This window comes from Raphanus sativus, chromosome 4, assembly GCF_000801105.2.
Source record: "Raphanus sativus cultivar WK10039 chromosome 4, ASM80110v3, whole genome shotgun sequence".
NCBI lineage: Eukaryota > Viridiplantae > Streptophyta > Magnoliopsida > Brassicales > Brassicaceae > Raphanus > Raphanus sativus.
The window spans coordinates 7,336,991-7,402,971 of NC_079514.1; the positions used below are offsets into that span (position 1 = coordinate 7,336,991).

At 36.6% G+C, this 65,981-nt stretch overlaps 13 protein-coding genes across 25 annotated transcripts; 7 read left to right on the forward strand and 6 right to left on the reverse strand.

The window, feature by feature from the left end:
• Nucleotides 1-5,030: 5,030 nt before the first annotated feature.
• Nucleotides 5,031-6,199, forward strand: LOC108853774 (FCS-Like Zinc finger 2). Its single transcript, XM_018627215.2, has 2 exons — nt 5,031-5,506; nt 5,655-6,199. The coding sequence occupies exons 1-2, from the start codon at nt 5,181-5,183 to the stop codon at nt 5,842-5,844; spliced, it is 516 nt and encodes a 171-aa protein (XP_018482717.1). The 5' UTR covers nt 5,031-5,180; the 3' UTR covers nt 5,845-6,199.
• Nucleotides 6,200-14,559: 8,360 nt separating this feature from the next.
• Nucleotides 14,560-16,237, reverse strand: LOC108853996 (casein kinase II subunit beta-2). Its single transcript, XM_018627479.2, has 5 exons — nt 15,883-16,237; nt 15,518-15,745; nt 15,318-15,427; nt 15,055-15,220; nt 14,560-14,870 (listed from the first exon to the last, which is right to left on the reverse strand). The coding sequence occupies exons 1-5, from the start codon at nt 16,100-16,102 to the stop codon at nt 14,740-14,742; spliced, it is 855 nt and encodes a 284-aa protein (XP_018482981.1). The 5' UTR covers nt 16,103-16,237; the 3' UTR covers nt 14,560-14,739.
• A 213-nt stretch (nt 16,238-16,450) lies between these two features.
• Nucleotides 16,451-19,577, reverse strand: LOC108853995 (NAD-capped RNA hydrolase DXO1). The gene is made up of 13 exons (XM_018627477.2): nt 19,031-19,577; nt 18,708-18,949; nt 18,558-18,623; nt 18,350-18,428; nt 18,161-18,240; nt 18,030-18,053; nt 17,779-17,903; nt 17,436-17,652; nt 17,295-17,348; nt 17,153-17,199; nt 16,962-17,046; nt 16,816-16,879; nt 16,451-16,731 (listed from the first exon to the last, which is right to left on the reverse strand). The coding sequence occupies exons 1-13, from the start codon at nt 19,437-19,439 to the stop codon at nt 16,598-16,600; spliced, it is 1,626 nt and encodes a 541-aa protein (XP_018482979.2). The 5' UTR covers nt 19,440-19,577; the 3' UTR covers nt 16,451-16,597.
• A 268-nt stretch (nt 19,578-19,845) lies between these two features.
• On the reverse strand, nt 19,846-21,977 carry LOC108853994 (pentatricopeptide repeat-containing protein At4g17616). Its single transcript, XM_018627476.2, has one exon. It carries the CDS (start codon nt 21,836-21,838, stop codon nt 19,868-19,870), a length of 1,971 nt encoding a protein of 656 aa, XP_018482978.1. The 5' UTR covers nt 21,839-21,977; the 3' UTR covers nt 19,846-19,867.
• A 417-nt stretch (nt 21,978-22,394) lies between these two features.
• Nucleotides 22,395-27,867, reverse strand: LOC108853998 (calcineurin B-like protein 1). Of its 3 annotated transcripts, XM_018627481.2 has the most exons (13): nt 27,628-27,867; nt 27,071-27,301; nt 26,914-26,974; nt 26,759-26,834; nt 26,573-26,666; nt 24,373-24,513; nt 23,909-24,018; nt 23,501-23,560; nt 23,289-23,397; nt 23,151-23,203; nt 22,809-22,889; nt 22,590-22,702; nt 22,395-22,475 (listed from the first exon to the last, which is right to left on the reverse strand). In XM_018627481.2, exons 6-13 carry the CDS (start codon nt 24,449-24,451, stop codon nt 22,412-22,414), a joined length of 669 nt encoding a protein of 222 aa, XP_018482983.1. In that variant the 5' UTR covers nt 24,452-24,513; nt 26,573-26,666; nt 26,759-26,834; nt 26,914-26,974; nt 27,071-27,301; nt 27,628-27,867; the 3' UTR covers nt 22,395-22,411. The 3 variants fall into 3 exon arrangements, with proteins under 3 accessions (XP_018482983.1, XP_018482985.1, XP_018482986.1); XM_018627483.2 differs by lacking the exons at nt 26,573-26,666; nt 26,759-26,834; nt 26,914-26,974; nt 27,071-27,301; nt 27,628-27,867 and adding an exon at nt 24,877-25,199; XM_018627484.2 differs by lacking the exons at nt 26,573-26,666; nt 26,759-26,834; nt 26,914-26,974; nt 27,071-27,301; nt 27,628-27,867 and adding an exon at nt 24,877-25,190 and having other exon boundaries at nt 23,909-23,991.
• A 1,769-nt stretch (nt 27,868-29,636) lies between these two features.
• Nucleotides 29,637-30,664, reverse strand: LOC108853997 (light-harvesting complex-like protein 3 isotype 1, chloroplastic). Its single transcript, XM_018627480.2, has 3 exons — nt 30,309-30,664; nt 30,073-30,210; nt 29,637-29,990 (listed from the first exon to the last, which is right to left on the reverse strand). The coding sequence occupies exons 1-3, from the start codon at nt 30,646-30,648 to the stop codon at nt 29,743-29,745; spliced, it is 726 nt and encodes a 241-aa protein (XP_018482982.1). The 5' UTR covers nt 30,649-30,664; the 3' UTR covers nt 29,637-29,742.
• A 1,212-nt stretch (nt 30,665-31,876) lies between these two features.
• LOC108850142 (bax inhibitor 1-like) lies at nt 31,877-33,230 on the forward strand. The gene is made up of 5 exons (XM_018623720.1): nt 31,877-31,948; nt 32,256-32,403; nt 32,488-32,578; nt 32,669-32,861; nt 32,962-33,230. The coding sequence occupies exons 1-5, from the start codon at nt 31,877-31,879 to the stop codon at nt 33,154-33,156; spliced, it is 699 nt and encodes a 232-aa protein (XP_018479222.1). The 3' UTR covers nt 33,157-33,230.
• Nucleotides 33,231-39,866: 6,636 nt separating this feature from the next.
• LOC108850143 (putative glycerol-3-phosphate transporter 4) lies at nt 39,867-41,988 on the forward strand. Its single transcript, XM_018623721.2, has 3 exons — nt 39,867-40,914; nt 41,114-41,632; nt 41,724-41,988. Exons 1-3 carry the CDS (start codon nt 39,867-39,869, stop codon nt 41,759-41,761), a joined length of 1,605 nt encoding a protein of 534 aa, XP_018479223.1. The 3' UTR covers nt 41,762-41,988.
• Nucleotides 41,989-43,588: 1,600 nt separating this feature from the next.
• LOC108834819 (ras-related protein RABD2b) lies at nt 43,589-45,274 on the forward strand. Its single transcript, XM_018608143.2, has 8 exons — nt 43,589-43,745; nt 43,974-44,046; nt 44,126-44,173; nt 44,249-44,296; nt 44,386-44,457; nt 44,536-44,691; nt 44,796-44,899; nt 44,982-45,274. The coding sequence occupies exons 1-8, from the start codon at nt 43,732-43,734 to the stop codon at nt 45,073-45,075; spliced, it is 609 nt and encodes a 202-aa protein (XP_018463645.1). The 5' UTR covers nt 43,589-43,731; the 3' UTR covers nt 45,076-45,274.
• A 1,450-nt stretch (nt 45,275-46,724) lies between these two features.
• LOC108834817 (RGG repeats nuclear RNA binding protein B) lies at nt 46,725-48,835 on the reverse strand. The gene is made up of 7 exons (XM_018608141.2): nt 48,438-48,835; nt 47,905-48,190; nt 47,747-47,812; nt 47,557-47,668; nt 47,314-47,472; nt 47,180-47,230; nt 46,725-47,100 (listed from the first exon to the last, which is right to left on the reverse strand). Exons 1-7 carry the CDS (start codon nt 48,583-48,585, stop codon nt 46,852-46,854), a joined length of 1,071 nt encoding a protein of 356 aa, XP_018463643.1. The 5' UTR covers nt 48,586-48,835; the 3' UTR covers nt 46,725-46,851.
• A 307-nt stretch (nt 48,836-49,142) lies between these two features.
• On the forward strand, nt 49,143-54,097 carry LOC108834818 (ubiquitin carboxyl-terminal hydrolase 3-like). Of its 8 annotated transcripts, none has more exons than XR_008945514.1 (13): nt 49,143-49,301; nt 49,422-49,553; nt 49,642-49,686; nt 49,792-49,897; nt 49,979-50,037; nt 50,122-50,196; nt 50,316-50,364; nt 50,453-50,529; nt 50,686-51,234; nt 51,531-51,604; nt 51,695-51,828; nt 52,127-52,180; nt 52,280-52,360. XR_008945514.1 is itself a non-coding variant. In XM_057010012.1 (9 exons), exons 1-9 carry the CDS (start codon nt 49,227-49,229, stop codon nt 53,933-53,935), a joined length of 705 nt encoding a protein of 234 aa, XP_056865992.1. In that variant the 5' UTR covers nt 49,143-49,226; the 3' UTR covers nt 53,936-54,097. The 8 variants fall into 8 exon arrangements, 1 of the variants encoding a protein (XP_056865992.1); XR_008945516.1 differs by lacking the exon at nt 51,531-51,604 and adding an exon at nt 51,928-52,015; XR_008945515.1 differs by lacking the exon at nt 51,531-51,604 and having other exon boundaries at nt 50,686-50,816; nt 50,913-51,234.
• Nucleotides 54,098-55,212: 1,115 nt separating this feature from the next.
• Nucleotides 55,213-56,997, forward strand: LOC108834931 (deSI-like protein At4g17486). 3 transcript variants are annotated; one of them, XM_057009016.1, is made up of 5 exons: nt 55,213-55,371; nt 55,662-55,857; nt 55,937-56,224; nt 56,323-56,403; nt 56,515-56,997. In XM_057009016.1, the coding sequence occupies exons 2-5, from the start codon at nt 55,731-55,733 to the stop codon at nt 56,697-56,699; spliced, it is 681 nt and encodes a 226-aa protein (XP_056864996.1). In that variant the 5' UTR covers nt 55,213-55,371; nt 55,662-55,730; the 3' UTR covers nt 56,700-56,997. The 3 variants fall into 3 exon arrangements, with proteins under 3 accessions (XP_056864996.1, XP_056864998.1, XP_056864997.1); XM_057009018.1 differs by having other exon boundaries at nt 56,542-56,997; XM_057009017.1 differs by lacking the exon at nt 55,213-55,371 and adding an exon at nt 55,403-55,518.
• Nucleotides 56,998-57,100: 103 nt separating this feature from the next.
• Nucleotides 57,101-58,995, forward strand: LOC130511666 (uncharacterized). 2 transcript variants are annotated; one of them, XM_057009014.1, is made up of 8 exons: nt 57,101-57,436; nt 57,554-57,635; nt 57,712-57,952; nt 58,045-58,110; nt 58,200-58,238; nt 58,318-58,440; nt 58,526-58,618; nt 58,699-58,995. In XM_057009014.1, exons 1-8 carry the CDS (start codon nt 57,334-57,336, stop codon nt 58,849-58,851), a joined length of 900 nt encoding a protein of 299 aa, XP_056864994.1. In that variant the 5' UTR covers nt 57,101-57,333; the 3' UTR covers nt 58,852-58,995. The 2 variants fall into 2 exon arrangements, with proteins under 2 accessions (XP_056864994.1, XP_056864995.1); XM_057009015.1 differs by having other exon boundaries at nt 58,584-58,618.
• The last annotated feature ends 6,986 nt before the right edge of the window (nt 58,996-65,981 follow it).

Sequence of the window (65,981 nt, forward strand, 5' to 3'; positions counted from 1 at the left end):
TAAAAAAGAGTGGACTATTTAAAATGGGTTTCATATTTTTTTCTGTATATTTACAAATAACTGAGTAATATATATTGGTAATGTTTATAATCAAAGTTTAAAAATAGCATTAAAATGTGTATAAACAGTCAAATTTTATACATAAATATGTATGGAAACACTAATAACCACAATGAACTAGTGAGTTGAATATATAAAAAGGGGCCTATATTTTGATTTAAAAGTAGGGGGCCTGAGACTGTTGCCTTTTTTATACCAAGGTAAGCACGGCTCTGTTTCTATTCTAAAATATAGTAGCATTAGAACAAATTTCATCTCTATTATAGAATCATTCTATTTTAAAATAAAAAATAGAGTGAACTCTTGGAGATACTCTAAAGACATGTAGGGTAAAACTTTGCAAAGTTCCGAGCCTTGCGCAAGTGTACGACGTTAACATGTTTGAACAATTGCTTACACTCTTCCTTTGGCGCGTGTTTCATACTTCAAGAAGGATCCTTTATTAGTTATAGTTTCCAAGGAAGTTCAACAATATTTTTTTTTTCCGTCTAAAGTATTTTATAAAAGGTCAAGGCCCACTAAAGAGTCCAGTCCAACCGAAACAACAGGCCATTCCGGTCCGATTACAACCAAATCCAAGCCCGACATGAAGGGCAATCCAAAACGGGCCTAACGCCCAAGCATTTTAACCACGCGTCGCCTCACTGCCACGCGTCTTGGTTTCTTCTCCTGACCGTCCACGCGCCAAACCCACTGTTCACACGAGCCACGCGTCAGCCATTTACCACATCGTCATCCTGAGTCGAGATTTTCACCGGAGAAAAACGAAACGACTGATGTTTCGCCGGAGCACGCCGTCGACAAATCACCGCACCCACCTTATCACCGAAACCTTCACCGGAGAGCTTCAATCGTCGAACGAGATCTCATCCGGGAATCACCACATCACAAACCACTCTTCTGCTAAAACAATCTCCACTCGCCGATCATTGAATCGACGACTTCGATAACTGTTCCAAACCGTCGAAGATTTAACAGCCATAGGTCCCGTGATTACTACCTTGGGAGAAACAAAACCGCCGGAGACGCGAAGCTTGGGAAGCCTTCACTCCCGGAAACAAAGCCGGCGACCACCGCCAACGGAGACGGCACGGTCCCAGAATTAAAACCGGTCATCCACCAAACTATGATGCGATACCGGAAAAAGGAAGAGAAGAAGAAAAGAGAGGACCACCGCGAATCTCAATTTCTCTCTCATCTTTTAGAGAGAAGCCAGAGATTCTACCATCCTCCTTCTCTTTTAGCAGGAAGTACAACAATATAGTTAATGTATTTAATTTTCGTATTGTTTGATCAAATCATTCAAACCAAACAAATAGTGACTTCACATAAATCACATATAATCGTTGAGTGCGGTGCGGTATCGTGACAAAGCTTTCTCCAAAGTCTTCTCAATACGTCACTCATCACGGGAACAAAAGAACTATTAAAAGAGAGAAAACGACATGGTATTAATTCTACTAATAATTAATGTGTCGTTGCAATAAAGAGAATACACAAGTGGTGAGGTTTTATATACTTAACGCACAAGACCACGCGCGTCTGCTTCCACGATCCAATGACTTTCGTAACGTTTAAATGCGGGAGGGACCCATGTTTCATGGAACCGTTTCAAGGTTTTTCTCAGGTTTTTTAACTACATCATCGTCCTTCACATTTAGCTTTAATAACGATGTTGCCACCAAAGTTCCATGAAATCCAACTGCGTTTTCATAATAGCATATAGTTTAGTGATGATCTTAATAAGTTATTAACACTATGATTAGTGACACAGACAACAGATACCAGTATTTTACTTTACTTTCCTTATTAAGCTTCTCAGTGCCGTGCGAAGATTTAAGGGGGTCTAAGGCAAATTTTTTCAAATATTTTTTTTTGTTAAAAAAGAGTGGACTATTTAAAATGGGTTTCATATTTTTTTCTGTATGTTTACAAATAACTGAGTAATATATATTGGTAATGTTTATAATCAAAGTTTAAAAATAGCATTAAAATATATATAAACAGTCAAATTTTATACATAAATATGTATGGAAACACTAAGGCCAAGTCCAACCAGACGCTATAACGTTAAAATAGTGTAGGATTTGACGTTTTCTTTCTCCAACGGCACGGTAAAACAAACGGCAAAATAGTGGGATTCTTTTATTTGCTACAGTGTCACACCATATTTGGTGCTGTACTGTAGCGACGGTAAATCTTTTTTATTATTATTTTTTTTCAAAACTGCTTCCTTTATGTCAAATCAAAGCTGTTTATTTACATATTGTCTATCTAACTGATTAAATTTGATTTAGATTACTATTTTATAAATAGATCAGATAAGAAAAATAAAAATATATAACAAAGTTTGATTTACACATTGAAAATTAACTTACAAAATAAACTAATATTTTAATATAACTGTTATATAATATATTTATATTGACACAGAAATATTATTTTTATTATAGTTTTATATTAGTTAATAGCTTTTATTCATAAAATATTAGCATTTATCAAAACAAAACAAAGACAAAAAGAATCTTAGTTAATAATATAATAATAAAAAGTATTTATTTTAGTGTAATATTTGGTGTTGTGGTTGGAGAGTCAAAAAAATTTAGTGCTAAAATTACACTAAAATGGTGTTGTTTTGACACTAAAATAGTGTTATGGGTTGGAGATGTCCTAATAACCACAATGAACTAGTGAGTTGAATATATAAAAGGGGGCCTATATTTTGATTTAAAAGTAGGGGGCCTGAGACTGTTGCATTTTTTAGAGCATCTCCAACAAGCCCCTTCATTTTTTGTAGGGTCCACCTTCAAAATAAAGGGTTGAAGGGGTGATTCTCCAATGGTGACCTTCAATTTTTTTTTTAAAAGCTTATATTTTACACTTTAGTCCTCAATTTCAGTAATAGTTCATTATAGTCATTAAAATTTTAAAAATTAACAGTAAACACATATTATTATTTATTATTGACATAATTAGTAAAAATATTTAATTATAACATCAAATTACTTATAATAAAAGATAAAAAACATAAAAACATAAAATTACATATAATAATAAACATAAACAATTCAAATTACAATATATATATATATATATATATATATATATATATTTAAAATACAAAACTAATCAATACGATTATTTCCGTAATGCTCCCAAATATGCTCAATCAAAGCATTTTTAAGTGCTAAATGAGCATCCTTATTTTTTATTCGAAGATTACGTGCTAAAAATTGTTGAAAACGCATATCTTCGTTTATGGCCATCTCAACATTTATTGGCGGAGCCGGTCTTGCATCTCGAATCGGTGCATTGATATCTCGTTCATCTTCAATTATCATGTTATGCTGAAAATAAAATCCTATTGAAAAATCTAAACTCCATTGATGATATTAACACTCGCGAGTTTATCCGAACTGAACAAGCAAGAATCATACAAAAAAGAACTCAGCAACAACAAACCGAAGAGAATGCTCAAAATTCATATCGAGAATACTTTGGTGATTTTGGAGGTTCAAGACCAAATTTACCTTAATATTAGTAATATATATTCAATGTGTAATTTTTCAGCTTATGGATTTATCTGAATATTAGTATTGTAAGATATATTTTAATGTGTAATATTTCAGTTTATGTAACTTTTATTTGATGTAAAATATTATGATTGAAATATAATTTTGTATTTGTGTAAAATTTCCCAAAATATAATGTGTGAAATAATATGTTTATATTTTGTTTTTATTGAATATTAGTATATATTGGTATATAATATTTATTAATATATTATTATTATTTAAAAATAATTTTATAAGACCAAAATCATAATATTTAAGTGTCAGTATAATTATAATAGTAGAATGTCAAATAACAAAACAATAAGTACACAATCATTAAATATATATAAATAGAAGGACTAAAGTGAAAAGTAAACAGTGTTTTAAAGGTCTGTACAATGCCCCTTCATATTTGGAGGTGTACTGTTCACCCCTTTAAAAAATGAAGGAATAAAGGGCTGTTGGAGTGCAAAAGCCTTTAAAAAATGAAGGGATGAAGAGCTGTTGGAGATGCTCTTATACCAAGGTAAGCACGGCTCTGAAGCTTCTGTTTAAGATCCTAGGTAATTGTTGCGTATAGTCTGGAGTAAAACGTGACTGATATGGTGAATGTTCAATGATGAAGTAATTGTGATTTTAACCATTTAAAAACATTGATGACTTTGTGCTTAAAAGTGTGAAAACAAAAGTCTCGATAGTTTCCTGACATAGTTTTGCAAAAAAAAGTTATGAATTAAAAGTGAATGCTTTACAAAAAAAAATGCTTAAAATGTTGAATATATTAGTATGCGTAGTAACGTATATATTTTAGTTTGTACTATTATATATTCAGTAGTTTCATAAACTTATTTTTTCTGTCAAATTTCATAAACTTATTCAATCACGCAAATAAACTTATCCTACACACTTTCATATCTTTTATACATTGAATTTATATTTTGCCATTATATTCCATTTAAATTTGATTATTAAAAAAAACATATATAGTCGAAAAACATATATATTTATCGTTATTAGAATTTGATTTGAAGTTAAAAAATCTTGGTAAATCAATTCATTTTATGTAGTTTTAAAATATTGTAGCTTAGTAAGTGTGAAACCGTGTTTCTAAAAAAGAGCCTTTCATGAGACTCCACAGTATTACCTCTATTTTGCTCACGATTCATAAGAAAAAAAGTCTCTAAACTGAGGAAACAATAGTTACGTGAGTGCCTCAATTATTCCTCATAATGGTTAGGTAGTTCGAATTATTAAGAAACTCAATAAAGTAAATAAAGAAGGAAAGAGAAAAATGAAAGCGGTATTGCAAAAACAAATAATAAGAAAAGAAGCCAATAGATTCTCTCTCTCTCTCTCTCTTCTTTTCACTTTTATTTCCTCAAAGCTTTGCTGCTTTTCCTAACCTTTTCTCTCTCTAAACCAGAAATAAACCTGCCCTTCTATTCCTATAAAAGTTAACTCCATTTTCCTCTCAAATCTCCTCCACACCAAACCTCTCCTCTCTCTCCCTCTCTTCGCATCTCAAAGAACAAACAACAGAAAGAAAAACAAAAGAATAACAAGAAAATGGAGGACTCGACTAGAAAGCCTTATTTCATAGAAGAAGAAGACGATGGATTGGTTTCTCTAGCAGAGATGGAAGCTGGAGTTTCTTCTCCTTCTTCTTGTTACAAAAACATGAACCAGTACCATCTTCAGAGTTATTATTATAATTATAATTACCATCAGTACTCTGTTTCATCACCCAGATCTGTTGTTGTCTCTGGAAAATTCCATGATTTTAGATTCGACAATAGCTGTTTCGGACAACAATCATCAGTTCCTCATTTCTTGGACTCCTGTTTCCTCTGTAAGAAGCGTCTTGGTCATAACAAAGACATCTTCATGTACAGGTACACATCTTTTCTTTCTTTTTGATCTTTTATTTTAATTTCTATAGCAGATATATTAGCTTAGGTTTTTAAATATTTTAGTCAGCAATAGAAGAAAGAAACCCTAATTCTGTTATTTGATGTTTATTTTTTTGTATGGGAATAACAGAGGAGACACACCGTTCTGTAGCGAGGTGTGTAGAGAAGAACAGATAAAGAGAGACGAGTCGAAAGAGAAGAAAAAGAATCTGTCTTCATCTGTGAAAGCTATGAGAAGAAATGAAAAGAGAAGCTCTTCTTCTTCTCCAACTAGATCTCGTGACTATGCTTTCCATTCTGGAACTGTTGCTGCTGCTTAGTTTCCAATATCTCTTTTAGTTAAATATTCCATGGCAACAAAACCAAGAGAATCCATTCAAGCCAATTGCTGTAAAAGTTGGTTAATGGTTTGAATTTTAAAACTCCTTTTCAAGGGTTTGTCCTTTTTCGTTTTTATTAGATAAAGAAAAAAAAAATCATGCAATTTTGGGAGTCCAAGAAAACTGTGGCCAGACGTCTTGCCTATGTGAATTTGGTACATCTTTTTTTTTGTTAATATGTGAAGAAAACAAAAAAATATGTAATGTGAACATCATCATCAGCTTGGCTGTTTGTTTATTTTTAAATGATGGAATTGTAATGAAATAGTACAAGATATAGATATATATATACATATATGTGTGTGTGTGTGATAATAACTAATATATTTTTTAATTTTCGTTATTAAAATGACATGTGGCACAGTTATGAATCGAAATAAAATTTGATGCAATGGAATCAACTCTGGTTTGGAGTAGGTTTGACGTCAATGACTTCAAAGAATAATACAATGATGTATTATTAGACAGGTTGTTTCTGCCCATGTAATGAAATCATTTGTGCAGTACAGTTTTATTGAAACTGAAGTACAATTAATTATAAGAAGCAGCAGTACAATTTCTTTTTCAGAAAGAAAGATTTAAGGTTAATAAACTTTTCATCTCCTACCTTACCCAGTCACAAACGTAGGTTTTCTGTTAACCACAAGTTCTTTTTCACAATCATCTGTAGTTTTCTCTTCTTGCAATCTTAAAATGTATTATGTCATCTCACATCAGATCACAATCACATTCACATGATGTTGGTTATTCCGATGTGAAGGGTTGTGTTGTAATCACGGGTCAAGTTACTCTGCACACATCACATTCTTATCAGATGTGAAGGAAAACAGCTGTTGATTTGGGTTAATGGGCTTATAACTTTACAACTTGGGGCTTTTCTGAGACTTGATATCAATGCACTTTACAAATATCATCTTGTTTAAAAAAATTAAGGCAGAGAAAACCATAATTATTCTCTACTAGGCTCTCTCATAAGTTCATAACCCCTTTTGTCAATTCTCCAACAGAATTTGATTCCTCGATAGTTTTTGTAAGACTTTCAACCAAAAAGGTCATGTTGGGTCTCTCCTTATCGGTTTTCTTCAGACAATAATCAGCAGTTTAGCCACTCTCTTAACCATAGCAACTGAAATATGTTCTTCGTAGCTTCGTGTCAACGATCATTCTAAAGCTTTTGCTATTAACAGGGTATAGTTTGACCCATTCTACAAGAGTCTTCAGCCAAAGGTTTCATTCGCCCTATTGTGCGAAAACCAGATGATGATCTCATACAGAACAACACCAAAGCTAGAGACATCGCTATGTGTCCTCAGATGGCCGGTTTCTTCGTACTCTGGAGCTGCATAGCCCTTTGTTCCGACTCTCTTTTTGGAGATACCATGAAAAAATATATAAAAGGAAGTTGTTACTTGTGGAAGAAGCAATTAATAGTATATCAAGTTTGTAAACGAGATATGAGAAATGTTACTGCAGTTGTAACGTGAGTTTGTTCTTCTCCTTCATCAGCACCCTCTCAAGAGAGACCAAAAGTCCGATAATTTCTATCAGCCGGTTTAGATTGGTTCAATTGTATATATATTTAGGTGGTTTAATCCGGTTTAGCTTATCTATATATACATGTAAACAATACTTTGTACAGTGACGAGTTTGTGAATAACAACCACATTATTTTCATTTCTCTCGAGAACTCGTCACTCTCATATGGTATCAGAGCAATTTTCTGCTCGATTATCTCTGATTCTCTTCTCAGATCTTTGTTTTCACTACGGAATCGTGAAGATCTAGCTACATATGAGCTTCGATTGAAGTTTCGAATCCAGATTCATCGCTATCGGTGATCTCTCTCTTCGATTCGAGCTTCTTCTCGCGTTCAGATTCGATTTTCACCATGGTGAAACAAGGAAGGAAGATGAGGACACGAAACACGGTATCAGACTCGGAGACACCAGCATTGAGGAATCGATCGCGCAACTCCGTCAACGGCGACGACGATCTTGATGTTGATGTTGATCCGCCTCCGACTCTACCGATTCATCGCGCTACGCAAGGATTAACTCACTCTGGTATCACATCGATAGACTCTCACAGTCCTTACTTCTTGCATTCTGCAGATCATCCAGGACTAGTTATTGCGAATCAGAATCTTGATGGAACGAATTACAATAACTGGTATATTGCGATGAAGATGAGTTTAGATGCTAAGAACAAGATAGGATTTGTGGATGGATCGTTGGTTAGACCAGATGTGAATGATCCTTTGTTCAAGATTTGGAGTCGATGCAACAGCATGGTCAAATCTTGGTTACTCAACACTGTGAATAAGGAGATTTACGATAGTATTTTATACTATGAGGACGCTGTAGAGATGTGGAATGACTTGCATTCGAGGTTCAGAGTGAGTAATCTTCCTCGAAAGTATCAGCTGGAGCAGTCTATAGCAACACTTAAGCAAGGCAATATGGATCTTTCTGCGTATTACACGAAGAAGAAGACTCTTTGGGAGCAGCTTTCCAACACAAGAATCACCACTGCTCGTAGGTGCACTTGTGATCATGTTAAAGAACTCCTTGAAGAAGCTGAGACCAGCAGAATCATTCAGTTTCTCATGGGATTAAATGAGAATTTTGCTAATATCCGTGGGCATATTCTGAACTTGAAACCTCGTCCAAGCTTACCTGAGATATACAACATGCTGGATCAAGATGAAAGTCAAAGGATTGTTGGTTCTAACCAACGCTTGAATACTCCTCCAGCAGCTTTTCAGGTGCAAGACTCGACGGTTTCTGATCCAAATCAAATATTGCTAGCTCAAGGAGGTTATCATAAGGTCAAGTGTTCCTACTGCTCGCGTCTGGGTCATACTGTTGACAAATGTTACAAGAAGCACGGCTACCCACCTGGTTTCAGAGGACGAAAACCACCTGCAGTTGCTTCTGCTAACATGACTATGTCACAGTCATCAATGACCACTGAAGAAGTCTCGGGAGATCAGATGTCAAAGGATCAGATTCAGTCAATGATATCTTACTTGAGTTCCCAACTTCAATCGCAGAGTGTCTCTTCCACAACTGAAACAGCAAACGCCTCTACATCAACCAGTGCTCCTGTGATTTCACAGATTACAGGCAGCCTTTCCGGTAACTTCATTTCTCTATACAATCATTCTTATCATGACATGCTTATCTCTTCTACTACTAAAGAAACAGATGTGTCTCTTAGAGCTTGGATAATAGACTCAGGAGCCACACATCACGTTAGTCATGATAGGAACCTGTTCACAGATTATAAACCCTTAGATCATACCTATGTGACCCTTCCCAATGGTTATACAGTTACTATAAAGGGGGTAGGATGCATTCGTTTAACGGATTCTATAATTCTGTTTGATGTTCTTTACATTCCGGATTTCAAATTTAATCTCCTGAGTGTGAGTGTTTTAACGAAATCTTTGAATACTGAAGTTTCTTTCACTGCTACTGCTTGTTTCATTCAGGAACTTACTCAGGAATTGATGATTGGTCACGGTAGTCAAATCGGGAATTTATATCTGTTGGATGTTCATAATAATACGCATAAGTCTTTGTCTTTCAAAGGTATGTCGTCTGTTTCCATGGTTGTAGATTCGATTACTTGGCATAAACGTTTAGGTCATCCTGCTCAGTATAAAGTTGATATGTTATCTGATGTATTGGCCATTTCAAAAGCAAATAAAAATCATTCTGATCATTGTCATGTTTGTCATTTAGCTAAACAGAAACATAAACCTTTTCCGATTAGACAGAACATGTGCAAGTCTGCTTTTGAATTGCTTCACATTGATACATGGGGTCCTTTTGCTGAACCGACTGTAGATGATTCTAAGTACTTCTTAACCATTGTGGATGATTTCAGTCGAGCAACTTGGGTTTTCTTAATGCGTGCTAAATCTGATGTCATTAATATCTTTCCTGATTTTGTTAAAATGGTTGAGAACCAATATAACACAAAGGTTAAAGCTGTTAGATCAGATAATGCAAATGAACTCAATTTCACTGAATTTTATGCTGCTCGTGGTATTGTCTCATATCATTCTTGCCCTGAAACTCCTGAACAAAATTCTGTAGTTGAAAGAAAGCATCAACATATTTTAAATGTTGCTCGTGCATTGCTTTTTCAGTCGCATGTTCCTTTGAAATTTTGGGGTGATTGTGTTTTGACAGCAGTTTTCTTGATAAATAGATTACCTTCCCCTGTCATAGGTAACATCTCTCCTTTTGAGCGATTAACCCATAAGAAACCTGAGTATGAAGCCTTGAAAACCTTTGGATGTTTATGTTATGCAAGTACCTCTCCCAAACATAGGAATAAATTTGATCCTAGAGCTAGGGCTTGTGTCTTCCTAGGTTATCCTTCAGGTTATAAAGGTTACAAGCTATTAGATGTAGAGACACATTCTGTTTCTATTTCAAGGCATGTCATGTTTCATGAGGATATTTTCCCATTTGCTTCATCAACCCTTCGTGATGAAGTCAAAACTTTCTTTCCTCATTTTCATTCTCCTGCTCAACCTGATGATTTGTTCTCTAAACAATCATCTTCTGATACACATCATCAATCTGATGTGGCATCTTCTTCGGGTTCCATCCCTTCTGGAACTCGACCTGTTCGAACCAAGAAACAACCAGCCAACTTGCAGGATTTTCATTGTTACAATCTCTCACCCGATCAATCCACACCTTACCCTATAGCCAATTTTCTTTCTTATTCATCTTTATCTCCTCCCTTTCAAGCTTTTATCAATTCTATTACTAAGATCAAAGAACCTCAGAAATACAAAGAGGCCTTGCTTGATGAGTTGTGGTGTGATGCTATGCGAGAGGAGATAGGATCGCAAGAGAGAACAAAGACTTGGAGTATCTGTACTTTACCTCCTGGTAAGACAGCCATTGGTTGCAAATGGATAAACAAGGTGAAATACAATCCTGATGGTACTGTAGAGAGATATAAAAGTCGATGTGTTGGACAGGGTTATACACAAGAAGAAGGTGTAGATTACCAAGAAACTTTCTCTCCAGTTGCGAAGTTATCCACTGTTCGATTGATTCTTGATATTGCAGCTAAGATGAAGTGGTCTCTTACACAATTGGATATATCAAATGCTTTCTTGAATGGTGATCTTGAAGAGGAGATTTATATGAAGCTTCCCCCTGGTTATGAAGAACTAACAGGTGTATCTTGTCCGCCAAACTCAGTCTGTCGTCTTCACAAGTCACTATATGGACTCAAACAGGCGTCGCGACAATGGTACTTGAAGCTATCTCAAACTTTGATGAACATGGGTTACAAGAAATCGCATCATGACCACACACTGTTTGTTAAGTACATTGATGGGAAGTACGTTGCAGTATTAGTATATGTAGATGATATACTAGTGGCGAGCAACAACACTGATGCTGTGAAGATGTTTGTTGCCGAACTAGAATCTCATTTTAAGCTGCGAAATCTGGGTGATGCTAAGTATTTTCTTGGGTTGGAGATAGCACGTTCATCGAAAGGCATCTCAGTATGTCAGAGGAAATATACCCTTGAGTTATTGGATGATGCAGGTTTCCTTGGTTGCAAGCCATCTACTATACCGTTGGATCCAACTGTGAAGCTCTCCAAGGAAACAATCATACCAAAGGATGGGTCTAAAGTGCTTCATGAAATGGGAGCGTTGATACCAGAACCGAAGGTCTATCGAAAACTTATGGGAAGGCTCATGTATTTGGCTATCACGCGACCAGACATCACTTACACATTGACAAAGCTGTGTCAATACTCTTCGGCTCCACGAGAAGCTCATTTGCAGGCAGTTCATAAACTCTTGAGGTATCTTAAAGGTACGATTGGGCAAGGGATCTTTTATGATGCTGCGGGTACTTTTGCTCTTCGAGGGTTCGCTGATGCAGATTGGGGAGCGTGTCTTGACTCTCGGAAGTCTATCACAGGATACATGATGTTTTTGGGAGACTCGCTAGTCTCTTGGCGATCGAAGAAACAGAGAACTGTGTCGAGAAGCACAGCTGAAGCAGAGTTTCGAGCCTTAGCCGATGCGTCTTGTGAGATTGAATGGGTCATACGAATCATGGCTGATCTCTTATTACCTATAACACTCCCTGCGCATCTATATGGTGACAACACAGCTTCTCTTTACATTGCGAATAACTCAGTATATCATGAGCGCACCAAGCACGTGGAACTTGATTGCTACACGATCAGGGAACGCATTGATGCAGGAATGATCAAGACGATGCATGTCAGAACACATAATCAACTAGCTGATGTGTTGACAAAGGCATTATATCCAGCGCCTTTCAGAGATCTCATTTCCAAGATGGGAGTTCTGGACTTGTACACACCTCCATCTTGAGGGGGGGTATCAGCCGGTTTAGATTGGTTCAATTGTATATATATTTAGGTGGTTTAATCCGGTTTAGCTTATCTATATATACATGTAAACAATACTTTGTACAGTGACGAGTTTGTGAATAACAACCACATTATTTTCATTTCTCTCGAGAACTCGTCACTCTCATAATTTCCGATTAAAATCATATGTCCAAAAGCATGGTTGATGATTTGAAGTCTCTGTATATTACGTGCCCCCAGAAAATAATAAGATTTTATTTAATCACTATTGGACCTCTACTAGCCATTAGCTTGTGACCCTTTCATTACAAACAAAATGATAAATAATATTCGAATATCAACCCATTTTCTTGGACAAAGCTCGATTTCTTTTTTTTTTTTCAAAAATTTGATCGCAAAAGCCATAGCTGAAGCTATACATACTTGTTGACTTTGTTGATTGAGTTTCTTGACGGCTACGGTAAGTGGAGAATGAGGATCTCTTCTGGTGGAAGTGTTAATAGTGGGCAAAATGATTATTGACCAATAATGCTTATGCCCTTTTGACTGAAGATTAACCGGACTTCAATCTTCAAACCTCTAAACCTTTTCCATCTAATTGAATTCCTCTCTTCTCCTTTTCTAGCTTTTGAAAGCTTGATTGATGTATTTGATCTTCTTATGCAAATGCATTCATATATGAATTTTTAAAAAATGCGAAACAAGCTATTGCGTAATCGCTCTCTAGCAAACAACATGAAAACTCTCTGCAACTTCCTTTAAGAATATCGACGCCACCTTCAATGAACAAAACAAAAAGCATACTTTCAAACTACTTTCGAGATTATCATCATTTCTTTTCTTGTAAACATCTTTGATTCTTTTCTTACCAACTAATATCAAATCTCAATCTCCAGAGGACGAATTTTTTTTCTTCTAAAAAGAGATTTCTTCAATTGTTAACAGAATTATATTTGTCGATTTCTTATTATAAGTAACATTTTTACACCTACCAGAAGTAGTGCTTTTACCTAGCGATAGAGAAGGAGAGTTGTATTTGAAATCGACAAGAATAAAAAGGTCGCAAGTTCCTGGAATGTGTCCTGGCTTAAACTGCCATAGGTATGGATAAACAGGCCAGTGTCCCTCGCCGTTGTCTGAAAGGGAGTGTACTCAAATCATGCTGTAGGATTCATCACTCAAAATCATTGGTTATTACAACAAAGCTCTCTCTTCCATCCAGATATAAGTGGTTGCATTATATAACAACAAAGCCCAAGAGATCCAAAACAAATTGTGTCGGATATTTTTAAGCAACCAAAAGGGGTTGACGAAAGAAAGCTTTCTTGGTCCACTGGTCTGAGAAAGCAACAGCTCCATCAAAAAGGTGGGCCGTGGATTATTTTGGCCCAATATACTTTTAGTGACAAATGTTGGTTGGATGGAACTGAGATCAAAACGTTGGTAGGTTTTGATACAAAGCAAAAAAAAAACATTCAAATGGAAACTGGGGGTAAAAGCAAATAGAAGAAAAAAGGGTAATGTATTACAATTGTTACTAGATTTTGACCCGCGCTTTTGAAGCGCGGGATATTTTACGATAAAAAATTTTACTAATAATTTAACAAATATTTTGGTAATTTTTAAAGAGTGTGTATTTAAAATATTTTTGTATTTAAATCAGTATTTTTAAATTCAACCCGATTGTGATTATACTGGTTAATCCGGAGATCTGACAATTCAATTTATGTTTTTAAAATATTCATATTAAAAAATCACTAAAACCCGAGACTAACCGATTGAACTGATGGATGACCGATATGTAATCTAATTGGATTTAAATTGTAATAGTTTCATAATTTGTAATTTTATAATCGAAATTTTAAAGTTCACTATTTTTCAATTTATGAAATTATGACGGCTTTACAAAATTTTAAAAAGAAAATGATAGATATAAAATAACTAAGATTAATTATTGTATTATTTGGAAACATTGATAGTAGTATAAAAATATATTGTTTGGAAACATTGATAGTAGTATAAAAAATATATTGTTTGGAAACATTGATAGTAGTATAAAGAAATAATTATATTGTTTGGAAACATTGATAGTATTATAAAGAAATAAGTATATTGTTTGGAAACATGGATAGTAGTATAAAGAAAGGAATATTAGTGATTTAATGTATGTTTAACTATAAAGTATAAAGATATATTTAATTTAAAAACTTACAAAATAAATGTTAGGTCCAATGTAATGTTTCTGTTTTAATAAGATAGATGTGGGATTATACTTGCAGCTAATGTAGTAGAGTCTAAATCTAGCAAGGGGCACACAAAAACAATAACAGAGACAAACTAGGTTCCCGCTTCCTGATACAAATATGCCTTTTTCTTTCTTTGTTGTACACAAGTCTCCTGCTTTTTCAAAACGCATGCTGCTCTTGTACCTGCTCCTTCGTTCCTTCACGGCTTGTGTAACTTAAACCCAAATACTCTTGGCACATAGCTTTGCGATGCCTTTTGCGGTTTCAGATGTCCGTACGTCATCAGGAACAGATGTGGAAACGTTGTCCCAAAGTATGCTCCATCTATATCTGTTTTTATGTTGTTAAAGAACAGCAAACATACACAAAGATTGCAGCAATAACACAATAAAAAGAATATGAATATATCTTAATAAGAATCAAATCAATACCAAACTAGACTCTTTATAAAGCATGCATATGTATGTATACTAATAAGTTGAGGAGCGAGCGAATTAAAAAAAAAAAAGGATACTTCCTTGGTATTTAGATCGTGGGTAATAGACGTCTTCACATTTAGGGCAATATATCTTAACGGTGCTTGCTCTAGGAATATCAGATTGCCCAACTGGTAAACAAGGCTGCCCACAACAATACACTCTTGGGCACCTTCCAAAGTCATAGTTTTTGTATTTGTCTAACTGTAAAAAATCATTGATAAAAAAACCAAAACAACACTTAGTGTGTATGTTTTAACATGATTGTTTCAAGTACATATAAAAAAAAGAATTGCTTTACCATAGAAGCGAGGCCTTTGCTGGTCAAAATGTAACGAGCATGAATCATTCCATACAGCATCTCTGCAGCCGACTCGATCAATTCATTCTGTTCTTCTGTAAGCATCTCACCTGTCAATCCGAAACCGAACATTGAGAAACAAACAAACAAAAACACACAGATAGTAAAATCATTTCAGGTGTAAGAAAAGACATATTTACTATGAGAAGAGTCAACATCGAGAATCAAATCAAGGGCATAGTCGTAGTAAGGAACTTGATGGCTGAGACCACACAAGTTAAAGTCATCCTGGATGTAATCATCATCAACCTCGCAGAAGAACTCGTTCCCACGGAGGTTGCAGAACCAAGATATCCACGACGTGTCCTCCTCCCCCTCTGACCCACTCACCTCTGATTCCTCGCTGTCTGTCTCCGATACATCCACAGCTACAAAAACAACAAAAAAGTGGCGTTTTTAAGATTTAAAGTTTCTAGCTTTTCATAAAAAAAATCCCAAATTGAGAGCAAACCCTAGGTACGGAATCGAAATCGAAAGATGCAAAAAATAGGAACGAATCTCTCACCGTCGGAGATGGTAGTCTTGGAGAGAGAACCAGAACGTGAATCTCTGCTATTGAGGTCGTGCAGCTGCTTCCCTGTCATGACGGCAGCCTTGCCTTTTCCATTGACGGGCTGAGACATCGATGAATGCGAGGAGGCTCGGTTATCGCGAACCTCGTTTACAACACGTTTCCGATCGACGACCTCCGACCTGGATCCAACCGTTCCCCTCTCTCTATACATGATCTAATTGCCAAAAAAGGAGTCGTAGAAGGAATTGAGCTTCACGATCTCTAGGGTTTCCAAAAAGAGCTTCTCTCGCCTCCTCGCGTATATATCTATCTGACAACTAGTCTCTTGGTGGAACATTTACACAGATAAGAAAAAAAAAAACAAAGGAATAAAAGAAAGGGACAAGGGTAAAACGGGAAAGTAATTAATGTAATTAGGTTCTCCGGTAGAGAATGGCGGTGATTCGCCGTTAGAGAGAGAGGAGAGACACGTGATGCTCACGTGGTACGACTATAAGGCTTGGACCGACTAAAACAGGCCCGGCCCAAGTTAGATTCATTTCTCGGTTTGCAAAACAGCTTTAAACCAAAATAAAAGTAAATATTCTTCACTGTCTGGGTTGGTTATGTGTAAGTTACAAGTACAAATACAAAATCAAAACTTTTATTTAAAGAATTTTGATTTTCATCCCTATAAAGACTCCACTTAACAGAATCACAGAGAGAGTTACTGAGGTGGCGGTGGTGAGGAAGGATTTTGAAGAAGGTGAACATGATTAGTGATGGCGTCAGGACAAGACTGAGCTTGAAGAAGCTCTAGCCTCATGAAAGGATGCACGAACTGAAGTGTGTAATCTTCGTCTGCATATATAACACACATAGAGAGATATTGGTCTTCCATAGAGCGGCTCAAATAAAAAAGGAATATCGGAGGGAGCTGCTTACTCTCTTTAACAGTGCCGTATAGCCAGCAAAGAACCTCATCAGCAAATGCCAAGCACACTCCTCCCTAGTTTCCATTTTTTGTTCAGATTTAACAAGATATAGTTCAACTATGTATATAATGAGAGTTTAGTTTTTATAAAACTGACCTGCCAGTAGTTTTTCAGCCTGGCTCTGTGTGCGATATCTTTTGTTCTTAGTCTCTCTATGCGTACTAGTCTCCCTCCATCATCTCTACACCAAGTTATAAAGAAAACAAAAGGAAAAATGAAAAGTTTATTTTGATAGCTTTGATTGAATCTCAAAAAGGGGAAAACTTATATAAGTTTTTCTCTTTTACCTATATCCAACGAGAATGTAAGGCACTCCTGCTACAAATGATTGTATCTGCAGCAATAAACCAGTTTTCCTATTGGTACTTCTAAGAATCCACAAGAATAGAGAATATGCAATTCGTGAGACACCATTACTTTAGTACTTACCCAGAATTTAAGCAGTTTCTCTCTCTCATATCTCTCTACGGTACGATCATCCAACTACAGAGAGTAAACAGTAGGTAAGTTACAGGCAATGAAAAAGAAGCTAAAATAACAAATCAGAAACTTAGCATGAAGAAGCCATACCTCGCGAGTAGTTTTCAACTCTATATAAATCCTCCTTCCTTCATCAGTTTCATCGCAGCAATCCATTTCAGCACCCATCAGAACACGGTGAGCTCCGAGTTTGGTCTTCACAACAGAACAGAATTCAACATTTGCATCCACGTGGTGTATGTCTTCTCCATATGCTCTTCCTGGATCTTCCGTTGCAAGGCTTTCGAAACAGTAACCCCAGTAACATCTGATTGCAATATAGATAGAGCATAGGTTTCATTAGAGTAGCAAAATAAACCCAGTAACTTCTTCTGCCCCTAATATTCTGAACTACTGATTACTATTAGATCTTGTCTCCTACAATGAAGATTACCTGCGGCGATCTAAGTCACTCTGTGGCCTTTCAGGCAGTTTATGCACATCCAGATATATGGTTCCATTCCTCTTATGCACACCCATTTCCCATGGCTCATGCCGATTGTAAGCAGCACCCAGTATCTGTGAGAGATAGATAAAACAAAGAAAAGTCAATGAGTTATCAAACAGATCGCTGCATTCTCCTTTCTTGTTCAATACAGTAATACCAAAGAATAAAGTAAAATAAATGTTGAGGATCTTATTTACCTTGTTCAGATTATTACGGAATGTCTGTCCAAAAAGAAGCACAAAAAGACAACCATGATGAGAATATCTCTTTCAAGTAATGAAACTGACAGTGAAATGGACTTGATACATTACACACAAGCACTTCGTACCACAAAATGAATGTTCTCCAAAGAAATGTTTTTTTCTCTAATGCTGCCAAGAAGGTCACCAAAGCCCTCAGAGCCCAGATCTGCCTCAGCAGAGAAAAAAAAAACAATCAGATTAATACCTCGAACTTTGACATCTTGCACATGCTCTAATAGTTCTCAAAAAAAAAAGTAGTAACACTAGACCATTACCTATTTTCTCGATAAAAGTATCATAACCTTGATTCAAATCCGCGCCAATGTCTTCAGAAACATGACGCTTGAAAAGCCTCTGGAAAACAAGAACAGAGTGGACGGACACAAATAAGCTGCTGCAGATGACATACATATTTACATATATATATATATATCAACTAGATATATAGTTCAAAAAGAACAAGAATACCAAAAAAGAACTCACCAATCCTCGCTCATCATAGAATACTTCCCCACCTTCAACACGACTGTAGCTAGTAAGCTCACATGGCTGTAACGAAACATGTTAGCAAAAGCGAGCTCTGCCTTTAATAATCCAAAAAACAGTGTTCCTTTCTTTATAAAACGTTATTACCTCCTGAAAGACGGTAGATTTCCTAGACAAAGTCTCTTTGCTTTTGGAAAGCTTAAGTTCTGAAACAAAACGCTCATCACGCTGATAACTCTGGTATCTCCCACCACGTCCACCACGTCCTCCAGGGAAAGGCCCAGGACGAGGAAGAAGCCCAGGTCCTCCTCTCCCATTACCCCAACGCCCACGTCCCATTCCTCCTCTCCCGCCTTGGTTGTTGTCACTGCTCCATCCCGCAGGCAAAACTGTCATAATAAACAACAATTAACAAAGATAGTAGTGACTCTGGCTCCTATCGACTCTATCAAAACAAGAATCGAACTTGCCAGGGATTGAGTAAGTGCTTAAAGCAGGTGTCTTAGTGTAGTCTTCATTATCAGACCCAAACAGATCTTTCTCGTCTTCTTCTTCTTCTTCTTCGTAAGAGTAAACTCCACTTTCTACATTATCGTTTCCCCTATAGCTGCTATCTACTCCTCCTCCGTCGTCGTCTCCACGCTCCTCTCTCCCACCGCCGCTGCTTCCGCTACCGCTCGAGCTGCTAGAATCCGCGCCACCACCACCGCCGCCTCCGCCTTTAGAGGAAGACGCACCGGAAGAGGAAGCTGAGCCAGACGAGGAGGAGGAGGAAGAGCCGGAAGAGGAGGATTTCGAGCGCGAAGATCGAGAGTCGTTGTCGGAATCTTCCCCGAACAAATCGTCCATTGGGTTTTTCATCGGCGGTGAATTATCCATTAGGGAGTTTTTGGCTTTTACGTTAGGGTTTGGCTTCTTCCCTTCCGATCGGAATCGAGAGAACTAGAAGTACGACACAGCGAGTTCAATCGCGAGTTAACTCGGTTTTTGGTGACTCTATTGAGCTTTGGGCTTTCAATACGAATCAGGTCCATTTAGCTTCCTTTTTTAAAAAAAAAACATAAGGCAAATGTAACTTCACTGAAATTACCATGTAACCCCTGTATTTCAGATAATACTCTAGCAAACCCTTCAACTTTGGGTTAATTTCAGAAGTATTTCCATTTAAGCCCCTAGGTTTTATATAATATTCTTTTTTTGCCAGCGATTTTGTACGTTAAACAAGTTTAGCCATACCGTACAGAAAATTTTATCCTAAAACCGAAGAATTAAACTAAATTAAAAAAAATCCAAACTGAGTTAGTATTTCATACTATACCAACAAGTTTCCTGAAGGCCTTAACATGCTCAACCCTCTGTGCTTGAGCCTCTGTTACAGCATCAGCTGCTTTCAAGTTTCTGTACAGATTCTTATGAACCTTAAGATACTCATTCTTATACATAGCTACATCATTATACATACCCTTCTCCTTCATGTAACTTATAACCTCCATCACTCTCTCAAAATACCCACCCCTCAGGAAGTTCACCACAAGCTTCTCCAACAGATCTTGCGTCACCTCCAAGTTCCCTCTGCTCGCCATGTTCCTTTTGATATCTCCCCACGTGACTGTGATCTCCCTGTACATGCCGAGAGACGAGTACATGTCGACCAAGATCCAGAAGCTCTGCACGGTCGGTGGGATTTTCATCTTCTGGATTTTACGGTAGGTCGTCACCGCGTCTCCTTGCATTTTAGCTTTGCAGAAGTAGTAGAGAGACGAGTTCAGCTCGTAGAGCATGCTTGGAACCTTCATCTGTTCTCCTGCGTTTAGTTCCTCAACCAATAGTGCCCTGAGCTCTGTGTTTTCACAACCTTTCTCTAAAATCTCATCTGAAGGATCTGTGATTAAACCGGCTTTGGTCATCTGTCTCACAAGAACCTCGGCGTTTCTCAACATCTTGCTCTTGTGATAACCCGACAAGACCTTTCTATATGTAGCCAAGTCCATGGGATTGCCAGCAGAATCCATGTCGTCGAGAATATCGTGAGCAGCTTCTAACCAACCGATGTCTACACAAGCATCAACAACATCACCACACAGCTTGGATCCACCCACCGAGAACAAAACCTTCGACAGCTCAGGGAGATCACCACGTCTCTTGTAACCACACACCAACTTAGCGAGAGTCTTGTTCGTGACACCAAGCTTGGAATCTGCGTAACTAACAAAGCTCGCTTCACGATCCACACCGAGAGACGAAGAATCTCTCTGCAACACATTAGGTGAAATCTGAATCTTTAAACCGGATTTGATATGGTGAGACCCAACAGACAGAACCATAACCTTGTCAAGATTCCTAACCGAAGGCAAATCCTTATCACTCTTGCATATATCTAACACAAGCCGACCCGCGGAACCAACATCATCAAACTTGAACTCAAGGCTTAACAAATTATCATACAAAAGACGATAGTGACAAAGAAGCTGACTCGGCACGTCGTGACCGATACACTCCTTGAGCTTCTTCAACTCATCTCTCATCCCGTTCATCTCATAAACGCAAGACATGATCACAATCGAATACGCATCCGCAACGACATCTACTTTCGCCATCAGCTCGATGAGTTCTTGTCCTTTGAGAGAGAAACCGAATCTCACGCAAGAACCAAGCACAAGATTAAACAAAACCGCATCAGGCTTCATCACGACGACATTACTGTTCCTTTTTAATTCCACGAAACGATGACAGACCTGAACTAAATAATTCGAAGCTAAGCAAGTCCCGACCTCTGTTTTCACCATATGCATCAACACAAGCCGCAACACATCGGAAGGTAACACAAATCCCTTCTCCAGCATCGTGCGGAGTATGTTACAAGCAGATTCAGACATCTGAGCTCTCGCTAGAGACAGTAACAGCTTAGTTAACGAATCGAGGTTCACGAGGCCTGAGTTCTGCTTCAAAGCCAGACGAGTCAGATCATCAGCCTTGCAAAGCCAGGCGGAATCGGATGAGTAAGACAAGACAGTGACGAACCTGTTCATGATGGAACTATCGGGAAACCCGTAGAGACGTTTGTAATCTTTGAACACGTCCCAAGCGTCATCTACGCGGTGGTGATCCCTGAGAGCTGTTTCGAGCTTCTTCGTGAGAATCACTTGAGAAGAAGCTTCCCAGCTTAGTCTCGCAGGTTGAACAGTAGTGGTGCAGAACAGTGACGGTTTCGAAGATGTGCGACTGAGATCGAATAATCGACGTAGCGATTCAAGAACTAAGCTCCGTTTCCTAAGCATCAGTCTAGATCTCCGAATGCGAAGAAGATTAACTTTCAAGGAATCCAAGTCGAAATGAAACTACAATACGAAGAACCCTAAATTGTTGGAGACTCTTGAGTCGACTCGAGAGAGAGGAAAAGACGAGAGTGGCAAGACCGTGAATTTCACTTTGTCCAAAGACTTTTTTTTAGTAATTTTTAACTTTTGTGGTAAAGGGCTCGACGAAATCTTATATTTACAATTTTGAGTCATAAGATTCAATTTGAACAATCAGACCCCCAACAGTAACATAACAATTTTTTTTTTATTGTGTATGCGTAATCTTTACAAACTATGGTGTGTGCTTATGTACAAACTCAGAAACATTTTTCTATGTATACATGACGTAGAGAATTGATGATTTTACACTCTTTTAGAGCTAAAAACCAAGGATTTCAAAAATGTTCTGAGAAGAAAATAGGAACCCAGAATATGAAAATACAATTTAAAGGAAAAAATGGGATCTACTACTGTGTTTGCAAACAGTTGTGAACTACTTGGTCTTGTTCTTTCTTGTGTGGTCCAACCTTTCGTAAAACGGTTTTTGTTTCTTCAAGTGGCAATCTCATCCACCTCCGAGTTAAAGACAAAGCTTGGAAACGTTGTCGTTATATCCCTGCGTAAGATTTATGCATACGTTAAGAAAAACTTATCTGCCATTTCGTTTTCTCAACTTTTCGAGTATAGTTTTCGAGTTCTGGTTCCCATGAAAGCCAGTTTTGTAAAATACCTGAGATATGGGAGTGTCATGATCTTAAGTAGTGATGGGTTCTTGTTCACGAAATCGCTCCACTCTAGTTTATCAATCTTTCCATCCTGATTCACGTCTGCATCTTCAAATGTCTGAAAATAAAAGAAAGATAAGATAACGAAATTTAAAACTTGACCTCAAATGTATAATAATTCTAGAAAGACAAAAAAAAACTTTAAAATTCAATAGACCACCGACCTTATCTAGTATTATCTCTATGGTTTCATCAGCCAATTTCATTTCAGATTCACACAGAAGGGCGATCAACATTTGCTTAACCTGCAAATAAATATCACACAATAATTATGTTTCCTGCAAGGATATTACTAAGTGATGCATAATCAAAAAACATTGTTCCAACTTGGCAACGATCTTTCATTATCAGTATTCATAGCCTTGAACGTTGTATAAACCAAAACAACAAGAGGGCTCTGGAACACTAAAGTAACTCTGTTTCAAGTTTGGATATTAATTAATATTAACACGTTGAAACAGAGGCAGGACTACAAAAAAAAAAGAATACATAATGCATATTGTTACCTCTTGTCGTTCAATGAAACCCGTACAGTCCATGTCATAAAGCCTAAACGTAACTGAGAGCAAAAAAGTGTAAACAACAATCAGTAAAACTCTCACACAATAGATATGAAGAAACAACTCTCTTTACGTTGAACTTACAATCGATTTTGTCTTCTAAAGAAGCATTGGGATGGAAAACATTGAGTGATCTGACAAAGTCTCCGAAATCAATCACTCCTTTTCGTTTTACATCAAACATATCAAATATCTGCAAGGAATAATGATTACTTAGTTTAACAAGAGTTCTTGGTTCAGATCACTCTTGAAGAATAATAGATTCTATTGAAGTGTCAGGAAGTTAAACTATATACCCTGTTAGCAAATAGATTCTCCTTCTTGGGGTTCTTGAACAAGGCAAGTTGAAACTCTTCCTGCACACACGTGAATGAAGTATTATAAAACATACAAAGATAAAGATAAGTGGGGGCCATGAAAGCCAAAAGCAATCTAATAGTATATAATAAGGAAATTCAAGTCAAACATGAAGGGCTAGGATTCATTGAATTAGTGGTGCAATATTGAACAAGACAGATAGTAGTAGCATGGAGGAATCATTATTGTTTGCTCTAATAAATTTGTGAAAGTCAACAAAGTGGAGAACTACAAATTAGATGAAAAAGCGTAAAGAGGAAAAAAGAAAACTACAGTGGGGTCATGAAAAGATCAAAATGGGGGACGAGGAAACATTAATTTATCAAAATCTTTATGTAGGTATGTACCTTGTTTATCAAACCATCATCAACAACGGAACTGCTTATGCTCTTGAACAGCTCAAACAATGCTTCAACCTCACTCACACTAACTGGAAAAAGAGACAAAACAAGCCACACTGCAAGATCAAACAAAAAGTTCCAGGAACCAAACAAAAAAAAAAAGATTAATCCACTTTGACATAAAGGAGGGAGTCAGAAACCACTTTTGAGGACTCTTGCATAAAAACATACTAAATTGAAAGCGGTAGTGAACATGAATAAAGATTATGTGATGGTAACAACTGATAAGAAACATGTAGAAACTAAGTAAAAATATGAATAAAGGACACCTAAAAACCGATGATTTAAACAAGAAGATATGAGGGGAGAAGAAGGACAAGAGATATAATCTAGCTGATGAATCCTCTCATAGAAAGAAACAAATGAACATGCAAAAGGAATGATATGTAGAGACTAAGAAGTAAACATACAGGCAGTCTCGGAGGAAAGCTTGACAGGGTCTTCGTGTCCACGGGATTCTCTTGCTACCTTTGAGTGGAAGCAGCCCATTTACAGAGATGCCAACAGACAGGAAGGATTCTGAGGATGCTAAACCTTGATTGCTACTGTTACTGCACCATAAACATACAAACATCTTTTTTAGAATCTTCACATATCCAATAGAAACAGAGCATGATAGTTTGATATTAAAACACAGAACAAATACAATCTTTTGTCCCAAAAAAAATAAAAAGAACAAATACAATCTTTTTAAAAATATAATATGACAATCAATGTAATGTATAAATAACAACAATGAAATATGATGATTGTCTATAATCTCAACAGCTTCGTCAAATTTTCGAAACACAAAGTTGTTCGAATCCAAAAACACGATTCGAAAAAAGCAGAAAGTCGAGAACCAAACAAGGTAATGTAGGCACGTCGAGAATTCAAAATCAAAATTGTAAATACTCATAAGCGAAAACACTCACCACAAGAACAACCTATGAGAACGGCTCGCCGGAGAGATCCAGAGAGAGAGAGAGAGAAACAGCAAAATAGAGAGAGAGAGGGGGGGCAGATGATCTGTGTAGGGATTGGTGAAGAGTTGATGGAAAGATGAATGATCGGACGGTTGAAATCAATTTACTACAGAAGGAAGCTGTGGGCTTTTATGTTTGTTTTGTTTGTGTAAGGAAGAAATTGAGAATCATGAAGCGGGCGGTTTCGGATTTTATATTAATAAGATGGGTTTCGGCACGTGTGAAGGGTCGTAAGCGCGTGCGAGACGAGTCAGTTTTGGAAGTTAATACATCTTCCTTATTTTCAGTTACCCACACCTAATTGATTTCTGTTACTTTTCCTTCTGTCCATTTTCCCCTTCTGTTATTTTCCTTTTACTATTACGTAAGCATATACGATGATTATGTTCTGGAAATTGTTAGTAATAAACTAATACTGAAAACAATATTTGTGGGGGTGTATATAAAATCCAGAGAGGAAAACACATTCATTGCCGTTAGGCAAGAAATTCAAAAGTTGGATTTTATCTAATATCTATATCCTTCACATCCGAAAAATTCAAAGATGCGTCCATTTAAATAAAAAAGTCAAATTAGTACATCACGAGGAATATTCTGAATATACCTATTACCAAACTCTGTATACTACTAAATATTTTTAAGATATTTATAAACTTATTCCCATAAATAATTCGACTACTGCTATATTTTCCAAAAAACGAATGAGATGGGGAGAATTTTAGGATTGGAAATAAATGTGGAAACCGACAATTCTATTATTGGGGAAACTTATCTTTTCTTCAAACCGATCGTAATGGAATGTGCTCTTTCTCTTTCTCTCTCTCTTTCTCTTTTTGCTTTTCATTTTTTCCTTTCCATATGTTATTGTTTTTTTAAGAACAAAATCCACATTTTCTCTTTAAACTAGTTCAAATATTTCAACCTAACCCGAAAAAAATTAATTCTGATTCCAAATTATAATTTTTACATATTTTATTTTAATTTTTTTTGATAAAACCCGATATTTGGAACACAAAAAAAAGCTGATATTGCTTATATTTTCTTTTGAAGATATCAAAGTTAAATTTTATGTTTGACGTTTCAACACAAACCATATAAAACACATCAGTGATAATCCACCATATGATATTTACAGGATTCCATCGTCACTCTTGACTCTTCGTAACTGTGAAGCTAACAAGCTCTAACTGTAATGATCTGTTAAGATAGTTGGATAACTTTACCTTAGGTTTATTAACCAATGAAGTTAAATCACTATAACGTTTCGAATCGATTTAATAATAAAGCCTGTTTATGATTTAAATAATTTCGCGGACCAGTCGGTGTGAAATCGCTACATCGGTCTGCAACGTGGCATACAAAGTTTGACATATTTAGGACCCTAAGAACTTTACCGCTTTGACATATTTAGGACCCCATATATCTGTACCAAGAACTTTTGCTAAAAACCTTTGCAATAATCATGCTCTAAGACCATCTCCAATGGTGTTACCCACCATTGGAGTTCTTAACAATATAAAACTAATTTTTTTTGTTTTTCTTTACTTTTTAAATAGTGAAGGATTGTAGTTTATATTTTGTGTCCAATGGTATTACTTATTATAGAATCCTTAACAACAGATTTTGCAATGAAGCATACACACACCTGTAATGAATTTGAGCATTCCATCATATTCTCATTTGCATTTGGAAGATTCTCTGTATTGGTTTCTTTTATCGTTGGGTCAACAAACTCCAGACTGCAAGATAAAACCAAACATAATGAACACTTTGCAAGGACGTATGATTTTGATTATCTAAGGGTTTCAGATTTTTGACACAAGAGAAGTACCCAAGATGATCATAGAGAAGCTTCAACCAAGGCTCTGCCTTCAGGTACTCCCCCACAATTGAAACAGCATCCACCACTTTACATATCAAAGACGATATCAGTGAAGTGCCACATAATCTCCCAGGAACCAAGAACCAAATAAGATGTTACTTAACTGTGGCAGCTCTCCAACGAGTTCCATAGTCTTAGGGAACCCATTTTTCACCTTGATGAAACCTGCAAGCAGCTAATAGACATCAAAGAAGGAAAAAAAAAACATATTATAGAACCTATACAAAAACAAGATGTTGCATTTGGGCATATAAGAATGACCATCGCGCTTCATCTGGTCAAACAACTTGATGCAACTGTCAAGCTTCCCGTTCTTGACCAGACAGCTGCAGAGCAATCAGACCGATCCAAAGCCAGGTATTTTGACAACGGGAACACTGCAGTGCTCAACGCAGTTGGCTATCTCCTCTTGCTTCCTGCTTCGTTCTGAGGTCCATAGAGGAGAAACTCAGAAAGGCTCAAGTCAGTCACTCTACTCTCATTAACAACACCCTGAACACAATAAATACAAAAATGATCGTGGAAAATGATCGTGGAAAATGACTGGAAAATCATCTTTTGTCACCTACAAAAACAGAAACAACCACACACAAAGCTCTTGGATTCACTTTTCATGGCCATCTCTCTTTCTTGAATCTTCTTGTTCATATGTTCATATCTATTCTAAGAAACTATAGATAGCATCCATCCCCAGGAGAAACCAAAAAAAATAAAGATTCAAAAATCAGAATCTTCTTCCACACAAATCTAACCCTTATCAAAAAAAACAAAACCCTGAAAGATTAACCTAATCTAACAGAGGTGGAGAAGAAACCAACCTGAACGTCGAACTCAATGAAATCGATCGGAAACTTGGCTGCGGAATTGAAAGAGAGGATAGAGTTTTCTTTATAACCCTCTGGTTCTCCGATCAGAAGATTGCAACACATTCATACCATTTCCTCTGTGTCCGATCACAGAAAACCCATTCATACCAAAGTCCCTAAGATCTCCTTCCTCTTCGTCTTTTTCGTCTTGCTCTCGATTTTTTTTTTTCGTGATAAAGAGAGTGAATTTTTTTTCACACGCAAAACAACCGGACCACTCACGCCTTGCCACGTCGTTAAGGATTTGATCCTTAAATCCTTTCCCGACGGACCAATCCTTAGCTCTATTACGAAAATTAATCATATTTAATTAAAACTACCCTAAAAATTAGCGCTAAGGATTCATCATCATCCCCCATTGTGGGTGCTCTAATCACGGTCTGACCACGTGATTAATTGTCGTCCAAAAGAATCAATAGAATATCGTATATCTTAATCTGTTTGATTATGGTTAATACCTTTGATTGAACCCTGCTTTTCCAAAGGTCTACAAACTTGGCTATCATGTGATTAATTTATAGTTTTATTATTCTTTATATTAAAGAAACGCAAATTTATAATTCGAACATCTATTCACGTCATATGCCTAGTTGCATTTTTTGAATTGTTTAGGAAGTATATTAGTTCCCAAAGCTGGCTTTTCATGGAGTATATATTTGATGTTTTCAATTATACATAAAGTATCTCTTTCAATTATATGTAGATACAAAAATAAAATAAAAGAATAAATCATCAGAAATAGATCAACTAAAAGATTATAGGTGACCAAAAATAAAATTGCGCAGAACTGTTTTGATTTTACTAAATTATGCGAAGCTGAAATTGATACGTAATGTGTTTTAATTTTCAAAGTATAAAAGATTTACTTATAAAATAATACTTTAACAACATAAGGGTTACTCTTGAAATCCAATAAATTACTTTAATTGTTGGCTTGACTTGACTCTCTGGCATGGTCTCCAGACGTGTGGGGAACGCGTCTGTAAAAAGTTGATGATTATTTTTTAGGGAATTTGAATCTTTTTACAAAACTAGACAACTTTTTTGGCGGCATGGAGCGATCGTCATGGGAGAAAACGGTAAGACTCTTACCGAACTCGTCAAGGGTAAAAGACCAAACAGACGAGTAAAAGACCAAACATACTTACAGAGAACATAGTGGGATATAGAATTAGGAAAGATGGAAATACATTTTTCACATGGTTGGATTTTCATTTACTCTCCACTGGAGACAAATCACAAGTTGCCGATTTTATATACTGTATGAAAGATTATTTATAGCTTTTGGGGGAGTGCTATGAATATGTGTTCTTCTCAAGTCTTAAATTTGGACGGTATACTAAGAACTTAAGAAGTATTGATTGCAGAGCAACACGAAGCCATAACTACTTGTTCTTTTTCTGGTAATGATCAATTGCGTTGCTAAAGAATTAACAATGTTTATGTATACACTACAGGCGAGGCCAGTAGCTTTGTGAGCAGACTTTTCCTTTGTGTTACTTCATTGTGTTTTTAGATAGACACTTGGGTAGTTGGGTACAAGTGACAAACCATTATCTTCCATGAAAATATAACATGGACAGTTTCCAGCTCAAATAGCTAACAGTCTCGTTGAGAAAAAAAAGATTCATTTGTACTAATAGAAAAAGTTACCTTGGAGAGACTACTTACAAGAGTTTCTCTCTCACTCTCTGTTCTGCAGCCTGGCTGCCGAGAAATGGGTTCCAATCGTTGAAGCCCGGGTGAACAGTTTGAAACTTCTGTTGAGAAAAAAAAAAATGAGAATGCTTCTCAATCTTGGGACTAAACTAACAGCTAAAAGTGTTTTATTGGACAAATATAAGCACATGGGACTAAATGGATCTTGTTGGTCAGTTTTCGTAATGTTGTTGTAAGATTTTGGTTCTAAGTTGCGAGAAGGAAGGCATAATACATGTGGATATAAAACCATATACTGAGAAGACACCTTAAACTCTCTTCATATTATAAAGTCTTATCTCTTTGTGCCTAATTACATCATCATATAACAAAAAAAAGAGAAGAAGCAAGACTCTCTGTTTCCGCTTTTCACTTCTTTGATGAGTCCTCCTCACCATCTTTCCAAGCTGCTTGCCATTGTTTATCATATAACATCGTCTCATCAAACAACTTCTTCAACTTATCAACATCCTCATTCTTGCGGATGAAGAGAACTCCAGCCACAGCCACGAACAAGAGCGTTTTACAGAAGAAGTTCCCCGTTTGATCGACAAGTCCTACTCCAGTAAGACTATCAACAAAGTAAGCCATGAAGAACCCTACCATCGCAGCACGACCTACAACATGATGTAACATCTTAGTTATAGCTATGTGTTTGATCTTTTAAAGATTTGAGACAGAGAGGAAGTGAAAAAAAACCGTTAAGGAGCTCAGCTTCGGGTAAGTGGTATCTCTTCATCCAAGCCCACCATGGGATTACCGACGTATCGAAGACCACAGGCTCGTCGTTACTCGTGCTCTCTGGATTCTCTTCCAGCCATTTTCTTCTCTTGGCCTCTTTTACCAAAAAAAAAAAACAGAAGTACAAAAAAAAAAGAGTTACGTAAACTCAAGTGATGGAACAAAACTTATAAGTTGGAGAGGTTTCTTCTAACCAGAAACGATGACGTCATCCCAGTCTGTTTTCCCATCTTTCTCGAACTGTTTAAGATCCCATGTTCCGTTAACCCACCTCGCATCCTCGAAGTTGGTAAAAGTCTCCGTCGTCTTCATCTCTTCTTCACCTTCCACGGCGGAGGAGACTTCTTCTTTCTTGACAACTGGTGTTGATGTATGAGGTTCTTTAACGTCCACGGAGATGGTGGCAGGAGAGGTTATCCCAGTGTCGGAGGAGGAGTTAGCTCGAGTGACGGAGAGGAGAGAGAATCGGTTCGCGGAGAGGAGAGGGGACGAGTTCTTTGGGATGAAGATTGGCGGGGAGAACAATAACGCCATTGTTAGTGGTTTCTTAGTAGCTCAAGCTCACTCAACAAGTGGTTCTAAATAAAGCCGTCGGAGAGCTAACATGTCTGTCGTTTCTTTCTGTTAAATAGAAACTACGTAACGTTTTTGCTTGCGTTTCACACAGTTCGAAAAGAACAAAAAAGAAAGAAACTGATAGCGATGGTTATTCATGGGCTCGTATTAAAAGCCCATCCCATATATGATAGATTGCTGAAAAGAGGAATGGTAGACTTTCTCTTCCTTCTCTCTAGATGAGAGAGAGAGATTTGTCGCGGTGGTTCTTTTCTCTTGGGTTCGCGGTGCACGGTGGTTTCCGACACGGTGTAGCCGTCTTTGTCTCCGGCGACGTACCTGTATTTCGGTGGTCGTCCGGCTTTAGTTTTCTGCCGTCGCACTTTTTTCATGGTGGACGGTCGGTTTAGGGTTCCGACATCGTGCCTTTCCACTTAAGGTGAACGGTCGGATTTTTGACCCCTGCATCGTACGGATTCTTAGGTACGGCGGATTTGGTGGATTTCTCGGTGTTCCAATGGTGGCTCGGTGATGATTTGGCTTCGCTTCTCCTTTGATTTCGTTGGGGAAAGAAGCGATAGGGGTGAAGTGGGGAACTTCGGTGGCTCGGATGGAGATTTCGGGTGTGGCCGTTGAAGATCTCTGTTACTTCGAGGCCAGGCGAAGAGGAGGAATTGAGTGGGCCGGTTTCTTGTTCCGGCGGTGTTTCGGTCTCCCGGTGAAGCGTTGAGGGCTTTCTCCGGTGGTGGTGAAGCCTTGGCGGTGACGACGCGGTGGTGTTGTGACGTGTGCTCCTTCCTTCTGAAGTCTTCACACGTGTCCAGGGGTGGTCTTTGTTGACGCGTGTCTCTTTACGCGGGTTGCGTGACGCGTTCTCGACCGCAAGGTTTTTTTTTCTTTTGGGCTTCTGTTGGGTTCGGGTTTTCGACCAAAGTGTGGACCTTCTAGTTTTTTGTTGCTTGCCCATGTTTGGGCTTTTTGTAAGTTGGATGGGTTTCCTAGCCTTTTTATAATATCAATGGATGGAAAAAAAAAAAAAAAGCCCATCCCCGTCAGCATGGAGAAAGTTCCACGTGGATAATAGTCCAAAAGTAATTATCGAGGGGTATTATTGTCAAACTACTCTCACTTGCCCGTATAAATAAGAGAGCATTTTTGAAATTTATGATTTGTTGTGAACATAATCAAGAAGAAAGAAGAAGAAGCAATGCAAGAAGCCTTCTCTTCCAACGATTATCTCCGTGAATTATCTCCACCTATGCAGTTTCTTCTTAAGAGGGTATACGTTCTTCGAATCCCATTGATTCTCTTCGTTTCGATTTTAAAGAATCCAATGCAATATACTTGTTCTTGATCGTTAATTTCTATTGATGGTTCTATTCGCGTGGTGGTGCAAAGAAAGCTGAGCGCAGAGTTTTTCTCATTGTTCTTGATTATATGTTTTCGTTCGTGAAACTTTGCAGTGTTCTTGGTCGTTTCTTTCTATTGATGATTCGCACTGTTGAGAGAAACACAGTTGGATTGTGTTCTGCTCGTTGTTCTTGATTCTATATTCCGATGTTCGTTTAATTTGTGAAATTTCGTAGGTCTATGTCACCTTATTATGCGCTCTACTTGCGTTTGCCTTTGGATCTTACCTCCATATGCTCTGGAATGTTGGTGGAATCGTCACTAGTTTAGGATTCTTTGGAGGAGTGCACTTGTTGCGTTTTACTACTCCAAATGAACAATCATGTAGGTTTCATTGTTCGTCAACTACACTTGTTGTTTTAAAAATGATGCGTTCCTATAATCCTAATGTACTGATTTATGATGCAGCAAAGCGTCTCTCCCTTCTGTTTCTCTCTGCACTTTTAAAGGGTGCTTCCATTGGTCCCATGATCGAATTGGCCATTGAAGTTGATGCAAGGTACTATTTATTGTCTGACAATATTCTCTGAAATAAAATTAAGAATTAACTCCACTGGAGCTGATTACGTTTGCATGTTTTGTTTACCAGCTTCGTGGTCACTGCATGTGTGGCAACAGCGGTTCCATTTGCTTGTTTTGCGACTGCATCAATGTTGACAAGGCGCAGAGAGTACCTTTACCTTGGAGGTGTGCTTTCTTCTCTAGTTTCCATCCTCTGGTGGCTGCAGTTTTCCTCTTCAATAACCCATGGCTCTGCATCTGTCTTCATTTTCAATCTTGAGGTGAATGAACTCTGTCCTCAGTACCCATCAAAGGGGATACAGAATTGATAAGAAAAATACTTACTTGTTATACTGTATGTATCAACAGTTATATAGGCAGCTATACTTTGCACTCTTCATCTTTGTGGGTTGCATAGTGGTGGACACACATATGATAATTGAGAAATCACACGGTGGTGACATGGACTATGTGGGACATTCTCTTACCTTTTTCACTAAACTCATTGAAGTGCTTGTTTTCAGCTTCTTCATTGTAAGTTCTTCTTTTCTTGAATCCTTTGTGGACTTCACTTAATGTCTCTCTATCTATAACACAACACATTATTCTCCCCCTTTTTGTGTGCAGGTGATTAAATTAGCATTCACGGAAGAGAAGAAGAAGAAGAAAAGAAGAGAAGAAGAAACTGAAACCACAGATTAAGTACATAGCGCATATATATACTGTTTCTCTTTCATTAGTTTCTCTGATATGGTACATACTTTTAAACTTCAGATTGTAAATGACTTTTGTATAGTTTCCTTTTACTATCTAGTTGTAAAAATTTAACAAAAAATGGACAAGTTAAGAGATGTGAGAACAAGTGTGATTAGCATGTTTCAGGAGCTGTTATGTTTGATCTTTTTGGTTTTCCCACTTCAAATTCTCATCGCTTTTTGCTTAGTATTCCTCCCATTATTTTGGATACACACTCTTTCAATATAACAGTAACACTACCAAATTTTTTATTTTATTTTAATGGAATGAATAGAGATATGGTTGGCATTTCATTTTCTGGTTACGCTAGTTTTAAATTTGGTAAAGACTTCTTCTACCCATGCACCTTGATGCTTACCATTTGAAAAAATGTTATTTGCCTTGCTGTGAGTTTTGTTTGGCTTAACTTAATCTGTCTGCATGTATAGTTTATGTGAGTAATGCTGTGAGTATTGTTTGGCTTTACCAACCCCGAGGGGACAAAGGTTTAAACGGTTAACCCTCATGGTGCTTGCCATTGGCAAAGAAAGGATGTTTTAAGCTGTTCCTCTCTTTCTCTTGATTGAGAGATTGATGAGAGCTACTCTTTCTTAGAAAAAAGTTAGGTTTCTGCTTTAGAAATTGGAACTTGCAGTCATGACCGTTTATTATTTGAGTCTTGGGCTTCTCTTTGGTGGTTAAGTTTATAACGTGGGGTATAATCTGTACATATTATAAGGGTAGTTTTATCTATACATATTAACAATGGTTCCTCTTCTCCTTCATGTTAGGATAAGCTTGAAATAAGATAATGATCAAGTTATACTAATCCCACCGAGATATGGTCTACAAAGTGGATTAGGATTTATCTAGATTTATTAAATAAGATTAGGAGTTATCTAATATTTATATATAAGTAGGTGCAAAGATGTTGCATTACTTACGGGATTTTAGAGATTGATTTTGTTCTTGAGTTTTGAGTTAGTTTCTCAAGATTAATAAAGAGAGTTATTCTTTGTTGTGGTTCTTAATCGATCTTTGAAGTTCTATATTTGGTATCAGAGCAAGAGGTTCAAGAAGAAGAGAAAGTTCATACAAGATGGGTGATGAGAAGAAAGACGACGTCATGACCAAACCTAAGGAGATCGGACCATCCTCTATCAAGTGCCCTATGCTTGATGCTGCTAATTACACAGTATGGGCGATACGCATGAAGGTTGCGCTCAAGGCAAACAAGGTGTGGGGTGTTGTAGAAGAAGCGACCAAAGATGAAGATAAGAACAATATGGCAATTGCCTTGTTGTTCCAATCTATACCTGAAGCGTTAATCTTACAACTTAGAGATCATGATACTGCAAAATCTGTGTGGGATGCCATAAAGGCAAGGCACGTTGGAGCTGAAAGAGTGAAGGAAGCAAGGCTACAAACCTTGATGGCTGAGTTTGACAGGATGAGGATGAAAGAGTCAGACATGATTGATGGTTTTGTGGGAAAGCTCTCGGAAATTTCATCAAAGTGTAATGCACTTGGAGAAACCATTGATGAGCCCAAGCTTGTAAAGAAGTTTCTTAATGGCTTACCACGGAGAAAGTACATCCACATCACTGCAGCACTTGAGCAAGTACTTGATCTCAATACTACTGGTTTTGAGGATATAGTTGGGAGGCTGAAAGCCTATGAAGAAAGAATCGGTGATGAAGAAGAAGTAGAGGAACAAGATGATCAACGAAAGCTCATGTATGCGAACACAGACTCACGATAACCCTATCAAGAGGGCTATGGAGGAAACAGAGGAAGAGGCAGAGGACAAGGTGGTCGATCATATTGGAGAGGAAGAGGTCGTGGCAGAAACGGTGGTTCTTGGTACAGACCAGAGCGAGATGAATCCAAAATAACTTGTTATCGGTGTGACAAGTTAGGGCATTACGCCTCAGATTGTCCGGATAGATTGCTTAAGCTGCAAGAAATAATGGAGAAAAAGGAAGATGACACACAAGAGGCTGACAACTTGATGCTACACGAGGTGGTATATCTTAACGAGCAGAAGGTGAAACCGAGTTTACTTGAGACTAATGTGAACTCGACCTACTTGTGGTATCTAGACAATGGAGCTAGCAACCATATGAGTGGAAATAGATCATTCTTCTTTGATCTTGATGAGACGATTAATGGAATGGTGAAGTTTGGGGATGACTCGCGTGTGGAAATAAAAGGGAAAGGCTCAGTACGGTTCTTGCTGAAGAATGGTGATAAGAAGGTTCTCAACAACGTATACTTCATTCTTGATTTGAAGTCCAATATCATAAGTCTGGGGCAGGCCACAGAAGTTGGGTGTGAAGTTCGTATGAAAGATGATTATCTAACTCTGTATGACCGCAATGGAAACGTGATCACTAAGACAAAGAGGGCTAGAAATCGTTTATACAAGGTGATTATCGAAGTTGATATGATTAAGTGCTTACAGATGATTGCGTCAAGTGAGACAGATAAGTGGCACTCACGGTTGGGACATGTTAATATCGAGACTATGAAGTTGATGGCAAACAAAGAGCTAGTAGTTGGATTACCAAAGATAGCATTGAGTAAAGAAACTTGCAAGTCATGTCTACGAGGAAAACAGACACGACAGAGCTTCCCTCAAGCAAGCATGTTTAGAGCAACTCTACCTCTTGAGTTGATACACGGCGATCTATGCGGACCAATCACGCCCCCTACACCTGCGCAGAAGAGATATGTGTTCGTAATCATAGATGACTATTCACGCTACATGTGGGCCATTCTCTTGAAAGAAAAGAAGGAAACGTTTGATAAGTTTAAGATGTTCAAGGCACAAATGGAACAGGAAACAAGAGCAACTATTCAAACATTCCGAACTGACAGAGGAGGGGAGTTCACATCAAATGAATTCCAGAAGTTTTGCGAGAAAAACGGCATCAAGAGACACCTTACTGCACCGTATACACCGCAGCAAAACGGTGTGGTTGAGAGACGCAATAGAACGCTTATGGAGATGACTAGAAGCATTCTAAAGCATATGGATGTGCCAAACTACCTCTGGGGAGAAGCAGTGAGACACTCTACTTATCTAATTAATAGAGTAGCTACGAGGTCATTGGCAACTCCACAGACGCCGTATGAAGTTCTTCGAGGAAGAAAACCGAATCTCTCGCATCTTCGTGTCTTTGGCTGCATAGGTTACGCAAGGACAGAGACGGTTGGGAGAAAGAAACTTGATGACAGAAGTAAGATGCTGGTTCATCTTGGCACAGAACCAGGATCGAAAGCTTACCGTCTCCTAGATCCTACTAGCCGAAAGATAACTGTCAGTAGAGATGTCGTATTTGATGAAGGAAAGAAGTGGAACTGGAATGGGAAACAAGACAGTAACACTGGGATGTTCAGACTAAGCTTTGAGAAGCTTGGCGATCAAATTATGTCTGAAACAGAGGAAGAAGATGATCAAGAAGATGGAGTAACTCGAGTTATGAGTGAACAAGGAGATAATATAAATACAGAGGAGGAAAACAGAGAAGTGAGTGAAACAGAGGACGAAGATGATGAGCAGGAGACTCTAAGACGATCAACACGTGATCGTAGGAAACCTGAGTATCTTAATGACTATGTATGTCTTGCTGAGTTGGAAGGAGAGCGACTGTTGATTATGATCAACGAGGAACCTTGGGACTTCAATGAAGCCAAAGATCATAAAGAATGGGTAGAAGCTTGTGAGGACGAAATTGAATCTATAGTCAAAAACAAAACATGGGATTTGGTTGAGTTGCCGCATGGAGCTAAAGCCATTGGACTCAAATGGGTTTTTAAGGTTAAGAGGAATCCAGACGGGAGCATAAGCAAGTACAAAGCGAGGTTGGTAGCCAAGGGATATGTACAGAAACATGGGATCGATTACGACGAGGTGTTTGCGCCTGTTGCACGCATCGAGACCATACGATTTATCATAGCTCTTGCTGCCTCAAACCACTGGGAAGTACACCATCTTGATGTTAAGACTGCCTTTCTTCACGGTGAGCTCAAAGAGGAAGTATATGTGCGACAACCAGAGGGGTTTGAGGTTAAAGGAAGTGAAAGTAAAGTGTACAAGCTTAACAAAGCACTTTATGGACTCAAGCAGGCTCCAAGGGCGTGGAACTTCAAGTTGAATAAGATACTTCGAGGCCTTAACTTTGTTCGTTGTTCGAAGGAGCCGTCTCTGTATCAGAGAAAGGAGAACGAGCAGCTTTTGATAGTGGCGGTTTATGTTGATGATTTATTGGTCACAGGTTCAAACTTGGGGTTGATATGTGAGTTTAAGCAAGAGATGGCTACAAAGTTCGAGATGAGCGACCTTGGAAGGTTATCCTACTATCTAGGTATCGAAGTATCTCAGCACAGTGATGGGATAACTTTGTCTCAGGGAAGATATGCGCTTAAGATTCTGGAAGAAGCTGGTATGAGTGACTGTAATCTGTGCCATATACCGATGGAGCCAAACTTGAAGCTTTCAAAGGGACCAAACGAGAAACAAGTCAGTGAGAGGGAGTATAGGAGAAGCATTGGATGCTTACGCTATCTTCTTCACACGCGTCCAGACCTGTCTTTTGTTGTAGGGATGCTCAGTCGATATATGCAGGAGCCGAGGAAATCTCACAATGCGTTGCTCAAACAAGTTCTGCGTTACTTGCGTGGAACGGTAACATACGGTCTTACATATGAACGAGCAAATGGCATGAAGCTGATCGGTTACAGTGACAGCAGTCACAACTCGGATGCAGACGATGGGAGAAGCACCACTTGTCACATTTTTTATCTTGAGAAGTGTCCTATTACCTGGTGTTCACAGAAGCAAGAAACGGTAGCACTTTCGTCGTGTGAGGCTGAATTTATGGCAGCAACAGAGGCGGCAAAACAAGCCATTTGGCTTCAGGAGTTACTAGCTGAGATTACTGGATGCAGCTGCGAGAAGGTCACCATTCGGATAGATAACAAATCGGCTATAGCACTCACCAAGAATCCAGTATTTCATGGGCGTAGTAAGCACATACATCGGAGGTTCCATTTTATTCGAGAATGTGTAGAGAATGAACAGGTAGATGTGGAGCATGTTCCTGGGATTGAGCAAAAGGCTGACATACTCACAAAGTCACTTGGAAAGCTGAAGTACAAAGAGATGAGGAGATACATTGGAGTTCGAGATGTGAGAGAAAGAGATTTCAAGCTTAAGGGGGACAATGTTGGGATAAGCTTGAAATAAGATAATGATCAAGTTATACTAATCCCACCGAGATATGGTCTACAAAGTGGATTAGGATTTATCTAGATTTATTAAATAAGATTAGGAGTTATCTAATACTTATATATAAGTAGGTGCAAAGATGTTGCATTACTTACGGGATTTTAGAGATTGATTTTGTTCTTGAGTTTTGAGTTAGTTTCTCAAGATTAATAAAGAGAGTTATTCTTTGTTGTGGTTCTTAATCGATCTTTGAAGTTCTAGACTTCAGTAACATTTTAAACTTGAAAATTCCAGAGTTTCTCCTTTTGTGGGGTTTCGCTTCTTGGTATTTGAAGTTTCTGCTTCTTCTTTCCTTTTTGTATAGGATGAGAAGATACCGTATCATGTAAACCACCCCAAATGCAGAAAATGAAGTACCGTATTTAGATTGTTGAGGTTTAATGGATAAATACACCTAGAGCTGTCCAGGTACATGCTTCCTTAACCAAAAAAAAATTATATATCTACTGTCAAACAAAACATGGATACAAATACTGTTCGTAGTTATTATATGATTCCAATTGCCGAAGACCGAGAGATATCTGTCACATTTTTAAAAAATGGAGATAATAAAATAAATAACCAAACATGATGAATATATATACAATTCCAACGGTTTATCTAGACAAATCATTGATTCACTAGATAGAATTAGGATAATCTATATGATAATACGAAGTTGTGTACCACCTCCACAAAATCAAAATCGAGATTCGAATCAGTATATGACAAAGTCCAATTAAAAGGAATAAAACATGAACACGACCTAATAAGCTCTAAAGAGGTCATGACTCATATGTCATTAATTATCAAACAAGGACCAGTTCTACATATATTTAACAGCTTTTGCTTTCTCAGAAGAATGTGCATGCCGTGAGTTACAGGCTTTAACAAAAAAAAAGGAATATTTTTTTCTTTTTTTTTGAGAAAGGGCTTAAAAAGGAATATTTCTAACAAGAACAGAGCTCACTTTGTCACTTGAAAGTGGACAAAAAAAAATAGATGACGTCGGTCAGGGCGCTGTCGCTTCATACAAACCAAAGTGGTCAACGTGTTCTGCCTTTTGGCTCTTCCGTAACGAATTGGATTACGTGGCATATGACGTCGTCTTCTCTCTTTCTCTACCTCCCGCCAATATCTCTCTCACCTTTAATCTTTCTCTACCAGTCCAATTAAAATTCGTGATTCTGATTTCTCAAACACACAAACATGGGTTTAAGTATTTGATTATTTTTTCACGATTATTTTCATTATTTGGAGATATTTTTTTTTTTTGAAGATGGCTATAGGTTCAAAGAGGAAGACACCACCAGGGGTTCTGCTCCTGAGGAGAATCAGAGGAAGAAACTGGAGCCCAAAGACGTTTCGCTACGTGATTCTACTAATCACTTTCATCGCGTACGCTTGTTATCACGCCTCTCGAAAACCCAGCAGCATAGTCAAAAGCGTTTTACACCCAGAGCCAAACACCAACCCACCTCAAGCTCATGTCCATATCAACGAGCATCCTTGGCCATTGGGAAACGTGTTCGTCAAGGAAGAAGCGGATGCAAACCGTGATGATGATGATCAGTCCAAAGGATGGGAACCGTTTAACGGGAAAGGTGGCACGTCGAGGCTAGGAGAGATCGACGTGGCGTTTCTCGCTTGTTACTCGCTGGGAATGTACGTCGCTGGACATCTGGGCGATACTTTGGATCTCAGGCTGTTTCTGACTTGGGGAATGATCGGGAGCGGGTTCTTCGTCGGTCTGTTCGGGATGGGTTATTTCTGGAACGTACACGCGTTTTGGTTCTTTCTGGCGATGCAGATGGCGGCGGGGCTGTTTCAGGCGACGGGGTGGCCTTCTGTCGTGGCTGTTGTTGGAAACTGGTTCGGGAAGAGGAAGAGAGGGCTTATAATGGGGATTTGGAACGCTCATACTTCCGTTGGGAACATTTGTGGCTCCTTGATAGCTGCTGGTGTTCTTCAATACGGTTGGGGTTGGTCTTTTATAGCTCCTGGTTTTGTCATGTCTTTGGGAGGAGTTCTTGTTTACTTGTTCTTGGCTGCTTATCCTGAGGATGTTGGGTTTCCGGGTATCAATTCTAATTCCGGTAAGTTCATTAAGAGAGACAGAGACGTCGAAGATCAAGAAGAAGAAGAAGAAGAGGAAGGAAGTGTAGAAGAAGGAGATGGTGAATTTAGGTATGAGAATAAAAGAAGTGTTGGCCTTTTGCAAGCTTGTATGATTCCTGGTGTTATACCATTTGCGTTGTGTCTCTTCTTCTCCAAGCTGGTGGCTTACACGTTCTTGTACTGGTTACCGTTTTATCTCAGCCAAACAAGTAAGTTTTTTTTGATAGTGAGATCAGATCAGAGAGCTTAGAGCATGATTAACCCCGATCTTTTAGCTTTGACATTTTTTTTTAAATCTAAAAAAATTAAAAACCGTCTCTTAACCGAAACTAAGAACTTCAGACCGGGGTTAATCATGGTTTTAGTATTTGGGATAAAGTTCTTACATGCTTTTTTTTTAATTTGTAGCTATTGGTGGAGAGTATATGTCTGTGAAAACAGCGGGAAACCTCTCCACGCTATTCGATGTTGGAGGCATCGTAGGTGGGATTCTTGCTGGCTACATTTCGGATAAATTTAAAGCAAGAGCTACGACCGCAGCAACGTTCATGTACGCGGCGATTCCAGCGATGCTCGTGTACCATTCCTATGGAGGTGTCTCTCAGACGGTCAACGTCGTTCTCATGATGGTTGCCGGTTTGTTTGTGAATGGACCTTATGCACTCATCACAACCGCGGTCTCGGCGGATCTCGGAACGCACAAGTCTTTGCAAGGGGATTCGAGGGCGCTTGCGACCGTGACTGCGATCATTGATGGGACGGGATCTGCTGGTGCGGCTTTGGGACCTCTTCTGACAGGGTTTCTTTCGACTTTGGGCTGGGAAGCTGTGTTCTATATGTTGGTCGTTGGGGCTCTTTGTGCTGGGTTGCTTTTGACCCGTCTTGTTATTGCTGAAATTAGAGAGAAACTTGGATATGTTGATGAAGGTAATAATGCACCAATTTTTTGTTTTGCTAATCAGAATGAATTTTGCAGAAACGTTAATTAATCTGAGTTTTATTTTTGTTTGTTTTGTAGTTGCTGCATCTGAACCACTCTTAAACGATAGAATATGATGGAGAGGAGAATGGCTGTGGGAACAGGAGCCATGGTTTGCAGTTTTGTTTTGTTATTTAATAAGGGTTTGGAGAGGAACTTACAAGTTTATTGTATTTTGTGTGAATGTCTCAGTATATTGTGATATTCTTTGAGATCTTCTATGATTATCTTTTGAAGCTTTTCCTTCAGTCAAACGTCATGAGAAGAAAGAAGTTGAACGACAGCTTTTTGAGACTAAAGCATATATGGAGAGAATAATTTTGTGACAGAATCGGTACCTGTATTGTGTCCTATTGTTTCAGAATCGGGTCGTCTAAAAAATGTTGATCACTATCTCAGTTTGAGTACCAAATATTCTTGAGGAACTACTGCTCTTGTAAAATACTGTTGTGTCCACACGTTTCTTGTGACCGTGCAGAGATTGAGACACCCGATCTTCTAACTCAGTTTGTATTGATGTGTTCTCGCTAGTTCTTCCCAGTTTTGTCATCAAACTGGATGCAACTAACTTAAAAGATTGATGCTCCTTCAACTAACTTGTTGTATGTGACTATGTGAGTGAACAAACTGATTATTAAGAACACTTGTTGAAAGATTGGAACTTTTGTTTTGTAACATTGAAAGATTGGAACTTATATCATTATAAATCAGTGGGGTTAGTCTAGTGGTACTTGAGAGAGGTTCGGTTTCAATACGGTCCCGGGTTCCATTTCCACTGGCTACACGGATATGGACCCATTGCTTTCGACTCATTTGAATGCCTAGGAGATGGTCTATCCGTGGGCTATTCCACCCGGAAATTACGTATGTGTCATCACTAATCTGGATTTAACTTTTTTTTTCAGTCAAAAAAAACTTATATCATTATAATCTAGCTGACAAAAAATATTATTATAATCTTACAACAAAAAATAACAATATCTATATTAAATTTCATATTCACCAATAAATATCAATGTATAATTATTTTAAAATATCAAAAGAGTCTTGTTTTTCTTTTTGAACAAAGTTTTAATATAGTTTGAGACTCCCCAGCTCTTTGACAGATTCACTTTGTAACAGTTTTGTCATCTTGAACTCCTGTCTCTCATTCTAGTTCTAGCCACTTCTTGTTCAATCATAGTGGTTGATGGTAATGAGGAACACAATGTATAATTGGGGTTTTCAATCTAAATATTGATCCGGTATAATTTATTTCTAAATATCTCAGTTTATAAAAGTTAGTTACCATATTAAAATCATATCAAATTTAATTTGGCTTGGTTTATATATATTATCGGGTTTTTTGTTTAATCAGCTATAATATTTAAAACTAACTATATTTATCTTTTATAGTATCTTATTTTATATGATTAAAAATCAGATTTAATAAAATATAAAGATACTTTCAGTATTAAATTTTAAAACACAAATATTTTCTGTTTTAATTAAATTTTAATAAAAATAATTATTTTAAAAAAATATTATAGTTTTTAAAAGACAAAAAATAAGATTAAACAAACATCCAATTATTCAAATTAATGTATTAACTATCAAGATGGCATCAGTAAAATAAACTATATATATATATATATGTTATCAATTCTATTAGGTAGTATTAATATATTTTACTTTATTAGTTTATGTTTTTTGATCGTTTTAATATTATATATATTGACATCAGTTTCTTAAAAAATATCATTAATTCAGTTTATATAAACTAGTAAGGAATCTAAATTATATTTTCTGTTTTGGTTCATTCGGATTTTAATTGGTTAACACTCATAATCATATTAGTTTAACTTGTTATAGAGTTTTGTTTCCCGTTTATTTTTCCGACAATTCAGGCTTAGTTGGTTTCGAAAGATGGACACGTCAGCAATCAAAAAGAAGGACGTATTTAAACACGACGTCGACACATAGCCATCGTTTACGTCTCTGAATCGCGCTATCACCGACGAAAGATCGGCGGAATCTCCTCTTTGTTGTTACCGGTAGTTCGATCCCCATGAATCCTGAATAGTAAGAACCTTCCTCATCATATCCTCGAGCGTCTCTGTAGTAGTTTAGCTTCTATTGAAGAATGACCAGTTTTGGCTTTGTTATTATTCTGTTTGATCGATATCGTGGATCGTAATAGATCTATTAAATTTGGTTGAGAGATCTCTTGAATTCACACACACAGATGGTTTTCGATTTAAAAACAATAGTTGATGATTCTCCCCTTCTTACATACTTGTGTGTTTGCAGTGACTATCTGTTCAAGCTTTTGCTAATTGGTGATTCTGGTGTTGGCAAATCATGCTTGCTTCTAAGGTTTGCTGTAAGTTTCTTCTCTCTCTTTCTCTGTACTTATAACTCAGTGCTCTTTTGAATTGGTGTCTTTATTATGTTTTCAACAGGATGATTCCTATCTTGATAGCTACATCAGCACCATTGGTGTTGACTTTGTAAGCCTCTTCTTCCACTTATCAAATTGGTTATTGGTATAAACTGTAATCTAATTTTGTAATGATCTTTCGTAGAAAATCCGCACTGTCGAACAAGATGGAAAGACCATCAAACTCCAGATTGTAAGTTTGTCTTGAGTGGTTTCAGATCACTCGGATTGAAATTTGTACGCTCACTCTGTTTATTTATTATTATCACCAATTTTATGCAGTGGGACACGGCAGGTCAAGAGCGTTTCAGAACGATCACCAGCAGTTACTACAGAGGAGCTCATGGGATCATTGTATGCTCACATTTCTAACTCCATATTATCTTACATCCCCATCAATAGAATTCTCTGAATTGTTTTTTTTTTTGTAAGGTGACTTACGATGTAACAGACCAAGAGAGCTTCAACAATGTCAAGCAATGGCTTAACGAAATCGACCGCTACGCCAGTGAGAATGTGAACAAGCTACTGGTTGGCAACAAAAACGATCTCACTTCACAGAAAGTTGTTTCCACTGAAACTGCCAAGGTAAATAATATGCTTCACAAGTTCGTTCGTGACAGTAGTTAAGGTCTTTTTTAGCATTCTTGTCTTTTGATGATTTACTGTAATGTTTTGTTCTGCCAACACAGGCTTTTGCAGATGAACTTGGGATCCCGTTCTTGGAGACAAGTGCCAAGAATGCTACCAATGTCGAAGAAGCTTTCATGGCCATGACTGCTGCAATCAAGACAAGGTAAATTTATTATTCACCCATCAACTGAGCTCATAGATTTGGTCACACTTGTAGAGTAGACTAAGTCCGGATTGTTTTGCAGAATGGCGAGTAATCCTTCAGGAGGATCCAAGCCAGCAACCGTCCAGATCCGAGGACAACCTGTAAACCAGCAATCAGGCTGCTGCTCTTCTTAATTCTCTTTTGAAAAACACATATTATCTAATCCGAATGTGAACATTGTCTCTCTTCTTCATTTTATGTTCTTTGTTTTTTTTTTCAATCACTATGTCCAAAAGCTTCTCAATTCTTTGTAATGTACTTGGAACACAATAAACTTAGTTGCTAAGTGGTGTTTTTCGATCTATCTTATTAAAACAGAAACATTTTCTTGGATCTAACTATTGTTTTGTAAAATTTTAAATTAAATATACTCCTTTCTTATAAAGTTATACCCACATAATCCATTATTAGACCCTACTTTATATTTCGATTGGTTTTAGAAATAACTGGTCCAATGTTATGACTTTATAACTCCTTTCTTATCGTGTACTATAACTTCGTAACATTTATAAATGCTATACATGTTATGCAATCTTTTTTTTTTGGTAAGATCATATTAGTATGGATTGATAGATTGTAACATAAAGGTATTTATTTGTTATCATACGCTCATATTTACAAGTTGATATCTATCATATACAAATTAGTTCGTATTTGTAGAGAAATTTGAAAGATTGCTTTGTAGTTGTCATGATGAACTAATCTTTAGAATTTTAGATATCATATGCATTTTGATCAAAAAAAAATATCATATGCGTTTATAGACTGAAACTTTAGTTATTTCATATTTTATCACCTTTATATCATATATAACTTCAAAATTTTATCAAACAAAGAAAAATATCAAAATTTTGTCACACCCATATGAGGTCGTCTTTTACATGTTTCTAATATAGTCATATCTAAAGGATTAATTCAAATAAAATTTATTAACGTATAAAAACAAATGAAATATTCTAAAACCAAGTTAATAAGAGATTATATTGCTAATCTATCTTATTACAAAAAACATGTACAAGTAAAAAAGAACATGTACAAGTAATAGGTAACATTGATATCAATAATCAAAAAATATTATACCATGATGAAAAGGATCTATACTAAAAGATTAGTTCATGATCACTTTTAAATAAAATCACACGATAATACAAATTCAGTTATAAGAAATTTTACTATATTTATAAATACTCGGAGATACTTCTTTCGTTGGTATCTTTAATAATTTATAAACTTAAGTTATTAAAAAAAATCTAAACGACAAAATTACTTTTGTCTCACTTAACATTCAAGTCTAAACAGAAACAAAACTAAAGAAAAATGTTTCCGAGAATATTTAGACAAAACTAAGATATTATTTTCTTTTTTTGAAAAAAATAATAATCTTAGATTGATATGATTAACTGTAATAATGGATATACACCAACTAATGAGTAAAACTCGACTGCAACAATAAATATTCTCTTCAAGTACCGAGTTATAGTAATAAAAAAATTAATAGAAATATCAGTTTCTTTAATTCTAACCCCCGTTTACCACAGCCTATTGTATCAAAAAGCTTACACAAGATTATGACCCAAAAAAACAAATTTACACTAACTAATTCATTTCTTTATATATCAATTGCAGTTACGTTTGAATGAATAAAACCCGCCCGATCGGACGGATTAGAATCTAGTGATGTTTAAAGCTAAAACATTAAGAAAGAAACAATGGTCGAAGAATGGATTTTTTTCTTTCTGCCTTGTTTAACTTAATATTAAAAACTCCCAAAATTGGGTTCGTAGAACAAAACGAAGGGTATAACAATAACAATCGAATCAGAAGAACAAAATCCAAACCAGATGAGAGAGATTACAAAAACCAAAAGAGTGCAGACACAGATGCTCAAGGACCAATAAAGAAGAGAGCCATTACTTTCCCAGAGTAGGGAACTGTGCGGCGTCTTCAATTTTTGGTGCAGGAGCGACCCTTTTAGGTGGTGCAGCAGCAGCTCTCTGGTTTTCTCCTCCATCGGCTCCTCCTCCTCTTGGTCCACGACCTCTTCCTTCAGCTCCTTCTCTTGGTCCACGACCTCCACGTCCTTCCCTTCCACCACGGTATCCCCCTCCTCTGTACCTCTCTCCATTCGCAGGTTTCAGAAACTCATTTATGCTCAACGACTACAATAATCAACATAAGCATGAGTGAGATTTTGAACAAAAAAAATGCTTTAATCCTTGGGAGTAAAAACTAGCGAACCTTCTTGGTCTTCTCCTCTTTCTCAACAGGGCGCTTGTCCTTCTCTGTTCCCTAATATAACAACACCATTTCAAGTTTCAATAAGCACACACTCTATTATAATACTACAAGATAATAAAATACTAAAAACTCACCAGTTTGATGAAGACCTCGTCGTTGTTGCTCTTTTTGTTTGAGAGCTGTTGCATGGTCTCAAACGCTTTGGTGTCAACCTTCCTCTCCTCAATCTTTGTTGCCTGCAGAGCTTTCCTCTTCTCCTCCAAAACCTTCTCATACTCTTCCAGAGTCATCTCCTACAAAAAAACACCAAAATCACCATTAGGTAACAACACTTCACAATGATGAGAAATAAGCTCAAAAAGGTTGATTTATATTACCTTGTCCTCAGGCTCTTTCTCTTCAACAGGTGTCTCTTTGTTTGCATCAGTTGCTTCACCACCTTCCTTCTCACTCTTCTCCACCACTACTTCTGCGGATTCTTCAGTCACTCTAGTGATTGCAACAATAAGAGTTTATTTTCAAGAACCACAGAAAACACAATAATGATTTATCTAAAAAAAAACTTACGGAGGAATCTCATCCTCATTGGTTCCCCAGTTACCACGGCCAGCTCCATCACGTTTAAACCCATTTCTACTCAACAACAAGTGTCAACAAATCACAAACCAAAATTATTATTACAAGGGTGTACCAATTTAAAGAAGCTTTTGCTTTGCTTTGCTTACCCGTGACCTGTTCCACTCTGGCGGTCGAAGTTCCTACGCGGGCGCTCAAAGTCACCCGACTCTCCACTGTTGAAGCCCCCACGGCGACCACCACCACCACGACCACGGTATCCACCAACAGAAGACCCACCACGTCTCGCTCCATCTCCTTCTTCAGAGCGTCTGTAGCCTCCAGCATATCCGTTTTCGTTAGCAGGCCCATCATTGTTCCTGGGCTCCCTGTTGAATCCACCACTCCTACCACGGCCACCGCGTACTCCGCCAGGTCCGTTCTTCCCCTCCCTCACTAATCAAATTTATAAAAAAAAAAAAAAAGTAACATCTCATAAATTCAAGTGTAATAATTTCAATAAATATAATTAAGGAACTCATTGATATCCCGAATCTGTAACTAACGACCAATTAAAGTCAAAACTCTTTTTATCTATTACACTTGTTTCATTTCTTCAGGACAAGGTAAGTTTGACTTTATAAACTCAATCAAGCAGAACCAATCAAAACTTGAGAAATAGAAACAAAGAGAAAAGACTCACCAGCTTGAGAAGGAGGAAGCGGCTTAGTCGGCAGCTTCCCAGGCTGAACCGGAGCAGGTTTCTCAACCTTCAACGGCTTAGCCGCGACGAGCTTGTGGAGATCCTCTGTGTCATCGTCCAAGAGATCGAAAGGGTTAACTGTCGCCATTGATGAATCGAGAAACCAACTAGTCCCGAGATTATTGTTTTTTGAGGAATTTGTTTTTTTTTTTCCTTTTTTGAGGATGAAGAAACCCTTAGTGACTATACGTATTCATGAAGAAAGAATAAAAATCAGAATCGAGAAGATATGATTCGGACAGCGTTGTTTCGACGCCCAACAAAGTAAGTGTGTGTGTGTGTGTGTGTGTGTGAGAGAGAGAGAAGAAGAAGGAAGCTGCGATAAGAGTAACAAAACCCTAGCCTATGATACTTTCCTCTACAAATACCCTAATCTTAAAAAAAAAAAAAAAAAACTCCGGTAGATTATCCTCTGCGCGCGTCTCTACTGTAAACGAAATCCACGCCGTTCATCTCCGTACGATTAAAATTAATCAGTTTGGGCCGGGCCGGGCCGGGCCGGGACAGTTTACAGACCGAAATTGTATCTGCAATATGGTCTAATCTAATGAATCATTTATCTGCTGTGGGCACGTGTACTGTGAATAAACAGCTTAAATGGGCCAGGCCCGTTAACAGCACCGCTTAGAGTATACGAGCTTCCTTCACGGAGCTTCTTTCAGTGATTCGTTTCTTCATAGATTTGATTTCTTCTACAAACACCGATCGAAAGACAGACGATCCTTTAAGATGGCGACCGTAGACGAGAGTTCATCAGCTAAGAGATGGCTTCCACTCGAAGCTAACCCCGATGTTATGAATCAGGTATTGTCTCGTTTCACAAAGCATTCGATCATTGGAAAGTAAAACGTTTCTAAAACCGGGAAGATTCTTCTAGGTCGATTCAGTGATTTTCTTTTCTCTTCGTACTGTTGTGTGGTGCAGTTTCTGTGGGGGCTTGGTCTTGCCCCAGATGAAGTGGAGTGTAATGATGTGTTTGGTCTAGATGACGAACTGCTTGAGATGGTTCCAAAGCCTGTCCTTGCTGTTCTCTTCCTTTACCCGCTCACCAAAAAGGTCTCTTCTATTGTTATTATCAATTGAAACCCGTCTCTGAATATGTCTGCCTTGTATTGATTTAAGAACCTATGTTTTGGTGTATTAGAGTGAAGAAGAGAGAATCGAGCAAGACAAGGAGATCAAGGAGAAGGTGAGTTTCTGATTAACAACACCTGCCTTGTAATTTATTAATTTGAACCCTTTTTGTGTCGGTAATAACCTAGATTCATTCTGGTTCTGTGTGGGTTGATGATAGGTGCACAGTGATAAAGTTTACTTCATGAAACAAACTGTTGGTAATGCTTGCGGAACCATTGGTCTTCTTCATGCTATTGGCAACATTACCTCTGAAATCAAGCTTTGTAAGTTTTGTTAACATCTCTCTTTGTGCTTATAATTGAGAATCATTGACAATCATCAGTTTCTTGTTTGCTATCTTTCAGCTGAGGGATCATTCTTGGATAAATTCTTCAAAACCACCGCCAAGATGAGTCCTATGGAGGTTTCTATTTCTTTTCTTTTTACTCTTATATTTGGTATTTTTGAACTACATCTAATTGTTGTTGTTTCCTTCATGGTTGGTTAGCGTGGAAGGTTTCTTGAGAACGATAGTCAAATTGAAGATGCTCATTCGGCAGCTGTTACAGCTGGTGAAACACCGGTAAAAACTCATACCTCCTATTATTGCCTATTATTACCAATGTATTACGAATATAGACACATGTTTATTTAGATGTTCCATTTGTTTTTTTGGTTTATTAACGTTTTCCCCATCTTCAGGCTTCAGAAGATGTGAACACACATTTCATCTGTTTAGCTTGTGTAAACGGTACACACTCTCACAGAAAAAAATAAATAGCTGTGCTGAAAGCATCGAACTCATTTCTTCCGAATTGGAACTAAATTATATATTGCAGGGGAGCTCTATGAACTTGATGGAAGAAAAGCAGGACCAGTTTCACATGGTGCTTCCTCTCCAGCTACCCTGTTGAAGGTACTTAAACCCTTTTAGGCTTTACCACCAATACATGGAGAGTGATTCCGGGGAAATATGCAAGGGGTTTTGTGTTTTTTTGATGCGTGTAACAATTCCTCCATTAATATCTGATGTGTATCTTTGGATGCTATTAAAGGTCTGTTCGTTTGGTAGCCGCAGGTACCTGCGTCTGCGGCTGCGGCAATCTTTTTCAAAAAATGTTGTTCGTTTGATTGACGCAAGTGCCTGCGTCTAAACGCCGCGTCTGACGCCGTGTCCCGCGTCTGACGCCATAAAATTCAGCGGTCGCGACATAAACTCTGCGTCTATTTAACCTAATTACAATTTTACCTTTATAATAATTCAGTATTTACAAGAAATGCCAAACCTAATAGCCGCAGACGCAGGTTTCCATTTTGACGCTGACGCAGCTCCTCTCCATCTCTCTCGATCTCAAGCTCTCTCCATCTCTCTCGGTCTGGATCTCTCTCGATCTCGATCTCTCTCTCCATCACGAGCCCTCTATCGAGCTCTCTCATCTCCGGCTCGAGCTCTCTCTTCGTCGATACAGACCATGAGCTCTCTCATCTCTGGCTCGAGCTCTTTAGTTTCAGACGAAAAATACGAGCTCTCTCATCTCCGCCGCAAACCTTGAGCTCTCTCATCTCTGGGCTGATAACGAGTTCTCTCTCATCTCCTCCGATTTGGGTTTGCATTGTTGAGGTAACTAAGCCAAGAAGAAGCTGTTTTTGTGTTTCATGAGTTTTTGAGAATGGGTTTTGGATCGGCTGGGGATCCAAGAGAATGCTTTTGTTCTTTGTGAAATTTATTGGTATATGAGTTTGTTTGATGTGCATCAGTAGCTATTTGTATTAAGAGTTGTGACTAATCTTCACCTCAAGTTTCTGGTGATTATCATCTGTTTTAATACGTTTCCTGTGATTACTTTGGTCTATAGTACCGATGAGTATCTGTAGCTGTTTGAGGTTTAGACTGATGCGAGTATTTTTGCAATTTAGGTATCTGGTGATGCTATAATGCGACTTAAGTTTTGATTCTGTGGTTCACTCTTTGCAGACACAAATGTAGACATGTATGTTTTGATTGTGGTTTTCTGTCTAATGAAATAAGCATGTAAATTTGTCAGAACTGAGACTTATGCTGCTTTTTCATTTGTCAAAAGGATTAGTTGCTGATAAAATAATAGAGGAAGAGAGTTCCCTGGAAGAAGATGAGGAGGATAACCAAGAACCTGAAGTAGACGTGACTCAACTTACATGGAGGAAGAACAAGTTGTTTGAGCTAAGACTTAACATGGTTAGTTTTTTTTTTAATACTCATTCGCTCAAGTCTTTAACTTGTCTTCAAGATTGTTTTATATATGTCTACGCTTTGGTTTTTATTGCTTCACTGCAGGGAATGTTAAGACATGTTCCTGATTGTTTTATGTGAGCCGATTGTATTATTTTCCATTATGTGGGACTGAGTGGTCTCTGTTGTTTAGGTCTGATGTTGAAACTAAGACAAGAAATATAATCCCTTGTTTGCTCCTTTTGACATTAATGGTAGCTTGGTAACCTCTACTATTATAATCCCTTGTTTGCTCCTTTTGTAGGCAATGGCTGAACAGATTGAACAGATGGGTGGTCAGATAGAGAATTATCAAAAGGTTGTTTTCTTCTTCCTCAATAGATCAAACACAGTTGTTATTTCTGTTATTGTCAGAAATGGCATTTGAAGTTGATTATTTGTATATATCTTTTACCAGAAACTTGAGGAGTTGCAAGACAAATACACTGGTCAAGTGCGGGAGTGCTCTGATCTGACTAGCAGGCTTGAAAGCACCGAGGTATTGGTTGATTCCTTTTGATGTCCTTTTATGCTAGCTTTATGCCTAAATCAACATGCTCTGATACTTTTATCAATGCTATATAGAAAAACTTGATATAGTCCCTAACATACTTCCACATTTTGCCAGAAAAAAGCTCTGGTTCAACAAGCTTGCATTTTATAATCCAGCTTAGAGAAAGCTACTAAAGACAATGCTTCGCTAAACCAAAAAAAAATTGATGTGTGTTTTTACCAATTTGACTTCCTTTTCATTAGTAAGTGTTAAATATATAATCTATTTGGTGGTGTCTGTGCAGGAAGAGAGGACACACACTCAGTGGGGATAACAGAAAAGTGGTAGACAATTATCAAGCAGAACTCTCTGAACAAATTACGAGTCTATTCAATATGGCTGCTTCATGTCTGTCCCAGCAAACTACACTGCTGTTTTTGTTATTTGGTTTTTTTAACAATCAATGAGTAGTTTCTTGTCTGCACTATTTTTTCAAGTTATCATTAAGTTTTGCTGAAAATTGCTAGTGTTGTAATAGCTGTTTAACTTGGTAACATTAGCTGAATATTTATTTGTCCAGTACATTCTCGAAATGAAAAAGAAGGTTCAAGTGTGTTCCAAAAAAAGAAAAAGAAAAAGAAGGTTCAAGCTTCAAGGGATTTATATACTTCTCACTTGGAGGCAGTGCAGAATATAGTCCGATTGCACAAGGCAAGAAAATCCAAAAAATACTATTACTTACTTTCACAGATAGAAAAAATTGACATATTTTTTTTTGTTTATTACATAAAATGTTGTTTTAGAATTTTAATATACAATTTAAATATTATATCTATGTTTAAATTTAAATTTAATATTATCCTAATATTGCAACTATACTTAATTATTAGAGGGATTAATGATTTTTTTAAATAATCAACTGTAAAATAAAGAAATATAATTATTAATAGTCAAATTTAATTTGTTTTTAATAAAATGAATAATATTTTTTTATCAACCAACTTAATTTCATGTTTTTTTTATCTGTAACACATATTTGCCTTATTTGTTTGAAGTGCTAATTTCGAAAATTAAATGTATGATTTAGTTTTATGACAAAAATATTGTTATATTTGTATATTTGACCAAAAAATATTACCAAGTAAACATAATATTTTTATGGATGTAAATATATTTAAACTACATTTTATTTATTTAAAAGATAATGTTACAAATTTTTAAAAATAAAATATGAATAAAATGATAATAGCCGCAGCGTTTATCAAACGAACAACACTTAATTCTGCTTCCTGCGTCGGCGTCGGCGTCGGCGTCAATTTCCTGCGTCTTTAAAACGAACAACAATCTTCGTCAGCGTCTGCGTCGGCGTCGGCGTCGGCGTCTATGAAACGAACATCAGATAAACAAGTTTGACGCAGCCGCCGACGCCGACACCGACGCTGACGCCGACGCAGAAACCAGCGGCAACCAAACGAACATGCCTTAAATATACAGGATGCGGCGAAAGTGATAAAGAAGATTATTGAGAAGAATCCGGACACGCTCAACTTTAATGTGATGGCCATCTCTAAGAGAACATGAGTCTCTTCTTTAGAAGCAAACCTCATCAGTCTTGTGTTTTTAGTTTATGACGATGATCCACATAGATTGTTTATCTAGGTGGATTCTGTTTTACTGCTTTCTGAATCTTATTTTTCTTGTTTATGAAACTTTTTAACGTTTATGATCACCGTTTTAAGAGAATGCTTACATTTCTAGATTAGTGATACATATAAATCGAAATATAGAAAACCAACAAACCAAATCATAAACACTAAACCTTACAAACAATAGGCACAATAAAAAAGTCTTAAAAACATCATTTTGTAATGAAATTTAAAACGGTAAGTTTCAAAAGGGGAAAAAAGTTATTGGTAGAATAAATAATAAAATTAAAAGGTTGACAAAAAAAATGAATAAATGAGAAAATTTAATAAAATTTAATGTCGGAAGTTCTAAAAAGCAAGTAAATGATGAAAGTTTCACTAATTGAAACAAATTAATGTTGTTAGTCATAAATATATTAGTGACACTTTTGTAAATGTTAAATCAATTTAAGAGACCTCAAAAAGGTGTTTTAAGAGAAAGATGTTTTTTTCCTCCTCCCAGAATTTTTTTTTGAACTAGCCTCTCAAAATAGAAATCCAAAACATAGATTGATTAATTTTAGGGATAGAGATGTTCTTTTATCTTTTTAATAGAGTTTATTTTGATCATTTTGATACTTGTGGACTACTTGTGAAAGTTTTAGTTCTATTTTGAAATATTTATCAGTCATATATATATTTATCAAACTAAAGAAAAAAAAATACGTCTAGTGGTATATGATATCTCGTAGTAAGGATTGCGGATTTGATTATGTTGCTCTCAAATTACACTAACGTCGATAATCAGGTCCTGAAAATTAATCGGTTGGATCAAGACTCACTTGAAAAATCGGATTAGGAAAACAATTTTTTTTTAAATACTAAATAATCATATTGACCAAATGTAGTCAAATGTATAAAATGATCGATAAAAAATTCTGTTTTTGAAACCATGGAGTCATGGACCCAATTTTTTTTTTATCATTTTGGTGGAAACTTTTGAATAATTTTACCGTCGTAACTAATTTGATGATATATATATATTTGTAAAATAATTGTATCCAGTGGGATAAATAATTTAGTACAAAATTAAAAATTATATATTTTAAATATTGTCAAATAATATATGAGATATATCTATATATATAGTATTATGTTATTGGAGTATGAATTAGCGATGTATGGATAAATCGAATTTTAATGTTCACTTTACACTTATATTAGGGGGATCATTTCTGGGTTATCTCGTCTATTTGGTAAATAACTGTTAGAGAAGAAGAAAAAAGAAAATCGTGAGAAACAGAGAAAAAAGGGTAACTGTTGTTTGTCGATCAAAGTAATCATTCTCGCAAAATCCCTTTCTTCGGAATCATCTCATCAAACAAGTCACAGGTAAGCTCTCTCTTTCATCTTCTTCGTCTTTCTATGAATGAATGTTAAGAGGAAGAGAAACGGGCCGGGGAGCCTCTATTCCGATCTTATCCCCCGATTTGCAATTCGAGATTAAGATTTTGCGTCTTCGATCTCATTTCTTGTTACGTTTAGAGGTTCATACTTGTGGCTGGCTAGAATCAAATCCTTGGATCTGTTCTCTCATTAGCTTCTAAAACAAGTTTTCATCTGTTTCAAATTCCAAATGATTATTCATCGAACATTTGATTATTGTTTCTCGTTTGTTGCAGAGGTTGGTTTAGGAAGAAAGGGATGATGATTTGAAATTTGATTAGTTTTGTGTTAAAAAAAAAAGAAAAATGTGGAGCTCAAGCGAGGAGAAGGTGGCCGGTCTGACACCGGTTTACCTCAATGTCTATGATCTAACCCCTGTCAACGATTACCTCTATTGGTTCGGAATCGGCATTTTCCACTCTGGAATTGAAGGTAAATCTTATGTTTTATTTATTTATTTATACCTCTTTGCTTTTGAGTGTTTTTTTTTTTAAGACTGTTTCCTCAACAGCTCATGGTATGGAATATTGCTACGGAGCTCACGAGTATTCATCCAGTGGTGTATATGAGGTTGAGCCTAAGAACTGTCCCGGGTTCGTCTTTAGACGCTCTCTTCTCCTCGGAACTACACCCATGTCCCCTTCTGATTTCCGCTCTTACATGGAGAAGCTTTCTTCAAAGTATCACGGCGACACTTACCATTTGATCGCCAAGAACTGTAACCACTTCACCGAAGAGGTTTGCTTGCAGCTCACGGGTAAGCCTATTCCTGGATGGATCAATCGCCTCGCCCGACTAGGTAACAAGAAAAAAAAAAGATAACAAGCCTCTCACGTTTGTGATGTCATTAGCTCATGTCAATTAAACGAATTTTTGTCCTGTGTTGAGTTTTTTCAGGTTCCTTCTGTAATTGTCTTCTACCGGAAAGCATTCAGCTCACGGCTGTTAGTGCTCCTTCTGAACGCCTTGAGTTCTCTGGTAAGTAAGCTCCTCCTAATATAAAAGAGTTTTTAATGATACTACTCGTTTGTTGTTTAAAGCAAATCTTCAATGGAGTTTTTAATGATACTACTCGTTTGTTGTTTAAAGCAAATCTTCAATGGCTTCTAAATGTAGATGGGGATGAATCGAACTCAGAGGCATCTTCTGTGTCAGATGATGATGATGATGATGATGAAGAAGAAGGATCAGAGAAGCATCTCATAAACAATGTAGCAGACAGAGGGGAGGTTGTGTATCTACAAAACAAACCAGTGCGACTTACCAGAGAGTAGATGTAATACCCTGATGAGATACTCTTCCTCCTGAAGCAAATCATCAGAACTTGCAGTGTGTTTGTTACAGAAATATAGCCATGGAAAGCCCAATGGGGGTAAAGTGATATTCGTCTCCTTATTGCTGCGCTTGTTCTGCCGGAAAAAAATCAGTTTAGTATTCTTCTCATTCTAGAAATGTAAAAAAAAAAACATATTCCAGATTTATTAAAATCAAGCCACCCTTTGCAGTAAAAAATCTGGAAGAAGTCATATATTACTTACTTTAATATAAATTATTGTATGTTTTATTTTACTTTTTATTGGTCGTTTACATCAATAGAGAAACAAACCAATTTCACAACTAGAAAAATATAAGAATATAGAAAGAAAAGTAAATATTTATACTTGTATAATTACGGTGCCAGGTGAAGGAATAATATGAAAAACATTGCCAAGTTAATGAATGAAAAACTTAAACAATATGGATGTTATTATATGAAATCTACTAATGTTTAAAACGGAAGTAGTCTCATTTAATAGGGTTGAAAAAGCTAACAACTTTTTTTGACTAGCAATCTCATCATATATGATAGAGAGATAGGGTGAACAAAAGTTAGATAGAGAGAGAGAGAGGGAGCAATCTCAACACTTCATGGCCAACATTCTCCGGCGTCATGTTCTCCTTTTAATGGTGGCCGCCGTGTTATTCTCAACCGTTCCGGTTTCAAACTCTATTCCATTTATACTGTTCCACGGTAATTAATTTCATCTTCAATCTTTTTTTTTTTATGTTTTATCCTTTTCCGATTGATTATAAATGAAAATAATAATAATTAATTAATACTGATTTAACGAAAGAAAAACAACAACAGGAATTGGAGACAAATGCTCTGGTGGAGTTAGTAACTTCACGCAACTCCTAAGCAACCTCTCCGGCTCTCCTGGCTCTTGCTTGTAAGTTGTGTCATCAAACCTTTTTAACAAACACTTAACTTCTCTTTAACTCATGGTCTTTAATTGAGTTTTGCAGAGAAATAGGAAACGGAGAAACAGACTCATGGTTCATGCCACTAACGCAACAAACGAGTTTAGCGTGTGAGAAAGTGAAGATGATGAAAGAGCTGAGTCAAGGTTACAACATTGTTGCACAGTCTCAAGGAAACTTAGTAGCTAGAGGGATAATTGAGTTTTGCGACGATGCTCCTCCTCTCATCAACTATGTTTCCTTAGGAGGACCTCATGCTGGCATTGCCGCAATCCCCAAATGCTCTGTATAATACTTTAAATTTCACTAATTCTCTTAATCACCATCTGCTATGGTACTAATTATCATGTGTTTGTGTTTATTCTATAATTGATGAAGTCTGGTCCTTTCTGCGCTATAGCAGAAGCTTTGATGAAGTTAGAGATCTACAACGACTTCGTTCAAGTATATAGCAACACTCTATATATCCATATCTCTTTGTTCAAAGATCAAATTCCTTTGATCATGATTTGATTAAATTAATCACAATGCAGGATCATATTGCTCCTAGTGGTTATGTCAAGATCCCTGGTGTAAGTTATTTACTTAAACCAAATTAATTACTTTAAAATCGATTCCGGTTATCAGACACAATGGCTTTGGTTTTCTCAGGAAATGACAAAGTATTTGGGACACTCCAAGTATCTACCAAAGCTTAACAATGAGAGACCTGACCAAAGAAACTCCACTTTTAAAGACCGTTTCGTGAGCTTGCATAACTTGGTTCTTGTCATGGTACTTTGCTGTCTCCTTTCTTTTTAAAATTGTAAAACACGTTTTTGTAAGCTCATTGAGTCTGTTTTGTTAAATCCTTAAACAGTTCCAGAACGACACAACACTGATCCCTAAAGAAACTTCTTGGTTTGGATATTATTCAGATGATGGGTTTGATTCTCTGTTGTCAACTCAACAGGTGAAATCTCTCGCCTCACTCTCTCATTTCATTTCTGAAGATTTTTTTTTCGAATAACTTAAAAATGTGTTCGTCTTCAGACAAAACTATACAGAGAAGACTGGATCGGTCTGAAAGCATTAGATGCTGTCGGAAAAGTGAAGTTTGTGAGTGTCTCAGGGGACCACCTTATGATATCGTACAAGGACGTTGTGAAATACGTTGTGCCTTACTTGATGCAGACAAGTTTGTAAATTCTTTAACATGCGACTCTCACTGTCATTTTATAAGAAAACATATTTGATCCCAAATCCAAATATAATTGATAATATTTAAAATTGTTAAGAGTAAAAATCTTGTGTTAAATTTGATATTAACCAATTACATGTTTAAAAAGATTTGACTGGTTGGTGTTAGGCAGACAAAGGTATTGAAAGTAATTAGATGTTAGTCGATACACATATAATTTTCAGAATATTTAAATATTGAAAAGCCTTTTAATAAATAATCATATAATAGGTAACAAAATTCAAATTATAGGATTGTGAAAGTCATCTAACGTGAATCATTGTATGTCAATGTCATAACAGTTGATCGTTTCAAGTATTACTATTTTCTTTAAGCAAAAAAAAAAAGTATTACTATTTTGCTTGAATAGCAGCAACTCCAACATGGTAGCACATCTCTATAATATTATTTGAGAAGTCAGTTTCCTATGTGTCGCGCTCACGTTAACTCTCACGATGGTTGATTACGCTGATACCCTTAATGAATTAAAAAAATTACATTTAGATACTATTATTGAAATTTTTATTTAGTTTCCTTTTAAATTTTTCCAAATAACATATATAATAAAAAGGAAACATTTATAAAGTTTTTAAAAAAAATTAAAAACGAAAATATATATTTATATAATATGATTTCATTAAAAAGGGAAATTTCACAAAATAGAAATATTCCATTTAAGACTATTTTAAATAACATAAAATATACTTTTGAAGTAATAAAATATTTATTTATATCTATATTTTCTTAGATGAAAATATATATATTTGTATATAATGTGATTTCGTAATCTATAAATTATATTTTACTTATATAATATGATTTCTAAAATACAATCACAAAAAATTAAACTGTTTATTTTAAAGAGATATTAAAAATAAAGTAAAATTAACTTTTGATCAAATAATTAAAATATTTTAAATTAACATAACACTATATAATTTAAAAAGGTAGATATATTATATATTATCATTATTAAAAATGTTTTTTAATATTAAATTTTATGTTTTATGTTTGTCACATTTAATATAACCATAATCAAAATACCAACGCAAATCTGAATTCTAATTTTTAGGATTATTTGCATAAATTTCAGTTTACCATTTAATATATATAAGACATAAAATTATTTAAATATTTTAGTTATTGTAAATATTGATATGTGTTCATGAGCTTCCAAAAAGTATTAGTTACGTATGTAAGTAACTTCCAATTGATTATTGTTTTACTTTCTAATATTTTATTTTAAAAATCAACATATAGTTTAGTTTTTGTAATTTGGAATCAAATATTTAGTTTATTTTTACTTCATTCTAAGCACAATATATCTTAAGTTATACATAATCTTCCTCAAATATATTTACATATCTAAGATAACAACCAAAGTAAAAGCAAATAATCATAATTTTCATATATTTAAAATAAAAAATATTAGTTGAATTTAGAGAAATTGATTAATGCAATCCAATATACCCAAATGATAACTTATTTAAAATCATATGTTTGATTAAAATAATATAATATTATTAGTATAAATTATGCATACAAATTATAAATTAATTCAAAATTAAAATTAAATAACAATCAACTATTGTAACATATTTAGTTTATAAATATTTGTACCCGTGCATGAGCACTGGAAAATCATCTAGTATTAAGGTCTTTGTTAAACGTAATGAAGGTAGAGTCATGTTTTTTGGTTCCTTCTGTAATTGTCTTCTACCGGAAAGCATCCAGCTCACAGCTGTTAGTGCTCCTTCTGAACGCCTTGAGTTCTCTGGTAAGTAAGCTCCTCCTAATTGAGAGAGAGTTTTTGAATGATACCCTTTTTTGTTGATTAAAGCAAATCTTCAAATGGCTTCTAAATGTAGATGGGGATGAATCGAACTCAGAGGCATCTTCTGTGTCAGATGATGATGATGAAGAAGAAGGGTCAGAGAAGCATCTCATAAACAACGTAGCAGACAGAGAGGTTGTGTATCTACAAAACAAACCAGTGCGACTTACCAGAGAGTAGATAGATACTTCTTCCTGAAGCAAATCATCAGAACTTGCAGTGTGTTTGTTAAACAATATAGCCAATGGAAGCCCAACGGGGGTAAAGTGATGTTCGTCTCCTTATTGCTTCGCTTGTTCTGCCGGAAAAAAAAAATCAGTTTAGTAATTAGTATTCTTCTCATTCTAGAAATGTAAAAAAAACATATTCCAGATTTTATAAAAATCAAGCCAGACTTCACACACTTTTGCAGTAAAAAAACTGGAAGAAGTCGTCATATATTGCTTACTTCTAGTATAAAAGTTATTGTATATGTTTTCTTTTTATTTATTTTTTTAACACTGAATAAACTCATTGAGCCCAAAGAAGCAAGGAAACATTGTATGGGGTTGGTGCACAAACACACCGAGAGAGACGAACGGAAGAAAAACTAGAAATCCCAGTGGGGAGAAAATAACATAAAAACCAAATGTTCGCCTCCTCTTCAGCCTTGGCTACAATGGATTCTGGTGATAATCTGATTCTTTCAATGATCAGACCATTTCTGGCTTTTCATAAGTGGCTAAGTGCCATAACAGCCAAGGAATGCTTTGCTTCAGCAAGATCGGAGACTCTTTTGTTTTTGATGCACGCAACTAGATGGTAGTGATTTAAGAAATCAGAGGACGATGAGAATCCCATCTGAGGTAAAGGGAAGTCCTGCTGTTTTCTCCAAACATCATGTGCAACTTGGCAAGTAAACAAAGTATGGCATATAGTTTCTCGTCCCTGCTCCACATAACATGCAGTTAGTATCTACTTGGATACCCTCTTGATCCTGCTAGAGCCCTCCATACAAAGTGTCTTATTTTCGGAGAGGTCTGAAGCTTCCAGATGCTTTTCTACAGCCTTTTCTCGACCGGTGGAAGGCTATAAGGGGAAGATTTAAGATTGAGGATGGTTTCCGTCAGTCCTAGGGAATCTAAGACCAGAAGCAATTTTTTAAAAAAAGGCTGTTTCCTTGAGGGTTTGAACCCAGGGACTGCTTCCTTAGCTTGGTCCAAGGGACGGTTCTGCTTACACATCAGTAAGCTATCCTCGGCGAAAAAAACAAACCAATATCAAAACTAAAAAATATAAAAAATAAAAAAATATTTATACAATATAATTATGTTGCCATGCGAAGGAATAATATGAAGATATTGCCAAGTTAATGAATGAAAATAAAAATTACGGATGTTATAGTATAAAAAATATAATGTTGCTTGGAAACGTGAATAACAATATATAAAGAAAAAAAAAGTAATGTGTTTACATTATTAAGAAAAATTAAAAATCTATTATCTTATGGAAAACTATATATCTGGATCAGTTTTAAAATATACGAAAATATTCTGATCTAAAACATTTTTTGTCTAAGATAATCATAAAACAAAATTTAAACTTTATATACATATTTTAAATGAAAATATTAATGTAATATTGATTTATATCAACAATTGATTCAAATATATATATATATATATATATATATATATATATTCAAAATTTTATTTGGTTAAAATATTTTCCAATAACTATTATAATGTTTTAAATATACAAGAAAAAAAGTTTTTCTGAAAAAAAGTATATATATATAGATAATAAAAATATAATACAAAGCCCAATTTCAATTACCAACTTAAATTATGGTTTTATATTTCACACTAAATTTTTAAAATATAATATATATTATTTATAAGATGATACATATAAATTATTATTAATTATATGATTACTTATATGATGGTACGTGTAAAATACGATTAATTATATGATGACACATATATGATAATATATAATAATGACACGAAGAAATAAATAGCAACATATTTTTAAAAAAAATCGAAAAAGAAAACATATATTTGGAAAAAATATATATATTAAATATTATATTATACTTATAAGAAAAATAAAATAACATTTAATACAAAATAATAAAATAATACTGACTGACTTACAACAAATATACATTTTATATAAGAGATAAAGTAAACAGTTCTTCAGGTGCACAGGTCAAAGTCAAATAATGTTAAAACGGAAGTAATCTCATTTAATATTTGATTCTAAATAGGGTAGGAAAAAAACAAACCAATATCAAAACTAGAAAAATATAAAAAATAAAAAAATATGTATACAATATAATTATGGTGCCAATGCGAAGGAATAATATGAAGATATTGCCAAGTTAATGAATGAAAAAAAATTATGGATGTTATAAAATCTAATCTATCTTATTAAAATAGAAGTAGTTTTGAAAATTGTTTGAAAACATTTGTAATAGTATAAAAAATATAATGTTGCTTGGAAACGTGAATAACAGTATATAAAAAAGTAATGTGTTTACATTATTAAGAAAAGTTAAAAGTCCATTTTCTTATGAAAAATTATATATCTGGATCCGTTTTAAAATATACAAAAAATAGTCTGATCTAATTACTGATACACTAAAAATTGAATCCTTGCTACTGCCAAGTTAACAGTTGCAATTGTAGTACTTGAGATTCAAATCCAGAGGACCAGTCTACGCTCTAGTTCTATAAGTTTCAGAATCAAGCTAAGAAGAAGATATGATTTGGTTGAAATAGGCGATAGTAAACAAGCAAAATAAACACGAGATTAATTCAATTAAACAAGAGCTAGCCTAGGGTATTTCATTGGGTGATGAATTGGAGCCAAACAATTATTCAAGCGCGATGAAGTGCTTTCTAGAACTCGGATCACTCAGCTGGAACACTCCACTGTCGTGGTAGTGATCGCTTTGCAGATCGATCTCACCACCTAACTATCGTTGGGATGAGAATCGATTGCAAGCTTTAGAGAACAGGTCCGATCAGTTCACTTACCACCCTAATATCTACTTTCGCTGATTAGGGATACTAAGCTCATTCAATACATGTCAAGTTATCATCCTAAGCGGTTAACTAGGTGATGAACTAGTGATCTAACATCAAGTGATCAGTTTAATGAAAGCAGTAAGAACAGTATGAATGAAGAACAGTTATGGATCGCTTATCTATGTTTAGCTCATGTCTCAACACCCTAAAAACCCTAGGCGAGCAAGGTCACTACTCGATCATGATGCACATAAACAAAGACATAAATCCTGAATAAAATTGCATAAGAACAGAGTAGAAAACAAAAGGGTTCAGATGATCTTCTCTATGAGAGGATGGATTCTTCTCCCTTACAAGTTGCAGATCGCAATACTCAGTATTCTCTTGTAAAAACTAGCGTAAGAAAATAGAAAATAGATAGATGGCATTTTATATGGAGGCGCCGATCAGAAGAAAAGAGATTAGGGCAACAGGGCTTAAAATCCCGAAATAGGAGTTTCCATATTCATCTGGAACAATCGCCGGATCACTCTGTCTGCTTGTTCCGCTTGAGAGAGAACAGTCTCGGGATTGTTCTCTTGAGTGTTCTCCGCAGGAATGCTCCAAAAGGACTTCTTTTCATCAGGCACCTTCTCTTCTTTCTTCTGCTAACTCCAGACCTGTAAAAGGTCAAAAAGGACTAGACTGACACGAATTAGTGACTTCAAACAAAAGAAAACATATATACAATGATGTGAAAAACACCATATATCAATTCCCCCAGACTTAGATCCTTGTTTGTCCTCGAACAAGGCAAGTACCAAGAACAGGGAGAAAGGTTTAAAAACGTGGGAACTCGCTTATTCTCAGCAACCATACTCTTACCACAAATCTCTGAACCATACAAGCTGTAGACTAGGACCACACACACTTACTGAGAACCCCCTGATCGCTGTTCGAAGATCTGCTCCTTACTCTATATCTTAACCTGAAAAGGCAACACTTTCGAGACAAAACTCCTTATGTTCAATTAAGATAAGCGTGAGCTTCTTGTCACAGGCTCTACTCAGAGAGAACGGGCTAGGTATAGAACATGCTAACTTTTATGGTGGAGTTCAAGAGTGTTTAGGGTTTACCAAGAGCGGGTGCAGGATATCGCACAAAATGGTCGTGAGAGGACGGCTCCATTGAGGTCCACAGTCCTTACTCATCTCTGCCAATCGGACTGCTCTCCGATAGATCGATCATAGGACTGCTCTGCGCGATTCAACTTCCCCTTCAGAACACTTCACTGAAATCACCATCACTTTCTCAACTTCCCCAGTGGCATGCATCATAGATTCTTCCCCTTCTCGTCACCAGTAAATCAAAGCAAAACAAAACAAATTCTCTTTTTTTTTTTTTTTTTTTTTTTTTTTTTTTTTATACTGAATTACAAAATGCTGGGGTGACGAGCAAGGAGGTAGCAAGTGATGTACATGATGCCACTGGTGATTCGTTCTGGTCTGATCTAGCTACTTACTTCTTCGTTGTTCTCCATAGTATCGGAACAGGCATCCCGGTTGTTCCCTTACGTATCAGAACAAGCACTCCGGTTGTTCCGCCTGCTTCCATTGTGTGAGCATTGATGAGTAAGAACTGCGTCGATCCTTTCCTCTCCAACCTTTTTGCACATATCTGCACATAAAGTACTAGAAAAGCAAATGCATGAGGGTGGAATTAAAGGTCAGGGTTCAAGGTGGGAACTAGCTAAAGATGAGCTAGCCACTCAGGAACAGCAAGAGGGATGAAATCGGATAAGAAGTCCTGAGTGCAGTTCTCATTCTACCCTGATCTAGTGCCCATGACAAGAAGAATTAAAGTCCAGATTAGGTTCAGATAAAGTGGAGTTAAGTCTGCCCAGTGTAACCTGATCGGTATAGAACTTCTGAAGTGTCAAATGAGATAAGTCAGGGTGTTCCAGGTCCATGTGTGGGTCTTTCATCACTGCTAAGGTCACTGAATAAGAAGGTTAAAGCACGAGGTGGTTAAAGAGCATCACAAATAAGGTCCTGATTCCCACAATAGTTTTGACTGGCTCGATCCTAAAAACTGACTCGATAAAAACATAAAAATGACACAAGGACTGACTCAAAAAGCACACAAGTACATTGCTCCCCCAGACTTAGTTCACACCATCCCTGGTTGTGAAAATAAATCAAGGAAGCTGAAACAAACCAAACAGAAGCAAATAACATGAAAAAAATAGTTCAGATGGATAAGACAAGGG

Excerpts from the sequence above, each read along its gene's own strand:
- LOC108853995 (XM_018627477.2), bottom strand. The coding sequence starts at position 19,439 with ATGGATAATTCACCGCCGATGAAAAACCCAATGGACGATTTGTTCGGG. Across the intron at positions 16,880-16,961 it reads GGCTGAAAAACTACTGGCAG|GGAGGAGTGTGCTTGGCATT; the intron begins GTCAGTTTTATA and ends AATGGAAACTAG. Across the intron at positions 16,732-16,815 it reads ATACGGCACTGTTAAAGAGA|ACGAAGATTACACACTTCAG; the intron begins GTAAGCAGCTCC and ends TTATATATGCAG.
- LOC108834818 (XM_057010012.1), top strand. The coding sequence starts at position 49,227 with ATGGCGACCGTAGACGAGAGTTCATCAGCTAAGAGATGGCTTCCACTC. Across the intron at positions 49,898-49,978 it reads TACCTCTGAAATCAAGCTTT|CTGAGGGATCATTCTTGGAT; the intron begins GTAAGTTTTGTT and ends GCTATCTTTCAG. Across the intron at positions 50,197-50,315 it reads TTACAGCTGGTGAAACACCG|GCTTCAGAAGATGTGAACAC; the intron begins GTAAAAACTCAT and ends CCCCATCTTCAG.
- LOC108834817 (XM_018608141.2), bottom strand. The coding sequence starts at position 48,585 with ATGGCGACAGTTAACCCTTTCGATCTCTTGGACGATGACACAGAGGAT. Across the intron at positions 47,473-47,556 it reads AGAAAGAGCCTGAGGACAAG|GAGATGACTCTGGAAGAGTA; the intron begins GTAATATAAATC and ends GTTTTTTTGTAG. Across the intron at positions 47,101-47,179 it reads AAGAGGAGAAGACCAAGAAG|TCGTTGAGCATAAATGAGTT; the intron begins GTTCGCTAGTTT and ends TGATTATTGTAG.
- LOC108850142 (XM_018623720.1), top strand. The coding sequence starts at position 31,877 with ATGCAAGAAGCCTTCTCTTCCAACGATTATCTCCGTGAATTATCTCCA. Across the intron at positions 32,404-32,487 it reads TACTCCAAATGAACAATCAT|CAAAGCGTCTCTCCCTTCTG; the intron begins GTAGGTTTCATT and ends TTTATGATGCAG. Across the intron at positions 32,579-32,668 it reads GCCATTGAAGTTGATGCAAG|CTTCGTGGTCACTGCATGTG; the intron begins GTACTATTTATT and ends TTTGTTTACCAG.
- LOC108850143 (XM_018623721.2), top strand. The coding sequence starts at position 39,867 with ATGGCTATAGGTTCAAAGAGGAAGACACCACCAGGGGTTCTGCTCCTG. Across the intron at positions 40,915-41,113 it reads GTTTTATCTCAGCCAAACAA|CTATTGGTGGAGAGTATATG; the intron begins GTAAGTTTTTTT and ends TTTAATTTGTAG. Across the intron at positions 41,633-41,723 it reads ACTTGGATATGTTGATGAAG|TTGCTGCATCTGAACCACTC; the intron begins GTAATAATGCAC and ends TTTGTTTTGTAG.
- LOC108834931 (XM_057009016.1), top strand. The coding sequence starts at position 55,731 with ATGTGGAGCTCAAGCGAGGAGAAGGTGGCCGGTCTGACACCGGTTTAC. Across the intron at positions 55,858-55,936 it reads TTTCCACTCTGGAATTGAAG|CTCATGGTATGGAATATTGC; the intron begins GTAAATCTTATG and ends TTTCCTCAACAG. Across the intron at positions 56,404-56,514 it reads TGAACGCCTTGAGTTCTCTG|CAAATCTTCAATGGCTTCTA; the intron begins GTAAGTAAGCTC and ends TGTTGTTTAAAG.
- LOC108834819 (XM_018608143.2), top strand. Across the intron at positions 44,047-44,125 it reads GCTTGCTTCTAAGGTTTGCT|GATGATTCCTATCTTGATAG; the intron begins GTAAGTTTCTTC and ends TGTTTTCAACAG. Across the intron at positions 44,458-44,535 it reads GAGGAGCTCATGGGATCATT|GTGACTTACGATGTAACAGA; the intron begins GTATGCTCACAT and ends TTTTTTTGTAAG.
- LOC108853997 (XM_018627480.2), bottom strand. The coding sequence starts at position 30,648 with ATGGCGTTATTGTTCTCCCCGCCAATCTTCATCCCAAAGAACTCGTCC. Across the intron at positions 30,211-30,308 it reads GGATGACGTCATCGTTTCTG|AGGCCAAGAGAAGAAAATGG; the intron begins GTTAGAAGAAAC and ends TTTTGGTAAAAG. Across the intron at positions 29,991-30,072 it reads CGAAGCTGAGCTCCTTAACG|GTCGTGCTGCGATGGTAGGG; the intron begins GTTTTTTTTCAC and ends ATCATGTTGTAG.
- LOC130511666 (XM_057009014.1), top strand. The coding sequence starts at position 57,334 with ATGGCCAACATTCTCCGGCGTCATGTTCTCCTTTTAATGGTGGCCGCC. Across the intron at positions 57,953-58,044 it reads CCGCAATCCCCAAATGCTCT|TCTGGTCCTTTCTGCGCTAT; the intron begins GTATAATACTTT and ends TAATTGATGAAG. Across the intron at positions 58,239-58,317 it reads GTTATGTCAAGATCCCTGGT|GAAATGACAAAGTATTTGGG; the intron begins GTAAGTTATTTA and ends TGGTTTTCTCAG.
- LOC108853996 (XM_018627479.2), bottom strand. The coding sequence starts at position 16,102 with ATGTATAGAGAGAGGGGAACGGTTGGATCCAGGTCGGAGGTCGTCGAT. Across the intron at positions 15,221-15,317 it reads GCAAAGGCCTCGCTTCTATG|TTAGACAAATACAAAAACTA; the intron begins GTAAAGCAATTC and ends GATTTTTTACAG. Across the intron at positions 14,871-15,054 it reads ACGATCTAAATACCAAGGAA|ATATAGATGGAGCATACTTT; the intron begins GTATCCTTTTTT and ends ACATAAAAACAG.
- LOC108853998 (XM_018627481.2), bottom strand. The coding sequence starts at position 24,451 with ATGGGCTGCTTCCACTCAAAGGTAGCAAGAGAATCCCGTGGACACGAA. Across the intron at positions 23,204-23,288 it reads TTTAGAAGACAAAATCGATT|TTACGTTTAGGCTTTATGAC; the intron begins GTAAGTTCAACG and ends TTTTGCTCTCAG. Across the intron at positions 22,703-22,808 it reads TAGAGATAATACTAGATAAG|ACATTTGAAGATGCAGACGT; the intron begins GTCGGTGGTCTA and ends TTTTATTTTCAG.
- LOC108853994 (XM_018627476.2), bottom strand. The coding sequence starts at position 21,838 with ATGCTTAGGAAACGGAGCTTAGTTCTTGAATCGCTACGTCGATTATTC.
- LOC108853774 (XM_018627215.2), top strand. The coding sequence starts at position 5,181 with ATGGAGGACTCGACTAGAAAGCCTTATTTCATAGAAGAAGAAGACGAT. Across the intron at positions 5,507-5,654 it reads AAAGACATCTTCATGTACAG|AGGAGACACACCGTTCTGTA; the intron begins GTACACATCTTT and ends TGGGAATAACAG.